The sequence below is a fragment of the Dreissena polymorpha genome, chromosome 11, assembly GCF_020536995.1.
Source record: "Dreissena polymorpha isolate Duluth1 chromosome 11, UMN_Dpol_1.0, whole genome shotgun sequence".
NCBI classification, from domain to species: Eukaryota; Metazoa; Mollusca; class Bivalvia; order Myida; family Dreissenidae; genus Dreissena; species Dreissena polymorpha.
Genome location: NC_068365.1, coordinates 46145072 through 46200852, shown reverse-complemented (window position 1 = coordinate 46200852; position 55781 = coordinate 46145072). Strand labels below are relative to the sequence as shown.

Here is a 55781-nt window from a genome sequence, read left to right as displayed (position 1 = left end):
CGATTAGCTTCCTCAAATTGAACAAATATGTACTGTTTCAAATCGCGAAATATGATGAATCCATTGTCACTGAGATGGATCATGCGTTGGGTGTATCAAGGTAAGATGGGTCTCATTAGACGCGAGATCTATCTTTCGACCACTGCGGGGAATCACGTGATCACAAAAGTACATCGTTGGCACAAAATGGCGGAAAAAGCTCTCGCTTAATGACGAAAATCAAGGTATTCTCATATTTTATAATATCTAAATTAATTATAACTATGCGCAAAGTACCCGCTTAGTCTCCTTATGTACTCTGGTAATTGTCGTTTTTCTTAAATTTTTGTAGTTTTCTCAAACATTCAGACACAATAAACAATGAAAATTGTACATCGTCTGAATATACTTTATTTTGACGCGTTTGCTATTCAAGATGACTAACAAACAAATAAATACAACAGTGGTTGCTTTCTAACATGCTTAGAATATTTCGTACAAGGTTTTCCACGTTGTTTAAGCTTTTTGAGATCTGTGGCGAGGGATTTGGAAAATAGTACATCGTCTGAACGTTTTTTTGTTTGAGTACATCGTCTGAACGGTTTTGAGTACATCATCTGAACTGCTTCTGTTTTTACTTTTAATGCGATGTTTATAATAATAAAATTTTAATAACATCTGTGATCAGCCAAGCGATTTTTCGTCCAAATGTTCCGTTCTATGTTCAGAAAACACAAAATCTTGTGTTATTTTTACATGTTTACATAGTGTTTAATTTTATTAAATTAAATGAATTAAATTAAATACAAGTCACGCTCGAAAAACCTTGATTTTCGTCATTAAGCGAGAACTTTTTCCGCCATTTTGTGCGTACGATGTACTTTTGTGATCACGTGATTCCCCGCAGTGTCTTTCGACGGAATTCGGACATTGTCGATGTTTAGCGATTGAAAAGACACGATATTTATCTTACGGAGGATTCCACGGATAGTCGTTGTATCATGATTGGCTAGATCCTTAGGCGTCGTCAAGGCTGTATTGAACGCAACGAGCCAATGCTCTCCCACTTGTAGATAGATATTAGTGAGCTGCGATACACGCTGTACTGAGGACGAAACATGAAAGGCTGGAATTTTTATAAGTGTTTAATTGTTCAAGTGTCCGTTCTTTTGCAGACGGCAGGTAAGACTGTTTCGTATATTCTTGGTATATCAACATAATGATTTCAATTACCAGTTTCAACAGTTTATTGATCCGCAGCATATACACATGTCGATGATTTTACAAATATAAAGGCATCAAAAGTCCAGGCTATGGGTCTTGTGATATTTGAGTAAGTGCAAACATATGTGAAAACATGAAACAAATGTACAGGTACAAACACATGTTGATGATACTTAATATGCAATTTTATTGAATTTATCTTTATTTTTAGGGGTTTGCCAGGTTGCTATTTTTTAAACACCTTTTAAGATAATTGTAATAAATTGTACAAGATTGCAAAGAACGGTTTTCATAAGTAAATCAATGTTTACATTCGTTCGATATTTCTTAAGTAGATATTTTTTCGAGGCACATTAAACGATGTGCATTTGAAATTTCAATGGTATTCGTCGCCAATTTCATTTAAATTGCAGAAAATACATTTTCGTTCATTGCGGTCAATATTTGACCATCTTATTTTTTCTATTTGCAAAATATTGTTACACATTCTAAAATTGACAATATATAATTGCTTATACAGACACGGCAGAATATCTAGAATATTTCATATTTGTGTTCATATTTATATATATGAAAATTTAAAGCCAGAGACGAATTATAAACTTAAAGTGCCACAACTGTCTTTATTGGTCTTTCAAAGACTGTTCAACAAGATGTAGTCGGACCTCTTTGGAACCATAAAACATTTGGTTGAACCAGATGTAACTGAGACCGCATTCATTGATTGACTTAACCAAATCTAGCCAATAGTATGCTGAGTGTCTATTAACATATTCAGAATGCATAAATGTATACAACAGTGACTAGAATTTGCTAGGATTAACACTTATATTATACCAGCAACCAATAACTATTAAAGATATACCAAGGTCACCATAGATCATAATATGCGGAGTTGAAGTTTTGACACTCAATATGTATTTAAAAAAAATCAGTGTTGACTTTTTCAAGCAAGTCACATCGAAATTTCCCTACATTTTACAACCATATGTTAAGATAGGTATAATAGTTGCTTCAAAAGATTTAATCAGACAATCAATAGGTAAAACAAGATTTTTTTTTCCATTTAAAACTTAACAGTGCCTTTTGGGGCTTGCTCACAAAGGTGTTTCGCTGAAGAAGCAAATTGTCTATTTTTGGAGAAAATAATTCCAAAATATTTAAAAGAGTCAACAACTTCCATATGTTTTGCATTGACTGATAAAACTCTGTGTTTTTTATTAAATGTATCACCAACAAAAACTATTATATTTATTTATTCCAAATTTATCTCAAGCTTCCTGGTGCAACACTATTGATAAAAGGTCTTTAGTACTGAATTTAAATATTCTTCTGCGTAAGCAAATAGAACAGTATCATCAGCATACAGTCTATAGTTTTGGAGATCTTAAGTAGCTCCTTGGTTTTGTAAATTGGCACTATACAACCATTAAGTCATGATTCAGGAATACCCGCAATCAAATTCAGTATTAAATAATTTTTGGTAAAATTGCATAAGTTTATCACAAGAGGCCTCTATATATTAATTCCAGACATTGTCAAGACCAGTTGCTGTATTGGATTTCAGTTTTTGAACTGCATTGAGAATTTCCAAAGCGGAAATATTTTCATATAAATCATGATCAGTAATGACGTTTATGAAATTAACATTTACTTCCTCGTCTACGTTACTGTTATCGTCACATATGTTCAATTATTTTAAATACTTATGAAATATTGACAAGCTTACGTTGTTTTGCTTTTTTGTTTATTAATACTGTTTATCTAAGTCAAAAAGCCTCTGGGGATTTACTTTTCAAATGTGTTTTATATTTTCTCATTTCTCGTTTATAATTTTGAAGAATCTTGCTAATAGTGAGTTTGTACGATTTGGAAGTCGAGAGAATGTCTGATTTTGTATCATTATTTTTTACCCAGCTGTGTTTGCGATTACTGAAATTGAATTTATTTCTAGCAGCTTTATAATCAATAAACCATTTATTGTTTTTTATAACTTTACCTGCATTTCTGGCACTAGATGTGTTTCGAATAACTCCCAAAGTTTTTAGCAGAATAAACAAAGGCAGTCTCAACCAAATTCATAACTGTATTCATTCTTTGCTGGTCTATCGAAACATTTTCATCCTTTAAATTTCGCAGCGCTTCCTTCATGACAGTCATGCTTATGTTTGTAACAAAATCTGATGATTTAAATTGATCCCATTTACGAATTTGTTCATTGGAAATAAAGACAGGGCTCCGTAAGACGACACATCATAATCAACCGTCGACACATCTTTCCATGTGAAAGTTCACTTTTTGTATTAGAAGCTCTAGCGTTTAATAATAAACATTCGTTTTCTCTACGAAAACATTTCGTATTCTACTATTATGATAAATGGTTTTATCTTAAAAACAACGAGCAATTGACATGTTACACTTAAGTAGTTAATCATAAATAGTGTCAACATCAACTATTTCAAAAATACAATTATGAACATCAGCTATATCAGCCAGTGTTGATGTTATAGCATTAAAGTCTCCGAAATGAATGACTTAATTATTGTGTGCGTTAAAGCTATGAATTTCGTGCATAAAACATTTCACATACACTTTTTGTCACACTATTTAGAATTTTCAGGTGGCATGTAAATAACACCGAATCAAACATCTTCATATAATTCAGTTTCTTTTTTGGCAGTTTAAACCAGTGTACGTACTCACATTCCGTATCCATTTCTTCTAAATGTTCCGATATTGTGTCCTTAATAAATATAGCAATTCCCCCTGACCTTTTACGCTCGTTTTGTGATCTGTTTTTCAGAAAACGTGATTAATTGCTTAGATTGATAACAGCATTATCGTCACAGATATTTCGAGATTGGTTTACAGCATAAAAGTTGTTCATCGGGGTAACAAATACTGAGCAACTTAGTGTTTTGATGCGTTTTGTTCCACGTTTAGAATGTCTCATGTTTAATGGAGTGGAGAAGTTTTAATGCGCGTCAGTTGCGCCAGTAGACTTGAGGTTCATGTTTGTCGCTGAAAATGCTTACATCTATTTACTTACCAAATACGAACAAACTGTTCTTATCTACAGCGTATAGGAGAAATATTCATCAACGAAATGATATGTGTTATCGTTCGTTTTGGCGTTGTTGTTAACCTTTTTATTTCAGTTTGTTAATAAACAAGTAAATGCGTTCAATTGATTTCCCCCGCAAAATGAAATGTGTTAATAGATGGATGCAAATCCCTTAATAAACGGTTTTATCCTTTGAAACATATTTAAGTAGAAGGTAATTGTTTTTATGGAAAGCAATTCTCTTCATCTATGCACCCATGCGGTTTCATATTGAACTCTTGTAGCGTATCTGAGATATGGCCTTAAAACGTCCCACAATACAAAAACAACAAAAGGCAATAACTCTTACGTAGAAAAGTAGAGGGTTATGGCTCTTGCGCATGGCACTTCACCTCATTGATATCAATACACCCATGAAGTTTTATGTTGAAGTCTTGTATGGTATCTGCGATATAGCTATGAAAACTTACATCATACAAAAAACGAAGGGCGATGACACTTATTTAAGAAAGTGAAGGGTTATGGTCTCAAAATAAATTCATCAGGAATGTTTTTGGGAAATTATTGAAAAGGTTCTATGTACATTCCAAGAAAATATTTCACATACCGTGACAGTATCGATCCAGCATTGGTGAATCTTCATCAGACTGTGACTTCGCGGGAAGTGAACGTCACAGGGCGGGCTTACTGCCGGACTGGTTTTCAGCAGTAAACAAAGGCCTGTAGATGGGGCTCAGTTGGTAGCCTCCATCGTCCCTGTTCATCACCCGTCTCTCCTTAGCTATCGCTACCGATTCCCTAAGTTTTCTGAGTGCGGTATTCTTTTCCATATCTATCACTTTCAGCCCTTCCCAGTCAATTACATGGTTGTGCCTAGCTATATGGTTCGTTACTGCACTGGGGTGTTCTATTGTTTCCTATTCTTTCCTTCCCGACCGCGTGAAAACTTGTGGGCTGTTCTTGGCGTCTTTTTTGTGCTCATTGATCCGCGTACCAAGTTTACGACCTGTTTCTCCTATGTACACAGTTTTACAATTCTTGCACGGGATCTTGTATACACAGCCGCACACCTCTACCGTCAGCGTCTTGTCCTTAGGGTGTACACGAAAGCGTCTGAGAGTGCTGTGTGGTCTCATTGCTACCCTTATGTTGTGCTTTCTGTAGACTCGCACCAGCGCCTCAGATACATTTTTAGCTCATCTATTTTTTGAAAAAAAAAATGAGCTATTGTCATCACCTTGGCGTCGGCGTCTGCGTCGGCGTCGGCGTTGGCGTCCGGTTAAGTTTTGCGTTTAGGTCCACTTTTCTCAGAAAGTATCAATGCTATTGCATTCAAACTTGGTACACTTACTTACTATCATGAGGGGACTGGGCAGGCAAAGTTAGATAACTCTGGCGTGCATTTTGACAGAATTATGTGCCCTTTTTATACTTAGAAAATTGAAAATTTTGGTTAAGTTTTGTGTTTAGGTCCATTTTATTCCTTAAGTATCAAAGCTATTGCTTTCATACTTGAAACACTTACTAACTATCATAAGGGGACTGTGCAGGCAAAGTTATGTAACTCTGACTGGCATTTGGACGGAATTATGGGCCCTTTATACTTAGAAAATTGAAAGTTTGGTTAAGTTTTGTGTTTTGGTCCACTTTACCCCTAAAGTATCATAGATATTGCTTTCATACTTGGAACACTCGCAAACTGTCATAAGGGTACAGTAAAAGGACAAGTTGCATAACTCTGGATGTCATTTTTACGGAATTATGGCCCTTTTTTGACTTAGTAACTTTGAATATATGGTTAAATTTTGTGTTTCGATCCACTTTACTTCTAAAGTATCAAGGCTATTGCTTTCAAACTTCAAATACTTTCATGCTATCATGAGGTTACTGTACCTGGCAAGTTGAATTTTACCTTGACCTTTGAATGACATTGACTCTCAAGGTCAGATTATTAAATTTTGCTAAAATTGCCATAACTTCTTTATTTATGATTAGATTTGATTGATACTTTGACAAAACTACTCTTACCTGACATACCACAATAGACTCCACCCAAACCATCGCCCGTGCCCCCCCTTCCCCCCAAATCCCCCCCTATTTTTTTTTCTTTTTAAGATCATCTCACAAATGACCACCACACCCTCACACTATACCCCCCCCCACCCCACCCCTCCCCAATTTTTTTTTTAAACGGTAAAAAAACAAAACTATTTATTTTGATTATTTTATGTTTGAAATACCGTCCAACCATCGCACCCAAGAATCCCCCCACCCCCCCCTCCCCCCACCCCCCACCCGAATCCCCCCCCCTAATTTTTTTTTAAGATCATCTCACAAATTACCACCACACCCTCACACTATATCCCCCACCTCACCCCCCCCCCCCATTTTTTTTGAAACTGTTTAAAAACACAAATATTTATTTTTATTATTTTATGTTTGAAATACCCTCCAACCCAAGAATCACCACCCCCACCCCCCACCCCCCAACCCCCCGAATTTTTTTCCCCTTTTTTTGCATTTTTGGAACATAATGTAATAAATGTCCACACCCCGACACAATGCACCCCTCTTCACTCCACCCCTCCCTCCTTTGTGATTGAAAATGAGAGTCCCTTCACCTTTAAAAAGAAAATAGATGAGCGGTCTGCAACCGCAAGGCGGTGCTCTTGTTCACATAGGGAATGACTACCATACCTTTCGACTTGTTCTTGGTTTTATCCCTTTCTTTCCTCTTTTTACCCTTCCCTTCCTGTTTTTTCTGATATCTTCGTTTCCGTGTCTTTAACCACTTTGTTTATTGTCCATTGTTGATATCTACACACTTTCAGCGCTCTAAGGACTCTCAACCTGGAGGAAACAAGAAATTCTATTCCTTTATTAAATCCAACCAAACTGAAAATTGTGGCGTCGCCCCCTAAAAAGTAATGGCCAAACGTTCACAGACCTAAAAGCCAAAGCCAACATACTCAATCAACAATTTGAGTCTGCTTTTTCTAGAACCCAACCCATGAGTCTACTCCAGTCCTGCAAGCAAGCACTTACTCCACCTGATCGCCCACTCATGCCCCAAGTCAACATTACTCAGGACGGTGTAGACAAGCTGCTTCAAGCCCTAAATCCGAGCAAAGCCTCAGGGCCAGACCAACTACCTCCAAGACTGCTGAAAGAACTTCACAGTGAAATAGCCCCTGTCCTCACCCATATCTTTCAGATATCACCTAAAACAGGTATTGTCCTGGACGACTGGTAGCAAGCAGTAATAGCCCCAGTCTTCAAGAAAGGTCCAAAATGTAATCCCAGTAACTATTGCCCTATATCCCTTACCTGCATAGCATCAAAATTAATGGAACACATCCTCACATCTAATATCATGTCCTTCTATGACAAAAACAACATCCTTAACCCTAACCAACATGGTTTTAGATCAAACACAGCTGTGAGACGCAACTGATTGGTTTCACACAGGAAGTCCATGACAGTCTCGAGAACGGCCAACAAACAGATGTTATTGTCATGGACTTTAGTAAAGCGTTCGACAAGGTGGATCATCATAAACGTATCCATAAACTTAGAAGATTAGGCATAAATGAACAGGTTACCTCATGGATCCACTCGTTTCTACAAGCCGGAACCCAACAGGTCGACGTTAAAGGTCAAAACTCTGAAAATCTTCCAGTCCTCTCAGGTGTCCCCCAAGGGTCAGTCTTAGGGCCCTGCTTATTTCTATCCTATATAAACGACCTTCCTGATAATATCAAAAGCAGAACCAGACTATTTGCGGAGGACACCATAGTATATCTTACAATCAAATTCTCCAATGACGCCCAAACACTCTAAATGACCTCATTCGCCTCGAAAAATGGGAGTCAGATTGGCCATGCAGTTCTATTCGGATAAGTGCGAAATACGTAGGATTACTCGCAAACGGAAGCCCATACTCCACCAATATAAACTTCACGGTATTGACCTCTAAACAACTGACGCCGCAAAATATCTAAGCGTAACGATTACAAACGACCTAACTTGGACCAAACACATCAACAACATCACCTCAAACGCTAACAACTCCTTAAGATTCATAAAACGCAACATAAAAACCAAAAACAAAGCAGTAAAACAAAGAGCATACAAAACCTATGTAAGATATTAATTTAAATACTGCTCAACAATTTGGGATCCCTGGCAACAGTACCTTATCTATAAGGTAGAACAGGTTCAACGGTCAGCTGCCAGCTACATCTATCAAGATTACACCTACACCAGCAGTGTGTCCAACATGATAGTTTCCCTGAACTGGCAAACCCTTGAACAACGCCGCAAACTAAGCGAAGTCACATTCATCTTCAAGATCCACCAAAGCCTTGTACATGTTGACATTAATCATCTAATACCAACCAGAAACCTGAACTTACTGATACCTCATTCTAGGTCAAACTACCATGCAAATTCTTTCTTCCCTAGGAGCATTCGTCTATGGAACAGCTAACCTATCTCAATCCAGTCAAGCGCCAGCTTAAACATCTTTGCTGAACAGCTTCCTACAACCTTCAAATTCTAAATTAAAACTGTGTTTTTATATTTTATCCTTGTATATTAGACTTATTTTACCCTATCTTCACCTTCTGATTTTAATCTGCACATAACACAAATTCTGACACTGTTTCCAAACAACGCGCCTGCTAATAATAATCGCTTACGATTGTCAGCAGTATACCACAGATGTAGATGATAGACCAATAGCTTCACCGATCCGTCCTCATTTCTTACAGTCAAAAAGTCCAAAAATGGTATCTTGCCCTCAAATTCCTCCTCGTTTGTGAAGTTGATACTGCCTGTAGTATCTACTGTGATCAAGTGCTCAGTCAACTGATTCACATACCCTATTTTTCACGATCTCCAGAATGTCATCCACATAGCTCTTCCAAAGTTTAGGGGCGCATGTAATGGGCAATGTTGCAATGGCTTGTTGTTCTAGCAACTCCATTAACAGATTCGCTTCTATGGGACTCACTGGTGAACTCATCGCCGTACCAAACTTTTGTTGAAAAATTTCCCCGCGAAACTAGAAATATGTGGTGGTCAAGATAAATTTCAAAAGGTCCACGATGGCATTTACTTCTAAGCTGGTTTTCTTTTTCAAAATTGTGTCAGAAAGGAGCCGTTGTTCAATAATTTCAATAGTTTTGTCAATAGGAGTGTTCGTAAACAATGACACAACATCATGTGAAATGAAAATTTCATCATCTTCTATCTTGATTCCCAACAAGCATTCACTGAAATGTTTTGAGTTTTTGACATGTTGTTCGGTCTTACATACGAGAGGCACCAAAATGTCTGCTAATGCTCTTGACGTGCTGTTTCAAATAGATCCCGTGTAGTCTACGATCGGGCGTAGGGGGTGTTCTTCTTGTGTATTTTAGGTGTACAGTACATTTTTGGAACATTTTCAGCAGTGGGGCTTAGCTCGTCGTATTGCTCTTTATTCAGCTTGTTTTCACTTTTCAATCTTTGTAATATGGGAACTAATTTGCGTTTGTACTTCGCTTTCGGGTCCTTTGGTAATTTTTCATCAGTCTTTGTTTACTGCTGGGAACCAGTCCGGCAGTAAACCCGCCCTGTGACGTTTACTTCCCGCGAAGTCACAGTCTGATGAAGATTCACCAATGGTGGATCGAAACTGTCACGGTATGTGAAATATTTTCTTGGAATATACATAGAACCTTTTAAATAATTTGAAGGGTTATGGTTCATGTTCATGGCTCTTCTCCTCATTGATATCTATGTAGTCCAGCATAGATGGTACGCATCCATCTTGTCTGGATTTGTAATCCTTGCTGGTCGACTTTATTGGTATGGGTCCCACACTTCACCAATATTATTGCCAATTTTGATGATCGCAATTCTTGTGAAAATAGTTATTGTGTTAGTTAAAACCTGTTTAGTTATAACAATGCAGTTATTTAAGGCAAAATGCCCCCTCTAACAATATGTAGTGTTTCAAATAGGCCCCATGTATATTGCGCTACAAATAAAGATGTTAAAGACAATTATGAATACAGGGTTATTATAATTATCACATTGAAAGTATATGTAAGCTGAATTTTAATAAATAAAGGTTCATGCTACAGTATAGTAATGCTAATCTGTGTACTCTGTCGTCAAAGTTCAACAATTGAATATCTGTTACACAACATCAAACATAAAAACGAAAATAAGGCAGGTTTGTATTCAAAGTGTCTACAAAAAATCGACATTAACCTTACGATTATTTTTATTTCTAAATCGTCAAACACAAACACATATTTTAATTTCTGAAGTATTTACGGTACTTCAAGTTATAAAAAATATATTATTCTGACAACGAATCTATAATTATGCGAACACTAGTAAACATTGGCTTTGGTCAATGAAAGCATATCAATTTATGATTTTATTGTATTTTTTTACTTTAAATACTTATCATAAATTAACAAATACAAATTTGGTGCATTTTAACAATAGTGTAATGTTTGTGTTTGACACACTTATATAAATCGAAACAAAAAGGGAGTAGTACAAAAGGACTGTGCTATCTTAATGGGTCCCATGTGGGTTCAGATTTAATATTAAAATAAATGTATTAACACATTCACAGAGATATAATTAGAATATTGTGTGAACAAAAAATTAATTTTTGACATGAATATTTGTTTTGTCCAAAATGTGCCAATTTCTTTTGAAGAAAACGTTTATATTGAAGGAATTAAGAAATGTCGTGGCCTTGCTGTTTCAAATTCAATTTGTTCGTAATTTATGGGTTATATAATTTGTAAAACAATTTTGACACAAGGTCGTTTAAATACCTTTGAAAACAAGAGCACACTTGACTTAATTTATATCAGAAGTTAAAATCTACTGCAAACCATGTGTTTTCTACGGGTTCTTATAACCAACCATTTTAAAGCATTGTTGCTATTCAACTTTGTTTAAAATGTGTGCCCCACCTCTCCCGTTGGTCAATTTTTGACCACGGGGTCGAACATTAAACAGTCATTGTAAAGGCCAAAAGTAGCATGTAAAATTTGTAGTACGATACGATTTTTAAAGCGTTCACGTATTTACAACTTCCTGTATTTTCAAATTAAAAATTTTGACTGACAAACAGCCCGACGACAGACGCGCGCAACCACACGGGCGCGGACCGACGACGGACAATGAAAAACAAGTGATCTCAAATACTCACTTAAGCACTTAGTGAGCAAAGTTCGTTGGCACGTTTGTTTACCGTTTTTTCCTTTAAGGAGGATTGACCGGTATGATTTAATCGATATTTCAATATCTATGTATCTATATCTATTCCGAGATTTACATTCACCCAACTATTTTTCTTAAACAGACGCTGTTAATGTTGCCCTTGGTAAACCTGCCAACCAGACAGACACGTATGGAAAACATACTGCGAACCGTGCCGTTGACGGGAACACATCACCGGATTTGAATAATCAATCGTGCGCACACACGTTGTCTCACAACGCCTCATGGTGGGTGAATCTCGAGAAGATATTCCTCATCCGAAGCGTCAAAATTTACAACAGGAACGGGGACGCCGGTAAGTGTGTACCTTTGATTTGGTGAAATTTATAATTCATGGAAAGGTTTGTCGTACGTGCTTATGTGTTGTGTGAATAAAACTAAATATTTAAAACCGTTTTGTCGCTGTATAAAATATTGTCGAAGAATCTTTTGTACGAGAATCATTTTATGTAGTGAACGTCATCATTTTTTGTTTTATTTTTTAAACTGTTTGGTTGAGCATATTTAGACAACTCTCTTCGGCGTGCATATATGGGTTGCATTCAGATAGGTCTAGTAATGAACAATTAACAAGAACCCTACAAATATTTGTGATGTGCAGGCCATTAGGCCACTTGTTTGAAATAATAGAAAAACGTATGATTACAATAGTTTTAAAAAAAGTTTGAATATTATCAATTAATTAGACGAGTTGTTATTAAAAAAAAATCGAGCAAAAATTCTTGATGACATACCGTGATATTCGGCATTCAGAAAGTGCAATATCTTGGGCGAAGAAAAAGTTATCTATATCCTAAATTAGCTCAAGTGATCGTTAATGAAGAAATCGACAAAGCATTTCAGACACTTTATTTGCAACATCATATAAACGGACGTGACAACACCTATTTTGTCTTTGTCTTGTGATAACACATTTGTATTTGTCTCCATGCGCTGTTTTTTTTTAAATATAACGTTTCTGACAACGGCAAGTATCAAGTCTTACAGTTACAACTGGACTTTGTTTTGGACAGCGATTGTTAAGTTATTGCTATGAATAAAATAAAACGTTAAAACATGCGATTTCATTAATCGTGTGTATCTGGTCAGTGTGGTTTGCATGCGATGAAATGTATCTCAATTCTTTCCAAGTTCATGCTCAAATTAAGTTGAACGGATAAAAGAAAATAAAACGAATGTGCATATTTTTGTTTTTGGAAGAATTGGATTAAAGTTGTAAGAAAGGTAAACATTCCCGTTTTTCAATTTTGTTGCAAGCTAATCATGTGTACAGTAGTCGGATCGATCAAATCTACACTTTTAAGTATATCCAGTATTTTCGTTTGTATGTAATTGTGTGGTTATCTAAATTTTATTTTGCTTTTTGCAGATATATTTAGCTGTTTTCTGATTTAGATTGAAATTAGATTGAAATTAGTCGCCATTTTGTTCAGTTTACGCGACGCGGTTGTATTCTAGTCAGATATAGCAAGTCCGACCCGGGCCGATATAAAGTCATCACTTATAATGATTTGAAATACAAAAGCAAAAGATGAAACATGCTTGGGTCCGTACTTTCTGATAATAAATAATAACGTTCAATACAATATGTTTTCAAGAAAAAGATAACGATTACAATGCAATTCAACGGTAAATGAAATACGTGAAGCAAATCGTAAAAAAATAAATTGTGTTATTTATAGACGAAAGCTATTGGCAGTTGCACGAAAACAAAAGTAATAAGGTTAATTTTCTTTTGTTTAAATGTTCAGCTATTGTAGAAAAACTCATTATTCTAATGTGTATGCCAGCGTTTTCTTTACGCTTCTATTGCGTGTCATGAGTACGGTATATTAAAAAGAATAATTCAACAGCTTTAAACAATAACACTCCTCAAAGACTCCATTGTTCAGATATCAGGTGTTACTGCAATGTGAATTTATCAGTTATTTATTTCAATCAATGACAGAGAGGATATTTGTTGGATTTAGTGGAATATCGATTTTTTTTCACGAGTGATCATAGAAAATAATATGTTCACAAATGGCGCAGCTACGAGTGAAAAAATATATTTTGTATGATCACTAGTGAGTTAATATCGACATTCCACCGAATCCAACAAATTTTCTTTTTATTATATGTTTTATTAACATTTATCTACATTGTAAAAGAGTTTAACCGGAGAATTTCGCTGGTATAATGACGCCATTTCGTAAAAAAATGACGTCATTTCACATTAAAACAGTGAAAAATATCGATAATTTTCACTGTTACTTTTCACTGTTTGAAACAATGAAATATCAGTTTTATTTCACTGATATTCCTCTATAAACCACCGAATAGCATAAAATAATTCTAAATATTCATGACTGTTGACGTCGTTTGTTTTCTATGTGCACACGGCTTTAAACGGTTATGTTCTAATATGATTATAGGTGCTACCTAATTTACGGGCAAAAGCTTTTTAAGTTTTTTTGATAACTATGTATTTTTAATAAATATATTGACATGACTGTGTTCAAAATATTATAATTGTTGCAATAATTAAGTAATGCATCCAAAAAAATCAATCTTAAAACAAGTTACATGTTCCAAGCTTAAAGATCTAGCATCTTATATTTTTTTGTTTTCTAGCCACAGGAATTTATAGCTGGTTCGGTGTCTGTGGTATAGTGGATGGGGTGTCTGCTAACTGGCTTAGTCACTGGGAGGTCTGTATTGATCTCTTAAAGGGATCTTTTCACGCTTTGGTAAATTGACAAAATTGAAAAAAGTTGTTTCAGATTCGCAAATTTTCGTTTTAGTTATGATATTTGTGAGGAAACAGTAATACTGAACATTTACCATGGTCTAATATAGCCATTATATGCATCTTTTGACGATTTTAAAACCTAAAAATTATAAAGCGTTGCAACGCGAAACGATTGAATAATTTGGAGAGTTCTGTTTTTGTCGTTAAATTTTGTGAATCTACGAAGATTGCTTATATAAGGTATAAAATACGTCAAGTAAGCGTACTCGGCGGAATAGCTCAGTAGGCTAAAGCGTTTTTACTTCAGGACTCTGGCAGGACTCCAGGGGTCACTGGTTCGAAACCTGGTCTGGGCAATGTTCTTTTCCTTTTTTTAATTTTATTCTTGATTTTTTATCTTGGAGCTTTTATGATCCAATGTTTACATTTATCGATATAAAGCATTTAATGAATATGTTAAAAAATGCCAAAATCTGTGAAAAGGCACCTTTAAGTGGGAGCATTCTTTAGATAACCCTAAAGACATACTATGGCGTACCATTTGGGTTGAAAGTCAAGAAGACCTACAAGTTAAAAAGAGAAATGTACGTCAAAGTACAATAATTGTACGTCGACATAAATATAAAATACACTTCGAAGTATATATTTGTACTTCGACATACATGTTTGTACTTCGACGTACACATTTTTTGAACAGCCAATCAAAACACTAGTCTCTTGAGCCGCTTTTCCTTCAGATTTATTCATAATAAATGATTAAAATCTCTTTTTTAATTGAGGACAAAATGAATAAAAATTTCAGAATGGCAAAAAAACTACACATAGAAGTTTCAAGTATTTAATGCATTGAAATAGATTATATACACATTTGAAGAAGATTCAATTGTTAACTTTTTAAAATTAAAATTATTCAGCATATTGTGAGTATTTATTGATCATGCGGGGCGGAGTATCACGACCGTCCAGTGCATTACTGTGTAGGAAATTCCCAACGGTAACCAAACAGTTACCAAGCATTAACAGGATAAATAATGTATTATAACCTCTCCGTTGGTCGTATTTGTGATAACCATAACTTGCATAAGTCAGAGGTTAATTCCGCCACGCCAGGTCAATAAATACGCACAATATCTATGAGTTAGCGGTCGATAGTCGCATAATTTGGTATAAATTATAATAATAATAATGTTTAATAAATACGCACAATATCTATGAGTAAGCGGTCGATAGTCGCATAATTTGGTATAAATAATAATAATACTTATGTTCAATGTCAAATATCTCTAAAAGCAACAGATGTAAGGTGTCTTCTGATTGGCTAACACTCAAGGGTCGGTGAAAACTGTACGTCGAAGTACATTTCTCGTTCTACCTAGTAGGTCTTGTAGACTTTCGACGTCATGGTACGTCATATAGACACTAAGTACTGGTCCTACCCAGGAACCAGTTTGTTTCATCAAAGCAGTTGCATTTAGCATACAGTACATGTGATGTGTCAAATCAATTTTGATTGACAAATTTGACAGGATTTTTTTTAATCCAATAAGTTTTAGACTGCCAAATAACACACACTACGTATTGAAAGCCATACCTGGAGCTTTCGTCTGTATACCACTGACTTCATCAGAAGAATGATTTCTACTGTTGGGAAACGTTAACACCACTAATTGTCTTCTTATTTTTTATCAATGTATAATTATGTGTAACAGCATAACAACATACTTGTTTCGCAATTAAAATATTTAATAAATACAGGTATCTTGCAGGTTTCTAATTTTCTTTTGCAAACTATTGTTGAATAGTTTAAATTGTGTCGCCACTAAAAAACTAGCCATTTTGTAGCAATTCTAAAATCACAGTCTAAACTGCATACACTTAGCTCTACAGTTGCATTTGAATGCAAATATTAAAATGCATCATGTTATATCATCCATATTTTTTTTATTTAAACATTCAAATAACACATAATACAGTTCATATATAAAAAGATATGTGGTATTGTGTGGATATACAAAACACTTCACATCATTTATTTGCACATAAAATAATAGTTACAAAATAAGTAAAACCCATCAACCTACATTTCAAGAATATTTACGTATATGAAATTACAAAGTGGTGTTATTGTATTACCTTTTACAAAATTAACATTGCTGGTTTTGCACTAGCCATAAAACATTTATCATGGATCAGCAAGTAACAACCAATTTATTAATTACACAATAGAACGGAAATCATATTAATTGCATTATGCATTTACTAAACAAGCTATTTGCTACTGTTTAGAATTACACTATCTTACTAAAAATGATCACTGGTACTTAGTGCTTTTACATACTTGTGGTAAGTTTTGTATTACTAGTTTAACAATAATCGGCAGACACTTGTCGATATACAGACAAAATTTGCATGGAAACTTTTCATATTTTTTCAGCATAATTGCCTTCAAATTGTTAATTTAACAACCCTTTGACATTGTTTGCACATCTGATCTTATTATACCATAGCTGATTTATGTTTATAGATAGACATATATAGACTTTTCAAAATTCTATAAAAGTTCACACATGTTCCATCCAAGTAAACAAACAGAACCAATAAAGATAACCACAGATAATAACTGTGTGTATAGCTTGGAAATTTTGATAGTTCGGGAATCCCTCCTTTGTTGATTTCTGTAAACCAAAACTGCAGTTTTGCTGGATATAATGGCTTGTATAATGCCCAGCTCTTGCCTTGGCAGAACAGCTTCTAAAAACGGAAAACCAACAAATATCTTAAAATTTGATCAATAATGCAGACAATTTATAAATGTCTTGTTTTTTGTTGATTTCGAATCTGAAAGATTTTTTACGTAAGATTGTGGTACGAAAATTCCAACGGTATCGGATTTTTTGGTTTTAGGCCTAAACTATTTATAGTGATATGTAACCTTTTGGGATATCGGTAAAGTGCGAGCAGACGAGGTGAAAATACTTTAAAAATTAAAGCTAAAAGACCAAAAAGTTAGATCTGAATATCTTAAAAATTTGTGAATAAATGTGTTTCTGGTGGGTAACAACGACAACTTACCAGAATATTGCTCATGATCAAACGTAAAACTTCTTTCTGAGAGCGAATGGAAAATGCGTCACAAATTCTGATACATTAACAGTAGGGTGTCGTTATTGAAATATCGCGAGAATACTTGAAGAATAGTGATGCCAACTATAGTGTGTAAAACAAATAATTTTTTAACAAGCGTTTGTGATTTGTCAGGATAATAATGACAATAAGATATCGAAAAGATCAAAGCAAATAAATTCGACAGAAATCGGAGATTCGGCACTATATATTAAAGACGGGTTATGTTCCCCTAAATTGTGTTCGGTGAAGACTGTTACTATATGTAGTGAACCAGTCTTCGGAATATACCCACTGAAGAATAGCATTCAGGGGAGATAATTGAGTAATGACCTAATTCTGGAACGGTTGCGAAGAAAAACAAATAATGCGAGAATATTTAGTGCGATTCGCTACACAATTATGATGTCATTGATATAACTTTTTCTGAGGTATGTATTTACATGTGATTTAGCATATGTCAAAGTGTTTTTGATTTGTTCAAGTTCATAAATAGCATCGCGAAAATATATGTCGCGTGGCAAATTTTTTTGAGACGTATCCATATGTGGTATTCTTATGTAATTTTATGTCTAAATTCCCATATGTATGAACGGTCAACGCCCGCTTCGCGGGCTTTTGCCCGTATTAAATATTCGCATTATTCATTGTACCTCTATCGTCATTTCACAACCTAATGGATCTAGGTAATTTTTATTTATATCTCGTGTGACTTGGCGGGAAAAAACACTATTCAATGCGTTCCGAATAACAGCTGTTACCTGTACGCACATGGTCGTTAGGTCTTTAGTTGCTATTCGTGCATTTCAGGTAACAGACTTCACGACGTCGAGCTTTACGTCGGTTTGTCGGAGCGCGGCTTTCAATCGCTTGAAGGCTTTCACCATGGCCAGGTCGGCGCTTCATACACATTTGAGCTAGCGACACCGGTGTATGGGCAGTGGGTACGGATTACGCGTAGAAATCCTCTAGACAAAGAACTCACTCTGTGTGAGGTTGAAGTGGAAGGTGTGCCATATTCTGCAGCCAATGGTAGGTTGGGTAATGTGTTAATATGTAAGATATTTAGAAACAATTATTTCCTAGTTTCATTTGAAAAACAGTAGGAATATGCAACAGGTTGGTGCTATGACAGTCACAGTACATAGAAAAAAAATTAAAATGCTCGAGCCTATACTTTAAAGTTATGTTTGATGATAAGTACATTAATTGACTAGTGCATTGAAAACAGTAGATAGCGACGACGCCGCGATCAAAGCATATCCATTCATGCTAACACAAAGCATTTTATACATGCTCATGCATGTTTTTACATCTTATTCTTCAGGTGTCCTTTATTCGGTCTTTAATGGATATGTTCACACTAGCACTGCAATCGACGTATCTGCGAAGGTCGGGTCAAAACGCGTCTGCGCATCAAGGTGTGCGAAAACAGAGAACTGCATCAGTGCCTACTACAACACAGCGACCTTGACCTGCAGCCTGTTCGATTCCTTGGCATTCCAGAAAGGAGACATCGAAAACGACGTCACTGTTGTCAACAGTATTGCCATAACAAATAATTCAAGGGAACAGTTGTTTGGGAAATAAACCGTCAATCTGTCTGTCATGTGTTTTAAAGCAACGGTTAGAGAAATTGAAAACATCAACGTATGCAAATAAAACACAAACAATAACCTTACCTATCAACATATACATACAAAGTCATCTACACAAGCAGTAGAACAAACCTTATTATATCGAGAGGTCATTTAAGTCATGGTAAGTGTTTGATTTTAAAACAGTCGGACACTAGACAAAAGGTTTAGACTCAGCACAAAACACTAAAAAAAAAAGAACTCAAATTCAGTTACCTCCGTTGGAACGGTCATAGCAATTTATTTTTTGTTTACACCAGTCATAATTTTACTCTCCAAAACTTATAGATGTCCCGACATTTTTTCAGAACACATGTATACGTAAATGCAAACGGGCAACTTGAAAGGATTTCAAATTTAATTTTCATTCATCTACTTAATGTTCGGTGTAAACACATAGCTTCTTAAATATAAGACACAATCTCATATAGATAAATATGCAGATCATCTTCAATAACATTATGGAAAAAGTTACATATTGGTTTCTAAATCTGCAATAGTTCTCAGATAATACATTCTTAAGTATTTTACGAAATCGAAATAGGCATGTTTTAGCCAACATTTTAAAAATAAAAATTAATTGAGTGTTGTAAATGCGAATTTTAATAAATGAAACGATGCTACTCGTACCGCGGCAAAGAGTTATCGGATATGATGTATATAATTAATTTACTATAGACATTTGATGCATTTCTTTTTCAGTAAGGTTTTACCTTTAATCTTGAATAGCTTCTACATTCCCAATCGATAAAGTAACGTTTTTTTATGTAAACACAATTTTATTCAGCTAATAAAACTAGTAAAACGGCGATTGGTTTAACGAATTAATTACATGTTTCGTGCGATATATCTCCAACTTAACAAATTTATATGCCTAGCGTCTAGAAAAAAGGCCTTGGCAAACATCGTAGACCCAGATGAGACGCCGCATCATGCGGCGTGATGAGACGCCGCATAATGCGGCGTCTCATCTGGGTCTGCGCTGTTTGCTTAAAGGAATTTCTGTAAGAAATATTCTAAATACAGAAATAAATATGCTAGACATCCCTAATTTTGGAAATAAATTGATCCAAATTAGAAGGATGGGAGAGTCCACAAGGCATAAATGGGTTAATATAACTGAGATTTCGGCTTCCGATGGTCCCCGGTAGACGTTCTTATTCGAAACACTGCTTTTTCAGAAGTAGCTCTTCCCTTTAATAAACAACTTAAAACCATAATTGGTTTGTTTTCAGATTATATTATCAAAATATGTTATGAACGAAAAAAACGATAGAATTATATACTATTTCATATTAAAACGAACAACGCGATTTAGTTCAAACGAGTCACTGTTGTTTATTTATCGATTAACCCCGAAACACTCGAAGAGTAATTCTGATTACAAATGTAAACAGTGCAACTTTTGAATACACATTGATTAAGTAAAATGTCAGCTCACCATCCTGGATCATATAGCCAATATTCCTCGTACATCAATGGCGTAGAAATAATCACACAATACACATGTAGCCTGCTTGCTTTAATACATGTTTTCATTACACACAAGAGTAATATAGAAGTGGTTAAGTGGCCGATTGCCAGAAATGACGGACGAACTGTTTTTGTTTTTATGTTGTTTTTACATAGATGTTGAGCTTTGCAGTATATTATAGACATTTTGCTACAGGACTGAGAGAAATTACGAAAGCATGTTATTTAGGTCTTATCTACTTTTTTATCTTTTGTCTTGTTTATGTTCTTGTGTTTACATAAAAGTGATGGTAAATTATAATTGCGAATCACAACTTTGATGATTTTTCTGATTATTTAATATTATTGCATGCAGTACGTTTGTACCTTTTATATTGTGAACGTCATTTGAATAGTCATACAGTGTTTTGTTTTACATATGTTCATCTTTTTTTAAGAATATTTCTATAAATATATGCACTAGCTTCACATGTGTGTTATGGTACCGGTATAGGAAAGCAAAGGGCAATCACTTTGCTCAATTTTCGTTATGTCATTTATTATGTGAATATTGCTATAATTTCATTTTCTTATCCCTGATGGCATTACATCATTGTGCTATTGTTGTAATTTAAGCTGACCTAAGTACCAAGCGCTCAAGGTGAGCTATTTTGATCACCCTATTCTTGGCTTCCGTCGTCGTGTGGTGTCCGGCGTGCGTTGTCAACATTCGGCGCTGAATGTCATATTTGTTATCCGATCTTTCCGAAACATGTTCATAATGTTTATATAGACAATATCTTTGGCGAGTTTGAATCTGGATTATGGGCGTCAAAAACCTAGGTCACCAGGTCAAATGTTAGGAAAACCTTGTAACCAGAGGACAAATTTATGACATACTTTTAATACAACTTGTTCAGAATGTTTATCTTTACATATTCTGAACCTAGTTTTAATCTGGGTTACGTTCGTTTAAAACCATATATAATCTTATAAAAACCGTGTTACCATTCTAGATTCGACATTTATGAATCTTGTACATATCAGGGTATTGTGCGTCCGAAAACTAGATAACCAGGTCAATTATTAGAAACACATTGTAAGCATTCTAGATGACATATTAATGATTCAATATTGATGAAAATTTGTAATAATGCTTATTTGGAAATACCTAAAACCAATTGAAATCTGTGTCGGAGCATGAAAACTTGATCATCGGGCAAATACTAGAAGAACTGTTTTTATCACTCTAGACGTAACATTTATGACCCAATCTTCATAAAATTGGTCAGATTGTTATATTGACAACATCTATTATAAGTTTGAATCTTGGTGAGATGCGTCTGAAACCATGGTAACCAGATTAAATTTTTTTTTAAAGTTACCAAATTAGGGCAACATTTATGACTCTGTGTTGGTTTAACTTATAGAGTGTTTATCTTGATAATTTGAAGGTCATTTTTAAAACTGTGTTCACAATTGGTGTGCTTATCCTCATTTGAGCGCTGAATATACATTTTGCTTTATGTTTTTGTTTGCTGTCTTGTAATAAATTGTGTTGGAAAAAGGTGTTTTTTAATGATGCGTTCCTGGATCGCTTATCAAAAGCCGTTTCCTACGAATTCCGGTGTCATCCTAAATGTTGCCTTTTTTTTCGAAAATACCATGCTGGTTAATAAGTTTGCAATATGCTCTCTCATAGAACCGATAATGTTTTAGTTCAGCGCGACACAACAACAGTGGGAAGGACGGCTTCACGGACAGGCACAATCGTAAACACGCATAGCCACACAATAGAGCCAGTACCTTAGAAGGACTAGTTTACTAGTGGAGGAAACGACATTTTTTTCAAACTTTTGTCACATTTTCACAATAATGGTATCTTTGTCTTGCGAACTCAAAAGGCTCTTGAGATAACTTTATGTTGAATACCAGTACACAACCCCTCAGATTAAATTGTCTTATGTGTACCTCGTATATAGCAGAAAAAAGCACTGTTTTATCCGTGTTTCAAAAAACAACTTGTATCACGATTTTCCATTTGATACGCTCATATTTATATATTGAAATACAAATATAGTGGTTTTCATCGGCATTATTGAAATGCAGCTTTCAATCGCGTAGAGAATTTCACCCAATACACGTTTGTGCTTGCTAGGCCGGTGTATGGACAGTGGGTGTGGAAAAATAGGGACCTTCCTATCGACTCACTCTGGCCATGGTCTGCATACAATAGTATGTTCGGCAATGTGTCAACGACAATTTAGCTATACAGAGCATAGTTTTGTAACAATCGATTTATTTTAATCATACAAATTCCAGTTTACTACTTCCAAACTTAAGTCAGCTTTTATTTTAAACGTATTTTAGAATAAACTGTATTATCTAGACAGAACAACGAAGACATATAGGAGTGCCTGCATTCAAATTGCATCTGTACAAAGTATAAAAAAAAATGTTTACATGTGTTTGCATTCGAGGTTTTTTTCCGGCTCTTAGACGAACCCGATCTTTTAAGTATATGTTTTGACTGGCATGTCAATAGGCCTTTCAGGCACACGTTGTCATCACACACAATCACTAGTATGCGCTCCACTGTGTTACAAAACTCAGATCAACATCACTGCGCACTACAGCATAACGACCGTGACATGAAGGCTGGTCGATGTTTTTAAGTTCGAGCGACTAGACGGAATATATAACGTCACGGTTGGCATGAGTTTCATAAAGACTTACAGTGCCCAGATGTTTGGGCCATAAATAGTTAATAAGATGTATTTGGTGTCAGCGATGCATGAATTTACAGTATTTATACCAAAGCAACTAAGATAACAGTGGCCACCAATCAAACAATTTTTTGACGAGTAGAAGAATACAATAACACACAAACAAATGCGACAAGTATTGACAGAATGTTGTCTTTTTCTTGTTTAAATATACAGAATATACTTATATTCTCCGAAACTGTGCACTCAATTCCTCTGTAACTGATTGACAGAGTTTGCTTTAACTTTTACAGGTGAATTTCTTGCATGCATAAATGATTTCAAACGCAGTCAAAATATTTGGCTACGACCAATTTTTGAAGAAATATGGTCCTTTTTTGTTTCACTTAAATATACGGTTCTATAATTAATGTGTACTCAACTATTCTCAAACAACCTGGCAGATTGACTCAAACAATCGCAAGTGAATGATCTTTACGAAACTGACCAGTTCACGGTTTCAATGTCAATGAAAATGTAACACCTAAACCATGTTTTCAATATTTATATTCTGTTTTGTATATTGCAGGCTTTGCGCAAGCTAAACAAGACAATTATTGAATACTTAGCGAGGTAAGCTTCAATTGTTTTAAATCGCTTCAAGTATGAAAACTTGTTTATTCTGCGAATCGTTTCTTAAACATATTCATGCATAACGGTGCGTACCAGGATAATATTGGTAAGTTATACCTGGATAGAGCAAACCGAATAAAAAATTCCCTCGTTTAAATCACCATTCATTATTTATTTACATGTTGTGGCTGTCTGTTATCGATATCGTGTGTGCCTGTTGATTAACCGGTGTATATGGGGTGTCATAAATGACACTCCCAGTAATAAAACTAAACTTTATTATTCAGTTCTAGAACATGCGTTTTGTATTCATATTTGCAAGCTTGTTTGGTTTTGTATTGAACCACTGCTGTATACCCGACATGTCTGCAACAAATCAAGTAGAGAACAAGGGAATCATTTTACGCCTTGTGTTTACTGAACAATCATGAATGCATCGCTAGTTCTTGACGTTGAAATTCATAGAAATAACTATCAACAACACATAACCGTGTTATTTGCCTTTTGCAGGTTTGTAAGGATGTTTTGTTCATTGATCGATGAAAAATGTTTGACAACATTTAACTTATGGAAAGTGCTGACGTGCTTTTCTTTTGAAATTATTGTGTAATAGTATTGTTTTTCTGCGATGCACTGAAACATGTTTTGAAAACGGTGGGCACATTGAAGGGCATTTTAACATACCGGATATCCTTCTTTCAAGTCCCTATCAATCGACAAGAAGTTAAGCTTACAGCTTCTTCTTAACAACTTCTACAAAATATATAGTCCTTCGGAATTTTCAGATTGTGGCGAAGAATTAATGCATTGTAAATAAACTCAAGTTGTACGAATGTGTTTACATCTTTGACATTTACACTGATTGAATATATGCAAAATATTATTTAAAAAGTACAAAAACCACACCCGCAATACTTCGGTTCGGTCTTTGTTAGTTTACGGCCACCTTGTCACTAAAGTACCACGTTCATGCTCTCCGTGGCAATCGCTTGGAAACATTTGCAATTGTCGCATCAAGTTATTGTATGACGGGTGCGAGCTGCAGAATCCAGAACATTCAAGAAGGTCGGGGATAGGTTGATTGTTCTGGCACAGCTCAAGGTTGTCCATCACCGTGAAGTGGTCGATCATGTCGTTGCCCGGATTTTAGACGCACATGTCTGGCATGAGAGGTTTTCCGTGTTGTTTCGGACAGCTGGAGATTTTCTAACATTTCCCAATGTTTGTAAAATAGTATAAACTACAAGCTAAATGCGGCGGCCTATTGGCCCCATGACAATAAAAAAATGTGTGACCGCAATGTCCGGCTGTGTGCGTGGTACTGTCCCTTTTTTCTTAGTCAATATACAGATACAATCTCCACGCAGAGTTGTCGTTCCTTGCTCTCACATACAACTCTGCATAAGGCTCAGCACGCCATTTTGTCTACCAAATAGCTAAAACCGAACAAACGCATACAATGTATATTTGAGTGGATATTTAAGATCGCATGCATTTAATTAAGAAATATGACTGTTAAATTAACGATAACTCGTGCATAAACTTGTGAGTTTTAATGCAACTCTTTGGAACAATTTTATTGCCCATTTACACAGATGTAATCATTCCACGCACTTCACAAATGTAAACAATTGTACATATTTTTTATTGAGTGACGTTAGGCATTGCTTCGACGTATTTATGTATGTTGGTTTCTTAACATAAAAAACATATCATTTTTATAATAATTAATTAAGACTGATATAAAATATCATGGTATGAGATGGTTTTCTTTAATGCAGTTAATGCAATGTAACCGTCGTGCAAGAGATTGTTTAGTGTACTGTAACCTCAATGATGAACGCTTGGAATGATCATGACATGAATGAGACGCTTTCAAAACAATAGTCCGTTCTGAGCCCAACACAGAGGTGAATGTAATGTGACCGTCGCGCAAGAGATTGATACAGATATAAACAATGAAACAGTCGATTGTAACGTGTGAAAATTCTGACGGACCGTGTGCAAAGTCACGTGTCTAACAAGTGCAACGTAAATATGACGTAGGCAACGGACACATAACGAATACATACGGAATTGACCGATGTTTTGACCCTTATTATGATACGTAAATAAACAAGGACTCATGAAGTATAATAAAAACACGGGTTGTCCGACACTTATGGACGTTTTATACCCGAGTCAATAAAATGATGGTCTAGGCGTGACTGCCTTTTGAAGATGGTATAAAATGTGGGTTATTGCGTTGATAAAACTTTCGATTACTATAGTTTTTCAATAATGCCCCAAATATTTGTTACGTTACAAAGTGAAGTGATTCAAGTTGGGACCATCTCTATTGTTAAGCGTTTGGGATTGATCGTTTGTCAGAAATATGATAGATTTTGAATAAGGAAAGAGGTTGTTGTAGTAAATAAGTTCAATAATATCCCGTGAACATGACCTATCATTGTAGATATTAAGCATTTCGGAACATTCATATGAAAGAAACTTAGTACAAAGAACAGGCACGCAAATGCTCAAACTACTATATGTATATGTGATGATATTGTAAACAATCATAATATTAACAAAAATCGTTCACTAATTACGCATGTCAAAAAAATTACTCCAAAAAAGATGTTTCGGCAATTACGCCAAACTAAGAATTAATGCTTCTTATATTGTTCGTTATAACGAATTCGTATATGTGGATAGTTGCATGCAAAGTTCGAATTAAGATTTGAATGTAACCCAGCCAGAAAATCCACGACCGCAATGGGGATTGAACACCGGTTATATAGCAAGGCAATATAAGTTCTCCTTACACCGAACCATGCTTCAGGGACACTTTTTGGCTTGAGGCTATATTGCATAAAAAGCCAAAGGTGACCTACGTTTAGGAACGCATCGCATTGGGGTCATATGTCTCCTAGTTCTGCAACATAACAGCGGTATCATGTACGCACAAAGTAAACAGTATAATATCGTATGCTATATGAAGCAGCCCGAATAATTCATTGTTCCATTTTCAGCTTGCACCACAAAGCCCTGATAGAATTCGACGAATAATATATTCCTTATCAATTGAGCTACATGATTTGAAGTGTGCCATAGTGCAGTCTTTATGGCACGTTTCCCGTGTCGTTCATTGAATTATTGACACAGACTAAAATGCACGCTGTTACATTCCTAAACAATGCAAATAAAATCATTGTAACGTAGAAGCAACAGAAGTAATTCTCTGAACTTAGATTTATCAAACACTTTATACACAAATGAAGCAATTGTTCTATACATATCAAATATGTCGTTTTGTCTACATTCCAGTTAGTGTACATGTAAATCAATAAAAGAAAGAGGTAACTAAGTGCTCCGTTCCCTTTGTTAACTTCAGTTAAAGGTAAAATATTTACATAATTCCATTTATAAGGCCCTGTCTTCTGGATACGTAAAATATCATTGGTTGATTATGAATAGTGTTTTACAAAGGCTTTACAAATGATTTTGCAAATAAAATGTCTCGCGGAAGTGCAATATGAAATCAAAGCGCTGACGGCACTCAAGTTGTTCGCCCTTCAAACGTATTTTATATTACTTACAGTCACAGGACATGAAGTTCGACTTTTGAACGTAGGCCAATCGAACTGCCAAGAAAAATATAAACACAAATGTAAATTACTTTTTATTGTTTCCAGTGGAGAGATTTATAAAAAGAAATTCAAGGAGGAAAATGCCATTGATTTTCAATCTCTCATAATTATATACAGGATTCACACAAACTCCACTTATGATTATAAAGATGAAAAAAAGAAATTCAACGTATCTCTAAGTTTGCGCTAAGGAAAAAGTCTGTGAGTCTTACAAAGAATGAACCACATCATAATTCTAATGATACACGTTTTAGTATCAACGAGCATTGTATTAAATTCTTAATCAAACCACATTAAAAACTATTTAGTATTTTTCTAAATGCGTCATTTAATGTATTTCCACTTCATTTTTATTCATGTTCATGTTCTGACATAAACCTGTAACTCCCCTACTCTCCCACACGACACCAATATTTTCGAACGGACAATCTACTGCAATGTTTAATACGTAAATTAACGTATTTTTTTTCTAAAGTTTCAATGGGTCAATACATTCTCATCGTGTGTATTTATTCCGATTTAAATTTGTCATCATAAAATACTTAATGTACTGAATTGCACGTCTATATTTTGTTACAGCACCTGGTCTGTTGCAACACGCACGCCTTTCATGCGTGGAACTGGACAGACAACAACAACAATTTCGCACTTTTATAAAAACACGTTGCTTTAGATAAGTACGAAGGGACTTAAATCAGCAAAAATTAACACATGACTAAAAAAAGCATAAAATACATTTACTGAAATTAAATTGCTACCGCGTAGATTCTTTAAAGGTTGTTGTTTTTGCAACTTAATTGCCATAAGGATTCAAATGCTCACCATTTGCTTTTAACTTTTCATAACTAAAACTGTAATTATCTGTAATGTGGCTTGTCAAATTTACCTCGGCTTCCCGGGTTTTCGCCAACGAAATAATTTTGATCCAAATCGACCAGTGCAAGGTGGCCAATGTGACCTTGATGTGCACTGGTAGACAATTTAACGACAATGCATGTATGATTGCCTTTTAAAGGGCAAGGTTACTCCGCCAAGGGAGTGCTGAAAATTAAAAACGAGAGCGCCGATTGCGTTGAAAGTATATTTGCAAGATACAGAAAAGTTGCTGCTGAAGTAAATGTTAAGGGTACAGTTGACTGAATGAAAATCTAAAATGCTATCAAAAAGAAAAGATTTTTTTTAAGATTAAGTACAAATCAGTTAAACAAGAAGTGATGAAATATTGCAAAAACATCCTATATCAATCGGAAAATCGGAAACAACCACGGAAACATGTACCAAGCGAGCTTGGTATTTTGCGAGCGAGTCAATGCCCGGGTTTAAATGTTATTTCTGATTTGCCGGACGTTTATTAATGTTCTTGTTTTAAATTGGAGAAAAATAGTTCCCAACAGATCTGTCCGTTGTTTGTTTATTGAAAAGATGAAGTAACTTATATACTAGTAACTATTACATGCTCCTTTGAGATATTTGTTGTAAGCGTAATATGTAAACAAAGCGATAGCCTTTCAGGAATGTTTGAATAAACGAAGAAAATGTGTATTTATGTAAGTTTATTGAAAAAATGTACAGAAAATATATTAAACAAGGGCTGTTTGTAAAACATGCATGCCCCCCATATGGGCTGTCAGTTGTAGTGGCAGCCATTGTGAGAATACGTTTTTTGTCACTGTGACATTGACCTTTGACCTGAAAATCAATAGGGGTCATCTGCCAGTCATGATCAATGTACCAATGAAGTTTCATGATCCTATGCGTAAGCATTCTTGAGTTATCATCCGGAAACCATTTCACTATTTCGAGTCACTGTGACATTGACCTTTGACCTAGTGACCTGAAAATCAAAAGCGGTCATCTGCCAGTCATGATCAATGTTTCTATGAAGTTTCATGATCCTAGGCCTTAGCATTTTTTTAGTTATCATCCGGAATCCATTTTACGTTTTCGAGTCACTGTGACCTTGACCTTTGACCTAGTGACCTGAAAATCAATAGGGGTCATCTGCCAGTCATGATCAATGTACCTATGAAGTTTCATGATCTTAGGCGTAAGCATTCGTGAGCTATCATCCGGAAACCATTTAACTGTTTTGAGTCACTGAGACCTTGACCTTTGACCTAGTGACCTGAACATCAATAGGGGTCATTTGCCGGTCATGATCAATATACCTATGAAGTTTCATGATCCAAGACGTAAGTATTGTTGAGTTATCATCCGGAAACCATTTTACTAGTTCGAGTCACTGTGACCTTGACCTTTGACCTAGTGACCCGAAATTCAATAGGAGTCATCTGCCAGTCATGATCAATGTACCTATGAAGTTTCATGAACCTTGGCGTAAGCATTCTTGAGTTATCATCCGGAAACCGTTTTACTGTTTCGAGTCACTGTGACCTTGACCTTTGACCTAGTGACATGAACGTCAGTAGGGGTCACCTGCCATTCATGATCAATGCACCTATGAAGTTTCATTATCCTAGGCCTGACGTTCTTGAGTTATCATCCGGAAACCATCTGGTGGACGGACCGACCGACAGACCGACGGACCGATATGAGCAAAACAATATACCCCCTTTTCTTCGAAGGGGGGCATAACAAGTTGATAGTACATGTATATATAATTATTTCCAAACCAGTTTTCGCGCACCAAAAAACAAAAAACTGGTTGGCTTGAACAAATTTTGGGACAGCGCTAGCCCTGGTAGATAGACCCCACGACATCAGTACATAATATAATCTGCAAATGTGGTCATTTGGAAGCAAAATCTGCATCCAAGAACGAGTCACTGTGACCTTGACCTTTGACCTAGTGACCTCAAAATCAATAGGGGTCATCTGCCAGTCATGATCAATGTACCTATGAAGTTTCATGATCCTAGGCGTAAGCGTTCTTGAGTTATCATTCGGAAACCATCTGGTGGACGGACAGACCGACCTACTGACGGACCGACATGTGCAAAACAGTATACCCCCTCTTCTTCGAAGAGGGGCATAATAAGCAAAAGCGATATTTTTCTCAGCCACATAAGTGTTAATAGTTTGATGATAATGAATATCACAAAATGAAAGTGAAAGTAGAACTGTCACAAATGACAACCTGTCAACGTGTTGTTTTTGCATGCACGAGAGGGCGATAACACTCTGACAATGTTTTCACATTTTTACCAAAGGCTTTGTCAATGACCTTCATAGTATGAGCGGCTTTGTTATTTTTAATTGCTATCATGTAATTGCATGATTGTGTATATGATAACAATACACAAATCACAAATAATTTCAGTGCTCCAGCTAGCAATAAATAGAGGGGCGCTGCTCCCCTCTAAAATTTGCCCTCTTAAAAAGCGCCCCTCTATTTTTCTGTCAAATGCCCTTTTGGTCTCTTAAGTTCCTGTTTTCAGGCTGTATAAATCGCCAGAAAAATCGACATGAATACACAGATAACACCTTACCGGTACATGACTGCCTAGGGCATATTAAGTCAACACATTGTGAACAAACAAGCCCAAAGGGCATGGTTTGTTATCAGATCACTAATTAGCCTTTTGTTGCAGACGATAGTAACATGCTGTGAGAGATTATCTCTGGGGTAACGCTTGGTGAGGCATAATCGCACTCGAATGAAATCAAACTCAGCACTATTGATTTTTTAACTTCTGAATTCTTTGGCTATGATTTTTTCTTCCAAAATAGTGATTTTTTAATTCAAAATACCTATTAAAATTTGAAAATTAATCATCTTTTTTTAATGCGAATATTCGGTTAATTTTTAGTCCGAAATTACGGCAAGGAAAAACTTATTAGTGTTTGGATTTTATTTCTGAACTTTAAAACACTGTCTGTCCTCAATCATGGTGAAATTTAACATGAATAGGGGCAGACAGTTGTTATTTCAACAAATAAAGAGCTTGTTTGGAAGGAGGATTTATCACTCTGCAAGTAAAATGTAATTTTGATTATATATTTTCGCGACATAACAAAACTGTCAACGTTGTTGACATTAGTTGAAATAATGTGTTGTAAAAAAATATATAATATTTTTAACAATAACAATGTTTCATTTTAATTTCCAGACTGGATGCTTCTTTATGGTGACATTGATCAATGTTTAGACTTAAAATGTGTCCATATAGATTTCTGTTTTAATTAATATTATTATTGTGGACAAACATTGGCTCAAAGTTATTTAAAGCAATGAATGTAAAAGTTGACAGTCACACCGTTTTTTTTGATCCAGTGAAACCCCTGAATTTATTTCATGTTTTTATCGTTTCTCTAATATGTGTAGTTGGATGCTAGCCAAGGACCAATTAAGTTGCTTATGATATTGGCTTCTAAGTGGTTTTCCTTAGGGCCAATGTAAATAGTAATATATTTATTATAAGTTCATTACACAAAATGAGGAACAGCATACAATTGGTGAAATCATCCAATGCACTAATGTTTACAATTCATGAGTAGAAAGTATAACCAAAGTATATACTTAAGTATATTTATAACCAAATGCCCTATTTTCCTATTTTATAATTATTATAATGATATAAATATACTGATTGAGCTTATATTAATCTGATAACTATAGCCGGGGCAATTAAGGACTTAAAATACAATTTTTTTTGTCCTGAATTCATCAAGACTTGAGATATTTATGCACATAGGGTATCAAGATATGGGGTGATCCACAAATAAAAAGTATTTTTGATCTGTGTTGTGCAAGCTCTTTTTCCATGACTGAAAAATGAAATTTCCATGTGGAAAGAATGTCAATTTTTTCTGAAGTATTTCATTCAACTATTGCATAAAATGAATTATTCTGCATATAATTTGCCATTTTGATAGGTGTTTGTTAGGTGATAAAAAGGAGATGACCAGGGATCCTGAGAAAAGGGATACACATTTGAGATCTGGTCAGTGCTCCATATGAAAGTGGTAAAATGATATTCATTTTATATTTGACCAGTGCTCAAGAGAAAATGGGTATACATTTAAAAAAAAATTACCATTTAAAAATGTTTTAAATACCTCTTGACTGAGGCTCTTAATTCATCTAGCATGAACATTTGTACTACAATGTATATCTTTTTAATACTAATAACATTAAATGTAAAAATTTAATCTAGCAATGTGTACAGATACTACTTAAATATATTTGACTGTATTGAATGTAGGAAGTAGCTAAAATATCCATTAGAAAAAGATCAGGGGGTAAAATATGCATTGCCTGAAGCTCTGACCCTGGGGCTATGTTTATATATCAAACACATTGATTAAAGAAGTAAAACAATATATTGATACAACAGATGGAAAATCATCCCCTTCTTAACAACATGATACATAATTGTTGGATCTGGATCTGCACACAACAGGACCTTTCGGTATGCTCGCTGCGGGAGAGAGTTGGGAGTGACTTAAATTTTGGATTTAATATAATTCACTGAAATTCATCATTGAAGTTACAGTATGATCTCATTTGATATACATGATGTACATGATTGTATCAAGCAACATATATTAAATAATTATCAGTATAAATTACTGTTTTGATTTCAGTATCATTTAAATGATTTCAATCAAGTTTATCATTCATATTATACATTAATTTTGTAAATATTATCAATATATGTATACTAGATGCAAACATAGTTGAAATAATACAGTTTGATATACTGTATAATATAATTGACCAGTCGCCTTTTACGAGATCGCTCCGCCCACTAAGTTGTGTTTTCATAAAACGCTTTATCCATTACTCCGACAGTCTTTGTTTGTCGGACCATGTGGCCGCAATAAACGAAATCTTATTGGTTATTTCGTGAGTTTGATTGACAGCTGGCGACTGGTCAATTATAATGTAACTACACATCCAAGCAGTTGATCAAACCATTGCAGCCAAGCCACCTGGTGTGCCGACGCACCAGCAGAAAATTCAAATGCCTTCTGACTTAGTGCATTTTACTATTTATAACATCTACATTAGTTAAAGATACATGTTTACATTTGTATGTATTTGAAATTTGTTTTTATCTTTAATGACATCATCTGACCATGCATGTTTTAGATTTCAATATCAAGGCCCTGGTCTGAAACATTGGTTACATTTAAATGAAACTGTTTCCAGGCTTCTGAAATTAGTTTTTATTGAACTATGTAAGGAAATCTAAATCAGGCACTGATTTTTCTTGTTTTAAAACAGTCATAGATCAGTTGTGGCGTGTTGGTAATGACCCATTGTTTGCTTACTTGTCACACCCTTAAAACTTTCCACAGTTCTATAATAGCAAATCTGGATTTAGGTGATCTTCAATAGGACATTTACACTTTAGCTCTGTCACAAGAATGCTGGTTAAGTAAAGTCATATATTTAAATCTAGGCCATATCAACTCAAAGTGTCAAAGACAAATGAAAGATGCGTTTATAAATTATTGTCCCATTGTTTACTACTGCTGTGAGTTTTTATTTAATATAACTCATGATGACCATCGATCATGTGAGAGAAAATTCACATTATCTTAGTATATCAGTTTTAGAAGCCTTTTAGATTACAAAGTGTGTTAGTTTTCAATGTCGCTTCTGGGGATCAAACCCGCAGTGCAACCTCCTGCAATCAAAGTCTACACTCTAACACTAGGCTTTTAGGAAGATTCTGAAACAAATTATCCCTCGAGTGCAACCTAACCAAAACTTAAGTCATATATTGCCGACTCGGTTTTATCAGGGACCTATACAAACAAAGGGATGAGAGACTCACTGAACCGAAGAACAAGCTAACGCGTTGTTACGCAAAAGGGAAACGAGACTTGCGACCCAACGAGACTTCGCGCGACGAGGCATATTTTCACAGCCGCCATTTTGACAAAGCGAGACCGTGACAAAGTAATCGAGACAGAATAAGATAACAAATTAACCAAGTGTTGCCAACACAGAAGTATTCATTGCAAAGGTTTGTTTAGTTTGATACATCTTCTTGTTTCATTTGTTTTCGACTATGCTTTGTATTTACTTATAAAACAACGGTGGGTATTTTCACCAAATCATGCGTATCATTGTTTACACTTCCATAATCCGAGAAACGTGTGTCGTGGCTTTTTTCAAAAGGCTTGGTCAAATAAAGCTCTATACTATTCATGTTGGTATTCTTACAAACGTTACATTTCAACGCATTGTGTGATGCTAATTTTATTTGTATTATTAGCAAATTCATGATTTTGAATGAGCACAAAGGCAATACAATTTAAGTCATTTTTTATATTTTACCACTTTCAGTTTCATCAACATATGCCGTGGCTCTTTTTGAAAGGCTCAGTCAATACTAGCCCTATATATATCATGTTGGTATCTTTACAAACGTTACACTTCAATGCATTGTGTGGTGCAAATTTAATTTGCATTATTTTCAAAGGTATAATTTTGTATTAGCTCAAAGATTATACAATTTTAGTCATTTTTTTATTGTGTAATCACTGTCAGTTTGATCAACATATGTCGTGGCTCTTTTCGAAATGCTCAGTCAATACTAGCCCTATATTAATCTTATGGGTATCTTTACAAACATAACATTTCAACGCATTGTGTGATGCTAATTGTATTTGTATTATTTGCAAATTCATGATTTTGAATGAGCACAAAAGCAATACAATTTTAGTCATTTTTTTATGTTCTTACCACTATCAGTTTCATCAACATATGTCGTGGCTCTTTTTGAAAGGCTCAGTCAATACTAGCCCTATATATATCATGTTGGTATCTTTACAAACGGTGCATTTCAATGCATTGTGTGGTGCAAATTTAATTTGCATTATTTGCAAAGGCATAATTTTGAATTAGCTCAAAGATTATACAATTTTAGTCATTTTTTTATTTTGTAATCACTATCAGTTAGATCAACATATGTCGTGGCTCTTTTCGAAAGGCTCAGTCAATACTAGCCCTATATTAATCTTATGGGTATCTTTACAAACATTACATTTCAACGCATTGTGTGATGCTAATTGTATTTGTATTGTTTGCAAATTCATGATTTTGAATGAGCACAAAAGCAATACAATTTTAGTCATTTTTTTATTTTATTACAATTTCAGTTAGATCAACATATGTCGTGGCTCTTTTCTAAAGGCTCAGTCAATACTAGCCCTATAGTTATAATGTTTGTATCTTTACAAACGTTACATTTCAATGCATTGTGTGGTGCAAATTTTATTTGCATTATTTGAAAAATCATAATTTTGTATCAGCTCAAAGATTATACAAATTTAGTCATTTTTTAATTTTGTAATCACTATCAATTTAATCAAATATGTCGCAGCATTTTAAGAAAGGCTCAGTCAATACTAGCCCTATAATAATCATGTTGGTATCTTTACAAACGTTTCATTTCAATCTATTGTGTGGTGCAAATTTCATTTGCATCATTAGAAAAATCATAATTTTGTATAGGCTCAAAAACAATACAATTTTAGTCATTTTTTAAATTTTATAACCACTATTAATTTGATCAACATATGTCGCAGCATTTTTGGAAAGTCTCAGTCAATACTTGCCCTTTATTAATCTTGTTGGTTTAAATTCATATTGTTTTATATTTTCAGTGTGCTGAAAAGAAGCAAAAGAGGGTTTGACCCCGCAAAGGAAAATGTCATGACGCCAGCGAAACTTGGGCGTACAAACCCAGGTCGTTTCCACATTAAGAACTTTTAATGGTTGAAAAACATTGTGGACTTTAAATAGTGCTAACATACATGTGTGTTCACAGCTATGCCAAGGATACTGATACTGTCTGATTCAACACGGAAATTGGATTCCTTTTTTTCCTGAGACGTACCTTGACCATCCCAGCACTAAGATGATGTTACTATATTCATGTCTACTATATAAAGCAGTGGCGACAACAAACTTCACAAACCTTCAGACTTGCCGAAGACAAAAGAAAATTCAATATGAATTAGTTTTAAATATTCAATTGATAAAATTAAACTGTTGCATTTTTTCATAAATGAATATCTCTGCTTAACTCAAAAGTGACAGTTAGATCTTTGATCATGTTAATCAAAAATGTGTTCCGAAAACTCATTATAAATATAAAATTTTCAAACTTGTTTAAACAAGATAATTTGGTATTTAATTTTAGTAAGCTTTTTGTATTGCTGTAGGCTTCGAATAAATCTTCTGCATTACCATGTCAAGAGGAATCTCAATCTTTTGTTGTTTAAATAATAAATAGAAAATTGTTAGTATTATTATCAAATTGTTGTTGTTTTATTTCACATTGCAAATGGTTACTTGTGCAAAATCTTTTACAAACATGTGATTTTTTTACATGCTATTGAGTTTTTAAAATATTTTCTTTAACTGAATGCTCATTACACTTAGTAACATGAATGCATTGTTACACATACTCTTAAACTTAAATAATACCAAGATTACCTATCATGCATGAACTAATGTGTATTTTTCAGTGATTAACTGATTTATACTGAGAAATAAAACGTAAACGACTTTTATGAATTGCCTTGACTTCAAATTCTGCTGAATTTTGTTCAATACTTGAACACGAAATCACGAAAAGACTTTTAGTACTACTATGGATATTATGTTCAAAAGGAGTCCAACAGAATAATATAATGGCATGCGAACCTTCATTGTCTCGGATGATAAATCAAAGCACTGAAAGTACTGGTGGATTATTGACATGAAATCTCACAACGTGGCCCTGATTCAAAAGGAAACTAAGTTCATTTAGAAAAACATTCAAGTTTCTGAACCCTGTCTTCGCCACTGCGATGTTTAGTGTGTTACTAGTCTCGGACCAGCTGGTGAAGAACACGTATTTTACTTACGCGCGTTTGCGTGCTGCTGCATACACAGAAGAGGCTTCTGTGGCACGCTCATGTAAATCTTTATTTTGATTTGACCATGTGAGCTAGTTTTTGACCCCACAAGACCCAGATTCGAACTAGTTCAAAGTATCATATGAGGCAAATTGACCAAGTATCATGAAGATTGGATCAAACTTGTGGCATTTACAGTGGGTTATAATATTTTTTAAGATTTGACTCTTAGGCCTAGTTTTTTTTACCTCATATAACACAGATTTCATAGACAAACATTTTGAACAAGTTTCATAAAGATTGGATTAAAATTGTGCCTCTGTGGTTGTTAGGATTTTCTAAGATTTGACCCGGTGACCGAGTTTTTGACCTCTACCCACATTCCATTTTTGTCTAGATTGCATAGACAAACATGCTGACCAAGCTTGGACCGAAACTGGCATCTAGTGGTAATGAGCTAAAATGAATTTTATCAAACTCTTGACCTTACGCAGCGGATTGCCTTACATGTGATACAAGTTTAGTAGTGGACCACCAAGGGATAAGATTTGACCTAGTTCTCAACTCTTGATGCATATCCAATCGTAATCAGAGACGAACATTCACATGAAGTATTATGAAGAAGTAATCAAAACTGTGGCCAAGTGTGTATGCAAGAAAATTGCTGACAGACAAATTGGTATTACAAAAACTCACCATGACAACTAAGTCGGATGAGCTTTAATTTAGGTTGGCTGGTCGGATTTTAATATATGCTTAAGTGAGTCAACAAAGTGAGCTAGTTGAAATGGGGAAGGGGTTTATAAAACATGAACACAAAGAAATATACATAAACTTTAATATAAAAGTAAAACAATAGAGAGGAACAAATGTTAGATAGACTGAACGTTAAAAAATAATTGGGTTTGTCATTTTGTTACTACATATCCTGAAAAAGAAAAGCTTAGCAAGACATTGTGTACATGTTAACCCCGCACTATTTGACAACCTATTCACCGTTAAATAACGGAAATAGCCGATATGAGCCGATATGATGGGCTATTTCCGTGCATTTTCAATGCGCATGTACTAACATTTTCACAACACCCAATCAAATTGCGTTAACAGAGAGTTAAGTTCTGCGGCGTAGACAGAAGTGCTCCGAAGTTTGCAGTAATATGCAAATTAGGCTGAAGATTGGCTACTGTGTATTATTGCCGCTTTGCGTCAATAATCCAAAAACAATTATACATTTTAAATTGTAAGCAATTGGCAGGCGTTAATAATGTTGATATTTTTCACACAGCAGGGAAACATTGTTAATTAATTAAAAGACCGGTCTTTGCTACATGCACATATGTGCGATATACAATGGCAATTGAAACCCTGTGAAACAAATGGTATTGTTACTCGTCCACGCATCCGGTAATTGGGTTCCGTGTAGCATACTGCGTGTTAATATTACAAATTATTTATTTTTTGAAGACAACAAGGCAAAATTGAACGAATATATATTTGTTTATTACACAACGAAAGTCGAATATTGCGAAACAACTATCACCATCAATGAGCGAAATCGCTCGCAATCGAATGAATCTGCTTTCCTTCAGCTACATGAAGGTCAGTCTGGCTGCACAGGTTCTGAGCGACTCTGTTGGTGAATATTAAAATGGCATGCGAAACTTTGCTGCGTCGGAGGTTAAAAGAACAGTTATACATTTTGAGTTGTTTGCACTTAACATGTCTTGATTATGTTGCTATTTAAAACAAAACATGGTAACATTTTAATTCTATTAAAAGACCGGTCGTTTGTACATGCACATACGTGCGATAAACAACGGCAATTTAACCCTGGCGAAACAACCGGCAATTAATATTCATCAAAGGGTCCGATAATTGGGTCCCCGTTCGACATACTGCGTAATAATTAGACTAAATAATGATTGATTTTGAGATCATCAACGCAAAAATTGAACGAATAGGTACTTGTTTATTTAACAAATATAATTTGAATCCGAAAAAAAACGTAACCCGCTCAATAAGCGAAATCCCTCGCAATCGATATCGTGTAGCCGCATTATCGCTACACAGGGACCAATCAATCGAGATTATCAAATCTCGCGCACCGGTTTATTATCGCTACACAGGGACCAATCGATCGAGATAATCAAATCTCGGTTTATTTTGTGTGCTGTAACGGGATATCGCGAGGTTGCTAATCCCTTTGTTTGTATAGGTTCCTGGTTTTATTGAGTCGGTTCATAAGAGATAATGGAAGGTGCAACATCTCTCATGCCCCCCTAGCAGCGCCTTAAGCGGTATTCAATTCTCAACACGACAGCGCTGGAGTCATTGATCCCGAGGGACCAGAAAAAAGTACTTGATTAATGTTCGAAATAAAATCATTTGATTAATGACAATTCTATTATTTGAGCCAGGTCACAACAAGAACTGTGTTTGTGAAACACAATGTCCCCTACTGCGCTTTGAAGCCATATATTTGACCTTTGATCTTAAAGGATGACCTTGACCTTTCAAGACTGAAATGTGCAGCTCCATGAGATACACATGCATTCCAAATATCATGTTGCTATCTTCAATATTGCAAAAGTTATGACCAAGGTTAAAGTTTTGGGACAGAATGACAGACAGACAGACAAGCCAAAAACAATATACCCCCGATCATTCATCCGGGGGCATAACAACAAATTCTCTGAGCAAGGTTCCACAACTCGGGTTATGTTGCAAACATTAGAACGCAAATATGGAGATGCCCAGTTTATATTGTAGTTAGTACAATTGCAAAGATTTATCTCTCTAGCACAAATGTTTGAGTTACGCATGACACAAAAAAGTGGGACAGACGGAAGAGCAATAGCTATTCTATATCCCTCCCTCTCATAACAAGGGGGCACAAGAATCAGATGTTGGCAACATTTTGAGATTGAAAGCTTGCATTTACTTTATAAGTCAAGCTAAAAGCAAACAAATATTACAGCCTGATTAACAAAATCATGATTATTCTTATTGTTCAGTCCATACAATTTCATAAAGTTCCACAGGTAAAACGTGAAATTCTTATTTTGTTTCCTTAAAAGTTGATGAATCTATTATTAATGTTTTTTCTCAATGTCTTTATTTTGTTACTTTCACTGACAGCACTAACACTAGAGTTAAAGGGACCGTCAACCAGACTGTCGGAAAAAAAAGCCATAATACAGAATTTTTTTTACAATTATAAGTTTATATTGACTAAAATATCACTACTGGTATATTACATTACTTGAAAATAGTTAATATTTTTTAGTATATTCTGTAATAAAATTTTTCGATGTGAAATCGAAAGAACATCGCGAAAATAGGTGACATACGATATACACACTATAAATAACGCAAGTAGATTGATCATTTTATATATAAAATATATACAATTCACTTCGCATGCACAATTTGCATTCCTGGGTTTACCATGTGACAATGATGATCAATCTACTTGCGTTATTTACAGTTAGCTGGTAGTTACCTGGATCACATACCCAGTAAACTTTTATTAGCAAATATACTGAAAATATGAAAACTTAACAACTTTTTCAAGTAATGTAATATACAATTTGTGATATTTTTATCATTATAATGTAATAATTGTAAAAAAAACACGGTATTTTAGAACTTTTCTTTTTTTCGTCAATCTGATTGACGTTCCCTTTAAGGCATGTAGAGATGCAGTCATATTGGCAACTTTGCAACCGTAGCTAATGTCAACAAATACTGCGCAATAGATGACGCACATTGAATTGTCCAGGTCAGCAAAACACAAAGTGGAAAAGGCAGTTCCAACTAATATTCCTTCATTAAATATTTACAGGTACAATTACGATGGAAAATAACTTAACACACTCATTTGCATATATATAGTATTTTACAGGGCATTTACATACATTTTCAAGTTAAACAATACAAATGCCATCGATCACAAACTTCAAAATATAAATAATTTAAACTAGAAATTGTATAACCATATTCAATTTGTAGTTTGAAACAACACAGATCATAAATCAAAATGCACAATTGACTGGAACACAAAAGCACTCATGGATGTGAATAATTAAGGCATATTCAATCCAGACACTGACAGCACAGATGAAACATTCACATGAAATACCAAACCATCTATTATAGTTAACTACGCATAACAAATATTTAACAATAGAAATAGAAGATTTTCATAAACAGGATTTAATACAAAATGATGTTAGGATTTCAATTCCCACTTGGTTATATTTAAATCAAAGTGGCAAATAACTTGACAAATGACTGTAGACACTTGTATCCTAGACCTGTTATCCTTATACACAGTTTTCCAGGTAATTCATAAAGTTTTGTAAAGTAAACTCACACTTACCGCTCGACTAAAACAAACCTATAAACATCACAGGAATTTTAACCTTAATTACATCTGTTAGGTACAATATATATTTAAACAATAATGAAACATGCCACATACATATTAATACATATATTAAAGAGAAATAACACAATTTACATATTGGTCCCATTGAAAATGACAATTTGAATAATTTTTCATGTTAACTTCTCCAGAACAAGTATCACGCAGGGATTTTTGCCGGCTACAACTTTTAACTACAAGTTCCTGTGAATCTAGTGTAGATGGGACTTGTCGTAACTTCAAAACTGTAAATCATACTCTTTTTTTGTTGGGGGGGGGGGGGGGGCACTACTTATGATTGATATATATATTTTGAACATTATCTAATGACATAAAGCAATTTGCAGGTCCCATATCTAAACTTTGAATATAATTTGGGTCTGTGATGTATTATAAAACAAGCGATGTGTTTGTGAAACACTTTGTCCCCATATATTTGACCTTTGACCTTGAAGGATGACCTTGACCTTTCACCACTCAAAATGTGCAGCTCCATGAGATACACATGCATGCCAAATATCAAGTTGCTATCTTCAATATTGCAAAAGTTATAGCAAATGTTAAAGTTTGACGCAAACACACAAACAAACCAACGGACAGGGCAAAAACAATACGTCCTCCACTATAGTGGTGGAAGACATAAAAACACTTCACTTTGGTGATTGGGAGTATTTACTAGAATAAATATTAAAGTAATTGTTTGTGCATATATGGAAAAAAAAAATAAATCACCAATCATCATGAACATCCAAGTTTGATAAGTAATCAAAGGTTATATGAGGGGTATCATGTGAACATGCCTGCACACTCCTGCAGTCTGGTCAGTAGTTATGCTGACAATCAATAATAAGTAATGAAGCCAAATAAAACAAGAGCACCGCAGAACGGGTGCCACGCTTGGCTGCGGGTGCAGTTTTGAATAAATTAAAGCTTTTCAGATTTTTTTAGAGGCCACAGTGACCTTGACCTTTACCCTAGTGACCCAAAAATAGGTGTGGCATGTAGAATTAATCAAGGTGCAGCTATAAAGTTTCAAAATTGTAGGTTGAATCACTTTGATTTGAGAGCGCATGTTCAACAAAATGTTTAGGTTTTAGCATGACGCGGACGTCGGACGACGAGCTGGCTAAGACAATACCTCGGGTTTTCTCCGAAAACAGCCGAGCTAAATATGTGGAGGTTCAACCTCCTAATGTATTATAATCACAGGGAAACAAAAACAAACAAGCGATTGCCAAGCAATATTGTCCCCTACCGGTGAAACTCCCCATTGTCAGTAAAAATTATATATATTTTTTTTTATATACATTTGTTGCCATAGCAACCATAATTCTTGACGTAGGAACAAAATGAAATGATGTGCATAATCTCTATCCAGGTTACAAGTTTCATGAAAAAATATGAATAACTTAAAGTTATCGCAGGATCCAGAAAAGTGTGTCTGACTGACAGAAAGACAGAGCGCAAACCATAATTCCCCTCCGGTTTCAGCGGCAGGAGACAAATATGCAATTGTAAGATGACAATGTGTGATAATCACCTGAATGAAACAGTTTTATGCATTTATTCATCTGAAACAAGAGCTTTGTCACAGACGTGACAAATACCTCCTCATGCCGCATTGACACATAATATTTTGCATGTCGCCTTCACAAAAAACAGCGGACACCATGCTCAATTTTTAAAACCCACTAAGTGACCCCTTGACCTAGTTTTTGACCCAGAAAGGCCCATGTTCTAACTTGGCCTTTAGATCATCTCCATAAAACTTCTGACCAAGTTTGGTGAAGATCGGATGTAAACTACTTGAATTAGAGAGCGGACACCATGCTGAATGTTAAAAAACGCACTTGGTGACCCTGTGACCTAGTTTTAGGCCCGGAATGGTCCATGTTCAAACTTGTCATAGAGATCATTTAGATAAAACTTGTGACCAAGTTTGGTGAGGATTGGATGAAAACTACTTGAATTAGAGACAACAGCGGACAACATGGTGAGGTTTAAAACGCACTAAGATACCCCGTGACCCAGTTTTTGACCCGGCATGACCCATATTCAAACTTGACATAGACATCATCTAGATACAACTTCTGACCAAGTTTGGTGAAGATTGGATGAAAGCTACTTGAATTAGAGAGCGGACAACATTGTGATGTTTAAAAAGCACTAAGTGACCCCGTAACCAAGTTTTTGACCCGGCAAGGCCCATGTTTGAACTCGGCCTTAAGATCATCTAGATACAACTTCTGACCAAGTTTGTTGAAGATCGGATGAAAACTACTGAATTAGAGAGCGGACAACATGCTGAATGTTTAAAACGCACTAAGTGACCTTGTGACCTAGTTTTTGACCCGGCAAGGCCCATGTTCGAACTTGGCCTAGACATCATGTAGATACAACTTCTGACCAAGTTTGGTGAAAATCGGATGAAAACTACTTGAATTAGAGAGCGGACACTTAATACCGACCGACAGACAGACGGACCGACAGGTTCACTTCTATATACCCCCCTAAACTTCGTTTGTGGGGGTATAATAAAGCTTAATTGAAAACTAAGCAAAATAATTTGATAACATTAATTATAAATCAATACTCTTCGAACCTTCTATAATTGACATGGATAGAGGTAAGAATTTCCTCACTTTGGCCATGATTAATTCAATCAGACCCATTTAAAATTGACTTCTACGCTACTAACAGTCAGTAATATTGATTCAGTCCTGCTTATCTGTTCACTATCATTTTATCAATTGGGGAGTTTATTAGCACGTAAAAAACAGAGATGTTTTGACTATCACCTCATAACAATGGACAAGTTAATTGGCAAGTGATATTCAAGGCCTGCACACAAAAGTGACCGCCCCCCCCCCCCTGCCCACTACGAATGATCTTAGACATGCATTACCTACACTTGTACACATGACTGACCGACAAACATTCCAAAGTTGTTGTTTTTTTAATCAGATATCTTAGAATTCACATGGCAACGAAATTGTGAGTCTGGGGAAAAATCCCCCGCAACATTTTATGCTTACAAATAAAAATGGTTTTGCAGTAATTGCTTTTCAACACAAACACTGTAACTACTTAAACGAAAAGTTTGTTCAATACAAAAAAGATCATACAGTTTTTTCTGTGTGACCTCTACGTCTTGCTGATCCTGTGTCATTTTCTTCTTCAATGTTTCCTGGCAGTTTTGAAGATGGGCAGGAAAGAGTTTCAGATCGAAGTGTGTCGACAGAAGTAATGGAAGAGGTAGAGTAATTTGTATCAGAATCAGCATTGGCATTTTTATTATTCATCACACAGAAATTTTCGTTGAACACATTGTCACTTTCCAACAATGGCACCATTTCTGGGACAGCCTTTGGCTCTGTTTTTTGTGGTGATTCTCCACTCTTGCACATGACAAATTCAGACTCAACGGACGTCTGGACATCGCCGTTTACGCTGTTGGAATTGGAATTATCCGTTTCCATTTTCAAAACAGAAACTTGTTCAGTTCTCAATCTATTACTTACTTCTGGAGAAACTGACTTCCCATGCGATTGTTTATCTGTGTTGGATTTGCTCCGAGGAATCTTGCTGACTACTGCTTGCGATTGGTTCTCATCCTTTTCCATTTCAACACACCAGGACTGGGACATGGCAGTGCCATTACGACCATTCGAGCGCGTTGGCGAACTTGACAGAGAACCACTACCTGGTGACCACGACTTCGTGAGTGGGTTTTACACACTTTGCTTTGCAAGAGGACTAGTGGCCCTGTGCTTCATTTCGTCTATTAAATAATTTCCAGAACGTCTCTTCATTTTTTTCTCATCCCGATCGTCAGCACTCGAGGACAAAGTCCTTCTGGTGGCAGGACTTTTGGAGGGACTGCTTTCCTAACTAGACGGCGTTCTCAACTTTCTGCCAAGGCCGGGTGAAGTTAGATCACCGTTGTGTGACATTCCCATTTTCTGGTACAACTCCAGGGTTCCCAGGTCAGGGTCGGTGAATGACTCGGACAGTTTCCACATCAGCTCCTCGTAATCCATGGACAGGCGCTTGTTTGCTCGCGATTCCTTGTCGTACTTCTTCATCAAACTCGGGCATCGCTCATGAAGGACTCTGAAATTTGTGGAAAATGTTCTTGTCCAAAAATGTGTATGCACAACCAATATATGTTGACAAATAATGTTATTAATAAAATGTGTCAACAGAAAACTTGGAAGTGAAAGTCCTATCCTAAAGCTATCCAACAAATGTTGTATTTTCAATCAGACTCAAAATAAGTTACATAAACATTTTCATCATAATGTGTTGAAAGTTGTAGTCTCAAATATAAGTTACAAGTATCTAATGCTTTTGAAAAACAGGTTTAATGCATGTGCGTACAGCAACCTTTTCCGCCTAAACTGGATATTTGCAAAGAAGACTTCCTTTAATAAAAAAAAAATCATTAAAAGCAGAATTGTCATCCCTCAATAACTTATGCAGACTGCACAGACTAATCTGGGATATATATTTTATAATGTGACCTTGGTTGTAGGAAAAATTTACTAATATAATGCATGTGCGTAAAGTGTCATCTCAGATAAGACTGTGCAGTCTGCACAGGCTAAACAGCGACATTTTTCACCTAACTGGATTTTTTAAACAAAATACTTCCTTCAATAAAAGCGAAAAGTGTCATTACTGATTAGCCTGCTCATATATAAACAATACAATAAAGGTTTCCTACTTCTCATGGTCTGTCTTCATGCTAATAATGGCCTCCAAGTTCTCCTTCTTCTGCTGCAGACTGATGATCTGTTCCCTAGCAACGGCAGCTCCTCAAGCTGAAGGTACAAACGTGAGTCCATGAACTGTGCAATTAAGGCATCATTGGAATACAGGTAAAACAGGTTAAAATAGAGTTTGTGAATTGTGCAACTGAGGTATCATTGGAAAACGACTTTCAAATATCAGAACTCTTGTGAATCATTTATGCCCAATCATGAAGTAAAATGTAAAAAGTGTTCTTGTAAATATGAAATCTATGTAAAACTGTTTAAATATCTGATCGTGAGGGAAGATACAAAAGTAGCAGGGCTTCCCCTGGCTCAAAAATTTCTTTAGCCAAATTCGCCTTGTTTTTGCAAAATTCGTCTATTTTGGGCTATTTTTTAAGTTTTAATGAAGAAAAAGTTGTAGCCAAGTAGAATTTTCTTTAGCCAAATAGGTCAATTTGTAGCCAATGGCTAATTTGGCGAATGGCAGAATAAGCCCTGAAGTAGTGTAATGGCTGACATCAGAAAATTCATATACCATGATATCTTTGAATAGGTGGGACAGGGGGGAAGGGTTGGGAAGTATGGGGTAAAAGGCATGTGCAAGGCAGGTAGGGCCATTGCTTACCTCTTTTCCACTTTGATGGGTTTAGAAAACCAAATTAAATTTAAGACCTTCTTCAAGTTTTAAAGCCTTTTTATCGAACCCCGTGATACAGATTAGCTGCAAACAGCATAAATCCTGAACAGACTGCGAGTTGCATACAGCCATTAAAACTTGCTTCTGAGCAGGCAAAGGTTAACCCTTTCAGTGCTGGAACCAAATTTTGAAGGCCTTTGCAAACAGTTTGGATCCAGATGAGACGCCACAGAACGTGGCGTCTTATCAGGATCCAAACTGTTTGCTATTCTGATAGTATTCTTTGAATTTTTTTTGAAGAAAATGCTAATTTTAGAAATTCAGCAGACGACATTTTAGCAGACGAAAAATTTCCCAGCATGCAAAGGGTTAACTATGTCTGCAACTAACAGATGAGCCTTACCTTCTTCTGCAGCTGAATATTGTGGGTGCGTAGCTTGTTGATTTCCTTGTTCTTCATTTCCAGGACAGTCTTGAGACTCTCTACCTCCTGCGGCAGACTGCGGTAGGGGGCCAGTGCGCACTGAACATGAGACACAAACCATATGTACCCTGTGATATAACTCCTGCGGCAGGCTGCGGTAGGGGGCCAGTGCGCACTGAACATGAGACACAAACCATATGTACCCTGTGATATAACTCCTGCGGCAGGCTGCGGTAGGGGGCCAGTGCGCACTGAACATGAGACACAAACCATATGTACCCTGTGATATAACTCCTGCGGCAGACTGCGGTAGGGGGCCAGTGCGCACTGAACATGAGACACAAACCATATGTACCCTGTGATATAACTCCTGCTGCAGACTGCGGTAGGGGGCCAGTGCGCACTGAACATGAGACACAAACCATATGTACCCTGTGATATAACTCCTGCGGCAGGCTGCGGTAGGGGGCCAGTGCGCACTGAACATGAGACACAAACCATATGTACCCTGTGATATAACTCCTGCTGCAGACTGCGGTAGGGGGCCAGTGCGCACTGAACATGAGACACAAACCATATGTACCCTGTGATATAACTCCTGCGGCAGGCTGCGGTAGGGGGCCAGTGCGCACTGAACATGAGACACAAACCATATGTACCCTGTGATATAACTCCTGCGGCAGGCTGCGGTAGGGGGCCAGTGCGCACTTAACATGAGACACAAACCATATGTACCCTGTGATATAACTCCTGCGGCAGACTGCGGTAGGGGGCCAGTGTGCACTGAACATGAGACACAAACCATATGTACCCTGTGATATAACTCCTGCTGCAGACTGCGGTAGGGGGCCAGTGCGCACTGAACATGAGACACAAACCATATGTACCCTGTGATATAACTCCTGCGGCAGACTGCGGTAGGGGGCCAGTGCGCACTGAACACGAGACACAAACCATATGTACCCTGTGATATAACTCCTGCTGCAGACTGCGGTAGGGGGCCAGTGCGCACTGAACATGAGACACAAACCATATGTACCCTGTGATATAACTCCTGCGGCAGACTGCGGTAGGGGGCCAGTGGGCACTGAACATGAGACACAAACCATATGTACCCTGTGATATAACTCCTGCTGCAGACTGCGGTAGGGGGCCAGTGCGCACTGAACATGAGACACAAACCATATGTACCCTGTGATATAACTCCTGCTGCAGACTGCGGTAGGGGGCCAGTGCGCACTGAACATGAGACACAAACCATATGTACCCTGTGATATAACTCCTGCGGCAGACTGCGGTAGGGGGCCAGTGCGCACTGAACATGAGACACAAACCATATGTACCCTGTGATATAACTCCTGCTGCAGACTGCGGTAGGGGGCCAGTGCGCACTGAACATGAGACACAAACCATATGTTCCCTGTGATATAACTCCTGCGGCAGACTGCGGTAGGGGGCCAGTGGGCACTGAACATGAGACACAAACCATATGTACCCTGTGATATAACTCCTGCTGCAGACTGCGGTAGGGGGCCAGTGCGCACTGAACATGAGACACAAACCATATGTACCCTGTGATATAACTCCTGCGGCAGACTGCGGTAGGGGGCCAGTGCGCACTGAACATGAGACACAAACCATATGTACCCTGTGATATAACTCCTGCTGCAGACTGCGGTAGGGGGCCAGTGCGCACTGAACATGAGACACAAACCATATGTACCCTGTGATATAACTCCTGCGGCAGACTGCGGTAGGGGGCCAGTGCGCACTGAACATGAGACACAAACCATATGTACCCTGTGATATAACTCCTGCGGCAGACTGCGGTAGGGGGCCAGTGCGCACTGAACATGAGACACAAACCATATGTACCCTGTGATATAAATATACCGAACAGTGACTTTGATTTCTTACAAATTTTACTAAAATATCTGTGTTATATTCACTCACCAAAGCATGGTGTTGAAATATGTGTGTGTCTGAAACTTCAGTTTGCCGGTTATGACAGACAGAAACTGCAATTTGACAGTTTAATAAACAAATGGCAACATTTTTATGATTCTATTTAGCAAAAAAATATTCTTTATAAATTCACTTAAAATATCACCAAAATGACAGGAATTAAAACATCCTACTATATATTTGGCTCAAGACCATTTCAATATTTGGTTAATTACAAACACAAACACATTTTTTTTGGCCCTTCTGTGTAAGATGGGTTTTGACATAGATTTCTATAAATTATTACCTACATACAGTGGTAAATTAGACTGTCACTGGAATTGCACATATTTTCAAGTTTAAGGCTATGCAAACTTAAACAAGAAACCGTCGGAGACGGGTGATGCTCCCCAAAGGTTTTTTTGTCACAATATTGCACTATATATTCAGATAAAAGGAAACGTCTTGAGGGGCATAACTTTGGACAAAATAATGCGATGGATGGTTTAGAAACTTAAAATTTCAAAGGGCCATAACTCTCTAAATAAATCATCTAACCAGAACCCACTTATAACATGCGCATCTCCTCAAGGTAGTTAAGCTTCCCATAAAGCTTCATTGTATTCCAGTCAGTAGATGGGGAGAAATAGCCCAGACAAGAATTGCACTATATGTACACTTTATAGAAAATTTTAAAGGGCCATAACTCTGTGAAAAATCATCTAACCAGAACCCACTTATAACATGCGCATCTCCTCAAGGTAGTTAAACTTCCCATAAAGTTTCATTGAATTTCCGTAATAAGTTGCTGAGAAATAGCTCGGACAAGAATTGCACTATATGTACAATGGAAAATTTCAAAGGGCCATAACTCTAAGAAATATCATCCGACCCGAACAGGCTGATAATATGCACATCTCCTCTTGGTAGTGAAGCTTCCCATAAAGTTTCATTGAATTCCCGTAATAAGTTGCTGAGAAATAGCTCGGACAAGAATTGCACTATATGTACAATGGAAAATTTCAAAGGGCCATAACTCTGTGAAAAATTATCCGATGAGAACCGGCTGATAATATGCACATTTCCTCTTGGTAGTGAAGCTTCCCATAAAGTTCCATTGAATTCCGGTCACTAGTGGCTGATAAATAGCCCGGACAAGAATTGCACTATATGTACAGTTAATGGAAAATTTCAAAGGGCCATAACTCTGTGAAAAATCATCCGACCAGAACCAGCTGATAATATGCACATCTCCTCTTGGTAGTGAAGCATCCCAAAAAGTTTCATTGAATTCTGGTCATTAGTTGCTGAGAAATAGCCCGGACAAAAATTGTGCACGGACGGACAGACGAAGCGGCGACGATATGCTCCCCCCAATTTTTTTTTGGGGGGGGGGGAGCATAAAAAACTAGAACTGAACATATTTATGAACATTTTTTAAACATTTGGTTTGTGATCAGAATGCTTCATTCGTAAACAGAAATAAATAAATTGTGTATCTAGCCTACAAAACACAACACTCTTTAAATGCTGAATATCTTGGCTTGGGTTTCTACGTAGCCGTATTATATAAACATGTCTGCCTTACACAATTATTAGGTTTCAACAATTAAAGGCAAAATGATAGACAAAAAAAGACGTATGCCTATGGGGCACTGATGTCCTACAGTCTCCTTTTGTCTCAAAACTCTGGTTTAGTAAAAACACCTGTCAATGACCAACTTATACTTATGAAATCTAAGTGTGACCTTGAAATTTGAGGTAATGTGATGATTGGTATATGTGATACTCAATCTCCTCATGGTAGTCATTTGTGGTAAGTTATCTACAAATTGAACAATGAATGACAAAGTAACAGCACTGACATGCTGTTTTAGAGTCAAATTCGACCTTTGACCTCTAAGTGTGACCTTGACCTCAGCTGCAGGATACAGGTGTAAAACAAAATGCCATCTCCTCATGGTTGTTCTACAAGCTTTTTCTTGTATTTTATATAGTGACCTAATTTTTGACTCCACAGGTCCCAGTTTTGAACTCAGGCGATGTAAAAGTTGACAGCTTATGACCCATGCCGAAAATAAAGAAAGGTACAAAAGCTAACTAGAAGTACAATGGTGATTTTAAACAAACGCGAGAAATCTGTAAACCAGCCACTTTACTACTTTGAGATCTACTACCTGTACTTTGAAGTCAGAGTTCCTCTGGAGGGCCTCTTCGCAGTGTTTGGCGCGATCACGCAGGCGGTCACACTCGCTGCGCAAGGTCTCCACCTTCTCCGAGAGGGTCATCTTGATGCCATCAAACCGGCCCGTGATGTCCTCCAGCTTGTCCTGGTGCTGCTTGTGGAGCTCTGAAGTGCAAGGGAGGCAACTTATAAATTGAAGAGTAGTCTTTTTTTCTATTCAATTACTTAATCTGTTGCTGTTTGAATGTGTGGAGCTCTGAAGTACAAGGGGGACGATGCATACAAAAATACCTGTACCATTGTATCAAAGAGAGTTGTCTTTCTTATGCAAATTTGCAATTTTAAGAAGGGTTTGCTATCTGCTTACTACCAGTACATTCTGTTGCCGTCGGATATAGTGGAGCTCTGAAGTACAAGGGGGACAACTCATGAAAATACCGGTCTCATTTTAGCTGACAGAGTTGTCTTTCTTATACAAACATGAAATTTGACGGAAAAAAATCAATATCATATTTCAATGCCTGCTGTTTGAATATGTGGACGTCTCAAAGTACAAAAGCGATAAATCATAAAAATACATTCCTCTTTGTGAAAGATGGCATTGTCTTTCATGAAAAAAGCTGAAACAAGTATTATAACTTATATAACTGCATTTAATTTAACATATACATACAACTATTAGTAATGGTTTCCCTCCAATAAATACACTTATATGTTGCTTTTTGTTAAGAACAAGGGGAAACTAAAGGTAATCATATCGTTCACTGCAAGTGGGGCTCTTAAGTACACAGGGGACTCCTGAAAATACACTTTACAATCTGTCAGAGTGGTCAAACTCAGGTGACTGCTAAGGGCAGGTGACCACTTTTTTGATGGTTGTTTTGCTGCAAGTAACAAACTCATTCAGAGAAACAAACACCTAAAGCATAAACTTTGATAAAAAAGTGCTACAAAAATATATGTACACTTTTCAAGTGCACTTGCATGTACATGTAGTTAAAATGCAATATGAAAAAAATCACATTTAGCTTTGCAAAAATTGTTACTTTTATACATACCATACAGGTGCATTAAAAAGTCAAGCTCCATTTGATCTCTTTTGTGCCTGATAATAACAACACGGCTCCCTATAGTGTTGCTATTGACACAATATCAGCGATTATGATCTTTTGAATTTGTCACGCTCTCATGAAATGGCTTTATAATGCTCGATTGGTCATTGTCGGCTCGGGTACTACTTACATGTACCCCGGGTACTCTTAAGTTTACTTACATGTACCCCGAGTACGGTAAATATACGTATTTGTACCTGGTCGATATTAGACTGTACCCGAGTTGTATTCCAGCCCAAAATCCGATGTCGTAAAACGCGCTACCGATTATCTTAAACAAATTTCATTTAAAAAAAACTGCATCAACACGCTTTTTTAGTGTGAGTTTCGATAGGCCATTTTACAGAAAATTGACATAAATGTGAATATAATTGAATTAAGAAAACAGCCGACAACGACCGATTTAGCTTTACATTTCCCGGGTACATTTTAGTATATTTACCATACCCGGGGTACATGTAAGTATACTTAAGAGTACCCAGGGTACATGTTAGTAGAATCCGAGCCGACAATGACCAATCGAGCCTTTATAATGACTGCGGTTACTGATTGCCACCAAATGATATTGTTATTGTTACAGGACATTTTTTTTAAAGCCCACTGCATTTGTGTTTGATGTAATAACGTTACTAATATTATTTGTATTATACCTTGCAGATGTTGCATTCAATGTAAATTACAATTCATTCATTTGTTGTTTGTACATTAATGTTGTTGGGTAGACTGACCGTTCATGCCATATGACCCCTAAGTCCAGTAACACTGTATTAGTAGGGTTTTCTTTTCACTTAATATATATATTGCTGTTTGTTAAGTTCTCAACACAAGAAGGATAACTCTTTATTTTAATAAATACACTGTTCACTGTAAAAGATAGTTGCCTTTCCTGAAATAATAGTAAGCAAGGTTTTCTCTTCAATAAATATCTGTTTCTTCTTATGAAGTTCTGTGGAACAGACAGACAATTAATAAAATACTATTCTGGTTTTGAGATTGATTTCAAATTAAACTAGCTTCAATATTGCAGAAGTGACATTACATGAGCAATTTTGACCCATATATTTGACCTTGAAGGATGACCTTGACCTTTCACCACTAAAAATGGGCAGCTCCATGAGATACACATGCATGCCAAATATCAAGTTTCTATCTTCAATATTGCAAAAGTACTCATAAAATGAGCGATTTTGGCCACATATATTTGACATCTGACCTTGAAGTATGACCTTGACCTTGACCTTTTACCACTCAAATTGTGCAGCTCCATGAGATACACATGCATGCCAAATATCAAGTTGCTATCTTGAATATTGAAATACTGCAAAAGTGTACATTAAATGAGCGATTTTGACCCATATATTTGACCTTTGACCTTGAAGGATGACCTTGACCTTTCACCACTCAAAATGTGCAGCTCCATGAGATACATATGCATGCCAAATATCCTATCTTCAATATTGCAAAAGTTATTGCAAATGTTAAAGTTGGCGCAAACCAACCAACCAACAGACCAACCAACAGACCAACAGACAGGGCGAAAACAATATGTCTCCCACTACTATAGTGGGGGACATAAAAACGCAGTCTAATAGGTATCCAATTAAACTATTTGTTGTTGCCAAAAAACCGCTTTTAAGCAAACAGCTTTCAAGCCACCGCATGCTGATTTGGATCCAAACTGGCCACAATCGCCTTAATGTCTTTTACTGTGACACAGTTCATTTAACTTTAAAAATATAAAGAAGATAGCTAAAGAAACTTCAGCGTACAGTTTATATAGTATTGACATACCTGTACAAAGTCGCGCCAGTCAAAAATCATAAAAAGCGACATTTAAAGTTATGGAAGCCAGAACTAGAAAGAAGAAAGAATACAAACCAGTAAAGGGTTTGTAATCAATGTTGAATTTCAGGGCAGCTTGGTGATCTGCAAATCCCATATGATATGTTGATATCGGGTATCATAGTCATTCAATAAGTCACAAAATGCTCGAATAAAATTTATAAAGCAAAATGTGATTTAAATTGATAACTAAAAATACCAGTATGCCAGTTTTGCCGTGTCAAGCTGTCAAGATCCAGAAAGTCCTTCATTCACATCGAACATACTCTTCGAATTCCATCCATTGTAGTCATTAGCGATATTTAGTGAATACATAACTGATATTGACCTTATCGCGATGACGTCACAAAAGGGGCAGTCCCTTAGCGACGGTGAAAACAATGCCCTAGATACGGTCGATTTACTACGCTGATTGAGCACCTCTGCTGATATTTCGTCAATTGCATTCCTATTGGGAAGTCGATAGGTAATTAAATGTCCTGTCATTGGTGTTTAAAATGTCTTTTGACTATTATGAAGGGTTAGATTGCACTTCTAAAGCCCGATATGATTAGAAAATAAAACTAATTGGACTTAATTAATGTTCGTACAAATTGCAAGCTGGATGTTGGAAAAAATGACCCGACCAAGTGGTCGTGGATCGAGTACGGCGACATTCATGATTAACTTTCTCACTGAGACACCCGGTAAATTCGTTTATTCTGTAATAATGCTTGTTTCATTGTAGATGTTGATGTAATGAGTATTGTCGTTCTTTTCAGGGTTCATTCATCTTTGAACATTATAATTATATTTCTACTATGTCAATTTATCATGCTAATGTGAAGCTGTAAAATACGTAGGGACATCTGGTCCATGACTTACTGAAAGCCTTAGTTGTGTTCAATGTAATGAGTACGAGTGACACATATTAAAATTAACACACATATATCTGTATAAATATTTGTTTTTCAAACATTATTTACCCCCGTTGCTGTCAAGCGTAATTTCTTTTTTATGATGTCGATCGTTTATTGTCGTAACATTAAATCTTAATACGGAATGATGTCATTTTAATTAACTGATACACGCTAAATACGTTACTTGTTTTTTTACGTTAATTTCATAATTATTAAATACTTTAATAAATTAATCGGGCTAGTATCTTTACGGTGTA

General features: G+C 36.1%; 2 protein-coding genes across 2 annotated transcripts; one reads left to right on the top strand and one right to left on the bottom strand.

Annotated features, from left to right (window-relative positions):
- Positions 1–1001: 1001 nt before the first annotated feature.
- Positions 1002–19021, top strand: LOC127850788 (fucolectin-4-like). The gene is made up of 4 exons (XM_052384099.1): positions 1002–1161; positions 11646–11858; positions 18228–18449; positions 18745–19021. Exons 1-4 carry the CDS (start codon positions 1098–1100, stop codon positions 19005–19007), a joined length of 762 nt encoding a protein of 253 aa, XP_052240059.1. The 5' UTR covers positions 1002–1097; the 3' UTR covers positions 19008–19021.
- Positions 19022–41103: 22082 nt separating this feature from the next.
- LOC127849812 (microtubule-associated tumor suppressor candidate 2-like) lies at positions 41104–54758 on the bottom strand. Its single transcript, XM_052382565.1, has 6 exons — positions 54662–54758; positions 51664–51836; positions 47522–47641; positions 47107–47116; positions 46451–46541; positions 41104–45837 (listed from the first exon to the last, which is right to left on the bottom strand). Exons 1-6 carry the CDS (start codon positions 54720–54722, stop codon positions 45612–45614), a joined length of 681 nt encoding a protein of 226 aa, XP_052238525.1. The 5' UTR covers positions 54723–54758; the 3' UTR covers positions 41104–45611.
- Between the last annotated feature and the right edge of the window lie 1023 nt (positions 54759–55781).

What these genes read in the sequence shown, in the direction of transcription:
- LOC127849812 (XM_052382565.1), bottom strand. Translation starts at nt 54,722, where the DNA reads ATGGGATTTGCAGATCACCAAGCTGCCCTGAAATTCAACATTGATTAC. An exon ending in TGATTACAAACCCTTTACTG is followed by an intron (nt 51,837 to 54,661) that starts GTTTGTATTCTT and finishes CTTGCACTTCAG; the next exon opens with AGCTCCACAAGCAGCACCAG. An exon ending in ACTCTGACTTCAAAGTACAG is followed by an intron (nt 47,642 to 51,663) that starts GTAGTAGATCTC and finishes TCTCATGTTCAG; the next exon opens with TGCGCACTGGCCCCCTACCG.
- LOC127850788 (XM_052384099.1), top strand. Translation starts at nt 1,098, where the DNA reads ATGAAAGGCTGGAATTTTTATAAGTGTTTAATTGTTCAAGTGTCCGTT. An exon ending in CGTTCTTTTGCAGACGGCAG is followed by an intron (nt 1,162 to 11,645) that starts GTAAGACTGTTT and finishes TTTCTTAAACAG; the next exon opens with ACGCTGTTAATGTTGCCCTT. An exon ending in CAACAGGAACGGGGACGCCG is followed by an intron (nt 11,859 to 18,227) that starts GTAAGTGTGTAC and finishes CGTGCATTTCAG; the next exon opens with GTAACAGACTTCACGACGTC.